The sequence below is a fragment of the Rana temporaria genome, chromosome 7 (assembly GCF_905171775.1).
Source record: "Rana temporaria chromosome 7, aRanTem1.1, whole genome shotgun sequence".
Lineage (NCBI taxonomy): Eukaryota > Metazoa > Chordata > Amphibia > Anura > Ranidae > Rana > Rana temporaria.
The window spans coordinates 35,562,835-35,623,782 of record NC_053495.1 but is presented as its reverse complement, the minus strand read 5'-3'; the positions used below and the strand labels follow the sequence as shown (position 1 = coordinate 35,623,782).

At 41.7% G+C, this 60,948-nt stretch overlaps 1 long non-coding RNA gene across 1 annotated transcript; it reads right to left on the bottom strand.

Annotated features, from left to right (window-relative positions):
- Positions 1-11,565: 11,565 nt before the first annotated feature.
- Positions 11,566-36,860, bottom strand: LOC120945211. Its single transcript, XR_005750544.1, has 2 exons — positions 36,779-36,860; positions 11,566-12,458 (listed from the first exon to the last, which is right to left on the bottom strand). It is a non-coding gene; the product is annotated as an uncharacterized LOC120945211 (long non-coding RNA).
- Between the last annotated feature and the right edge of the window lie 24,088 nt (positions 36,861-60,948).

Sequence of the window (60,948 nt, the reverse complement as noted above, 5' to 3'; positions counted from 1 at the left end):
CATATTTACGCTGGGCGTATGTGGCGCTCCGATTGATTTTCTATTCAAATATGGAAATGAGGGAGATACGTCGATTCACGAACGTAAGTGCGCCCGGCGCATGCTATACGCTGTTTGCGTAAGTCGTACATCCGGCGTAAAGTTATGCCCCATAAAGGTGTAACTCAGCAGCAGACATGCAAAGGTCTGCACCAGGGAACTCAAGCCGTCGTATTTTACGTTGTTTATGTTGGACGTGAATATGGCTGGGCATAGGTTACGTTCACGCCATAAGCAGTGATCCGTTGTATCTTAGGGAGTTGATCTGACGTGATTCTGCGCATGCGCACTGGGATGTGTCCATGGGACGGTGCATGCGCCGTTCATTATACGTATCTGTCTGAGACTCAGCCCATCATTTGCATGGGGTCACGCCTCATTTGCATGGCTCACGCCCACTTCCACATACGCCGGATTACACCTAGGAAACACAGCGCAGATTTGGCAGCACTGGCTTTGTGAATTCAGTGCTTGCCTCTCTACGCTGCGTCGGCGTAGCGTAAAGAAGATACGCTACGGCGGCATAAATATGCGCCGATGTCTGTGAATCCGGGCCATAGCTTTTACAACAAAGGACACTAAAAAACATGTTAAAATGAGCCTAAAGCTCCACCTGCTGGCCGAACTCAAGGCTACACAGTACTCATATGCAATATTTCATATTAAACTCACTTTTTACCTGTTTATATTCCTGACTATAGTAAATAAAGAAACAAGCATACAGCACAACCAAAACGTTACTTTTAGCAGAGAAAGGACTACTGCATTACAATTATGTCTTTCTGAAAAATCGAAGCTTTGACTAGCCATGTTGTTCCCATGTTTATTTGGAGTTTTTGTTGGAGTTTGTACAATCAGATTGGAATATACAGTGATGAAAATAAGTATTTGAACACCCTGCTATTTTGCAAGTTCTCCCACTTGGAAATTATGGAGGGGTCTGAAATTGTTATCGTAGGTGCATGTCCACTGTGAGAGACATAATCAAAAAAAAATAAAAAATCCAGAAATCACAATGTATGATTTTTTTAACTATTTATTTGTATGATACAGCTGCAAATAAGTATTTGAACACCTGAGAAAATCAATGTTAATATTTGGTACAGTAGCCTTTGTTTGCAATTACAGAGGTCAAACATTTCTTGTAGTTTTTTACCAGGTTTGCACACACTGGAGGAGGGATTTTGGCCCACTCCTCCACACAGATCTTCTCTAGATCAGTCAGGTTTCTGGGCTGTCGCTGAGAAACACGGAGTTTGAGCTCCCTCCAAAGATTCTCTATTGGGTTTAGGTCTGGAGACTGGCTAGGCCACGCCAGAACCTTGATATGCTTCTTACAGAGCCACTCCTTGGTTATCCTGGCTGTGTGCTTCGGGTCATTGTCATGTTGGAAGACCCAGCCTCGACCCATCTTCAAAGCTCTAACTGAGGGAAGGAGGTTGTTGCCCAAAATCTTGCAATACATGGCCCCGGTCATCCTCTCCTTAATACAGTGCAGTCGCCCTGTCCCATGTGCAGAAAAACACCCCCAAAGCATGATGCTACCACCCCCATGCTTCACAGTAGGGATGGTGTTCTTCTTCCTCCAAACACGGTTAGTGGAATTATGACCAAAAAGTTCTATTTTGGTCTCATCTGACCACATGACTTTCTCCCATGACTCCTCTGGATCATCCAAATGGTCATTGGCAAACTTAAGACGGGCCTTGACATGTGCTGGTTTAAGCAGGGGAACCTTCCGTGCCATGCATGATTTCAAACCATGACGTCTTAGTGTATTACCAACAGTAACCTTGGAAACGGTGGTCCCAGCTCTTTTCAGGTCATTGACCAGCTCCTCCCGTGTAGTCCTGGGCTGATTTCTCACCTTTCTTAGGATCATTGAGACCCCACGAGGTGAGATTTTGCATGGAGCCCCAGTCCGAGGGAGATTGACAGTCATGTTTAGCTTCTTCCATTTTCTAATGATTGCTCCAACAGTGGACCTTTTTTCACCAAGCTGCTTGGCAATTTCCCCGTAGCCCTTTCCAGCCTTGTGGAGGTGTACAATTTTGTCTCTAGTGTCTTTGGACAGCTCTTTGGTCTTGGCCATGTTAGTAGTTGGATTCTTACTGATTGTATGGGGTGGACAGGTGTCTTTATGCAGCTAATGACCTCAAACAGGTGCATCTAATTTAGGATAATAAATGGAGTGGAGGTGGACATTTTAAAGGCAGACTAACAGGTCTTTGAGGGTCAGAATTCTAGCTGATAGACAGGTGTTCAAATACTTATTTGCAGCTGTATCATACAAATAAATAGTTAAAAAATCATAAATTGTGATTTCTGGAATTTTTTTTTTTTATTATGTCTCTCACAGTGGACATGCACCTACGATGACAATTTCAGACCCCTCCATGATTTCCAAGTGGGAGAACATGCAAAATAGCAGGGTGTTCAAATACTTATTTTCCTCACTGTATGTGGCCAGGTTTAAAAACACTCGGTAGTTGAGCAGATTCTTTAGTACAGCTTAAAAACATCATTTACAAAACCTACTGCCCATGACCATAGCAGGAAAAAAATGTCATACCTTTAAATAAATCAACGTGAAATATAAGTGTTAAGTTTGAGAGCAATAATGAGGATAGCGCAAGTGATTTATCTCCGGAGCTGTTAACATTGCTTTATTACAACACGTAGAATGTTATTCATTTCTTATTTTATTACCTTGTGGACATAATTCATGTGATCAGAACCTAAAAGACTTTCATTTAATTAAGCGGAGGAAAAAATGTACAAGGCCCGGCTAAATTAAGTTATCAATTCCTATTCAAAATTTTCCAGTTATGTTATTTACTTAAACGATGTTTAGAACAAAGTGTTCCTTCATATTATCTACATGATAACATTTTATGAGAATTATAGAAAGTGTGACCATTAAAGTGACTTTTAGCCAGATTCAAGTAGACCTGCCTAACGTTAGGCAGGCGTAGCGTATCTCATATACGCTATGCCGCCGTAAGTTAGAGAGGCAAGTGCTGTATTCACAAAGCAATTGCGTCCTAAGTTACAGCGGCGTAGCGTAAATGTGCCGGCGTAAGCGCGCCTAATTCAAATTGTGAAGAGGTGGGCGTGTTTTATGTAAATAAAGCATGACCCCACGTAAATGACGTTTTGAACGAATGGCGCATGCGCCGTCCGTGGACGTATCCCAGTGCGCATGCTCCAAATTACGCCGCAAAGACTCATTGGTTTCGACGTGAACGTAAATTACGCCCAGCCCCATTCACGGACGACTTACGCAAACGACGTAAAAAAGTAAAAATTTGACGCGGGACTGACGTCCATACTTAACATTGGCTGCGCCATCTTTTTGGTGGAATATCTTTACGCCTGAAAACGCCTTACGTAAACGGCGTATCTTTACTGTGACGGGCAAGCGTACGTTCATGAATAGGCGTATCTCGCTGATTTACGGATTCTAGGCGTAAATCAGTGTACACGCCCCTAGTGGCCAGCATAAATAGGCAGCTAAGATACGACGGCGTAAGAGGTCGTATCTTAGCTACATTTAAGCGTATCTCAATTTGAGTATACACTTAAATGTACGACGGCGCAGATTCTGAGTTACGACGGCGTATCTACTGATACGCCCGTCGTAAGTTTCCTGAATCTGGCTATTTGCCACCAAATGAAAACTTTGCAATAATTTGGCTCCTTTCAAAGAAATTGTCCTCTCCTGCTGCCTGCTAGAGATGAGCTCAAGGTTCAGTCTGAACTTTACTGTGTTCAGTGGGATATGAATGTCATGTATGGAAGCGATATTTCTACTTCTTTTTGTCAATAGCTGTTAAGAATGCAGCAGGTGCTGGTAGCTGCAGGATCCCTAGCAACCAGTAATGTCATCTGGCCCCATTCATTTGATGGCTTGGAGTTCCTGGCCATTTAAGAAAATAAGGAGGGACAGCATTGACATCAGATGACCAAATTTAGGCAATGCCATTACCCGGAAATGGCTATGGCCATATTTGGTCAATGATATTTGCGGGGAAGCCCTTCCCCTTTGTTTACATTTAATGGCAAGGACCAGGAGATGTAATTTGCGGTGAGTGTAGCAACAGGAACAGACATTACTGACAGTCTTGTGATTGCATTACTATTTTTGATGATGAATTTACACTGTGGGACATTTTTATGGGTGGTTTATTGTTTAATTGCTTCCCTACCGGCCACAGTATATATACTGTTATGCCCTGTACACACGATCGGTTCATCCGATGAAAACGGTCTGATGGATTTTTTCATCAGATATCCGATGAAGCTGACTTTCATCAGTCTTTCTACACACCATCAGTTAAAAAACCGATCGTGTCAGAACGCGGTGACGTAAAACACAACGACGTGCTGAGAAAAATTAAGTTCAATGCTTCCGGGCATGCGTCGACTTGATTCTGAGCATGCGTTGATTTTTAACCAATGGATTTCCCCACAGACGATCGTTTTTTTTCTATCGTTTTTTTTAACCATGAGATAATTTTAAACTCTAAGTTTTTTCACAGATGGGAAAAAAATTGATGGGGCCCACACACGATCGGTTCGTCTGATGAAAACGGTCCATCAGACCGTTTTCATCAGACAAACGGATCGTGTGTACGTGGCATTACTCCCACTGTGTGACGTCAGATCCGGCAAGCAACTATTTTGTCACTTCCGCTTTCGGGTCTTTGTTTACTGGCTGCTTAGCAGTCTGCATTGGAACCTAAAGGAGACATAGACACCTGATCTCTCCATAAAGAACACCTGTCGTTCCTATTGTTGTCAACATGGATGTTTACATACAGTGATCAATTTTTTTTTAAAAAACACTGTCAAAATAAAAGAAATACTACCATTTTTTTTTCTTGATCTAAACCATTCCATTATAGCTCTGGCTGTATGTTTAGGGTTGTTGTCCTTCTGAAAGGTGAACCTCTGCCCCAGTCTCAAGTCTTTTGCACACTCTAACATGTTTTCTTCTATGACTGCCTGTATTTTGCTTCATCCCTCTTCCCATCAACTCTGACCAGCTTCCCTGTCCCTGCTGAAGAAAAGCTTACCCACAACATGATGCTGCCACCACCATGTTTCACGGTGGGGATGGTGTGTTCAGAGTGATGTGCAGTGTTAGTTTTCCACCACATATACCGTTTTGCTTTGCTTCTGCCGACTATAGTTGGGGCCCTTTAATAATGTTGGTTCAATGATCAGTGGCTTTATCTGGGCCTTGGGGCACTATTGCTCTGCCTGACACCAACAATGGGACATTCTGTAGTCCTGTCACTGATACCAACAAACATCACTTTTCCTACCACTGAGCCCAGCAGTGGGGCACTATTCTTCACACTGACACCAATGATAAGGGAATATTCCATCACTGGGATTGAGATGACAGAGTTACGCTGGACTGGTGGAGGGCACGGCTCAGCAATATCAAAGTGACATGGGACAGTCCTTTTACTGAGGGACTCTGTGTAACTATTTGCTGCACACTGTATGAGGCTCATCTCTAAGCCAGGGAATCACCATAATGTCTTACTCTCACATGAACGCAGTCCCTGCCTGGTCCTAAGCATTGATAAGTGCGCTGCTCTGAAAGATACCCGCACATGCAAAACGCATGGCCCCACAGACGACCCAATGACAGAATTCACATAATTGGGTAGTCCTTCCCCCAGACCCTGTTAAAGGGGTGCCAGGTCTGGGCAGGAAGGGGTTAAAGATGGACAACTGTGTGCATCCAGAACCAAACCTAATAGCACAAATACAAAGAAAAGTTTGTAACGCATTAGATCTCATTGGTGCAAGACTTGAAAAAAATGTAATTTATTTTACAAAAATTCAATGGTACAGAACGTTCCTGATTGCTCTTGTAGAGTTCAAGTGGAAAGTTATAAAGTATCATCATGTTTTTTAGCGGTAGTTCTGTTAAATTATAAATTGCTGATTTAAAAGATGCTTCATGTTAAGCTTGTTGTGCCAACGTAATTCTCATGTTTAGTTGCCAGATGCCATCAGCGGGCTCGCAGATTAGAGATCTTTATATTAAAGAATGCTGTTTGATCACATAGTCTCCTGAGAGCGCTTTCCCCATGAAAACACAACATGCATCATAAAAAATACCCCGAAATTTGACAAAGTGAAGAGGCAAGAACAGCAATAAACTGCATCGGAAATTCAGACGTTTTCCTAAGCTGTCATATTGTTAACGTGAATCTCTATTTGTAATGCATATTAATTCACAGCCAGCTGAAAGCAATTTCTCATTTTGACGATGTCTAATAAAATTCATAAATACAGTTTCATGTTTTTTTTTTCTGGTTTGATATCTAGAAGAAGAAATAAAACATATTTCAACTCAACTCAAATTGCTTGTGGAAATTATACAAATGGGGTGCATTTGCCTAGGGTGGGCCTAGGACAGCAAGGTATTCATGGGTTGAATTATCATGCATTCTGGCCAATAACTGTCGCACTGGGAAGTCATGCATTTATTCGTTCTATGCGGCCTCTGCTGACACAACCCCAGGAGGACCAGTCTCTGCACATTTAAACCTGGAGCATGAGAATCTGGGGGTTTTGGTGCAGACCAAAGGCACAGGTGCACCATCCAACCAGTGGTGGCCCATCCATTAGGGGCTCCCTCTATCCACACCACCCCCTATATTAGGGTGACCAAACATCCCCGGTTTCCAAGGACAGTCCCCGGATTGAGGACACTGTCCCCAGACCAAGTCTGTCCCCGGGTTTGTCCCCGGATTGGATTTTAACAGGGGCTGGGGCAATTTCAAAGACAGCTCCGCCACTCCTACTAGCATAGGGGGGTTGTATTTTTTCCATCATCTGTGTCTTTCTGATGATCATGTGCTGGTTGGAGCGGAGGGAATATTTGTTCAGTTTCGCGTGCGTGCCCATTTAGCTCCACACGCATGTTCTTCTGCCTTGGCTCAAGTCCCGGCCAGCCGCCTGCCTGCTTATCTTCTTGCCTTCCCTGGCGGAGAAGGCAAAACGACCTGAAACAGCGGCTGCAGTTTCTCCAGTGTGAAAACCCGAGAGCTTTCACACTGGAGCGGAGTGCTAGCAGGACCGCGCTACAAAAGTCCCGCTAGCATCATCTTTGGAGCGGTGAAAGCAATGGGAAACCGTGGCTATACCGCCGGCAATGCGCCTCTGCAGAGGCGTATTGCCGGCGGTATTAACCCTTTTTCAGGCGCTAGCGGGGGGGTAAAACCGCACTGCTTGCGGCCGAATACCGCCGCAATTCCAACGATAAAGCACTGCTAGAAATAGTGAAAAGGGCCTGAAGAAATGTTATTAATTTAGAAATGGATTTAGAAATGTTATTTAATTGCAAAATATATGTATAGTTTATACGATAAAAAAAAATGCTCTGCAATGCTAAAGTGTTCGGGTTTGACTTGAAGAAAAGGTGGCAACCCTAGCACAAACTGTTGGCGCTATATACAGTAAATCAGGGGTGCCCAACCTTTTGAAGAGCGAGGGCCACTTAAGCAACTTGGTAACCAGTCGAGGGCCACAATTAGCAGATGACAGGTCACGGCTACTCTATAGGCCCTCAGATCTGGCCAGATGGAAAGGGGCGAATTTCCTTCTGTTTTTCGGATTGGAGGTAGGCGGGCGTAAACAGACACCTGTCGCTCTATAGAGGTAAATTGAGGGTCCCATTTGGTCGGGCTGATCGTGTGAAAAAGGCCACACTGCGGGTGCAGAGTAGTTAGGGTGGCCACATTTCCAAACTGCCATTCAGGGACACACCCCCTCTCTCACCTTCCCCCCAAAAAGATGAGGGGATCGGGGGGAAATGTAGTCTCGGGGGTTGATGGGGAATTTGGTGCCGGGTTATTTGTAATGTGAATGTGCCATAGGATGCATTAAGGTGAAAAAACACAACCCCTTTAAGAGAAAAAAATGTGTCTCCAGCCTTGTCAGACAGGGCAGTGCTGTGTGTTGGAGCTAATTTGAATACAAGAGCCAACACGTTTTGGGTGACAGACATCACACCCTTCACCAGGGTTTACAAAATCATGGAGTCAGATTGTGAGGAGGACTCAGGCAGTGATATCTGATATGTAAAAAATGTACTTGTGTGGGTCAGTTTTGTCATAGAGCAGCTAATGAACCTTTCTTTGCTGAAAATGATCAGCACAAGTACATAATATCTGACACAACATCTTTGTAAACCACGATGAAGGACACAAAGTCTGTCCCGCCAAACGCGTTGGCTCCTGTATCCAACTTATGCCTGGAATAAAACTTTATTTTGGACTCAGTGTGGCATTTCAATTCCTAAATTCAAATACAGCCTTCATTAGTGCCGGTTCACACTACAGCGACTTGGGATCCGACTTGTGTCGCCCCAAGTTGCGAGACATGAGAAATTCCATTGAAGTGAATGAGAGCCATCTTAATGTACACTACTAAAGTCGCTCCGACTTAAGAAAAGGTTCCTGTACTACTTCAAGGCAACTTGCAGGCAAATAATTCTAGGCGACCTGTACCCATTGATTTCAATGGAAGTCGCCTCCAAAGTCGGATCACTGTCTTAACTGAAGCAACTTTACAGGAAGAGAAAATGGTTTTCTCAGGCAAACCCCTCCCTCCCACAGAGCTGATTATTGTTTGATTGGCCACTGGCAAAGTTGCCTGTCCTGGAGGCAACTTGAAGTCGCGTTGTAGGTCGCTCCAAGTTGACCTTAAGTCGTGCTGAAGTTGTCTCGCAAAGTCGCGCTGGAAGTCGTGTTGCCTTTGTGTGAACCGGCACTTACTCAAGGAGTTGTAGTAATCTCTTGGTGGCCGGGGACAGCCAGCAAACTAGAAGGACGTGCAGCATTACCTTCTTGGGATTATGTGACAGCCGTGGGGGAGGAGCTCTTTTTGCAGCCATTATATTTAAAAGTACCACTTAAATTATTGACATGTACCCCAGGTAGGGAACTGCTACTTTAGCTGATAAAACAACTCCCCTATATGTATTTTTTCTGTGTATATAGATTGTTGTTATCCTGGGGTTCACCTTCATAGAACCTCTAATTGAGGGAATTCAAGATGTCCAGCTTCCATCATTCTGAGGCTCATAGGAAAAAATGCTCTGTACCAATGACGCAGCTTTTCAGAATAATCGAAAGAAATTGACAAATCACATTATGACCTTTGCTTGCTTTATCATCACTTACAAAAATAAATTTGCTGATATGAATGTGCGGTCGCAATTCTGGAATTAAAACATCAAATTTCATCTGCCATAAACCCCACTTAATCATTCTGTAATTATGCGAACAGCGAGAAATAACGTGTTGGATGTGTGTTTTCATTTAGTAAACATCAATCAATATACGGTATCTGATGAAGGAACTACCCGTGTGTGTAATGGAAGCAAGTTATTTATTTATATTTCTCCATGGTTATTGAGAATAGATCCATGAATGGCCCACAGATGCCTTGAATACCGTGAAGCCTAGGAGAGGTAAAGAACACAACCTTGTAAGTAAATCCCCCATTTTCATGCCACATGGTAAACCCAAACTCCAGGTAAACAAATAAATACACACATAAAATACATATAAGGGATCCTTTCACTTCTGTCCGGACATTTACACAGCTCTGTCACATAGCACAGCCAAGAACAAGACACCATTTTCTGTGTTATTGTTAGTAAGTACAATGGTGTCATCTTCCAACTCCCTCCCTGCTGACCGGGAGAGAAGAGCAGCAGAAGACTGATACAGTCATCTCTCTGCTCACTCTCCTTTTCTACTGTTAGCTTGTTCCTTGTCAGGACATTTGCATGCTGACTGATTTGCATCGTGCTCCCAGTCTGAGTTCTCTTGTACAGCTGAAAAAGGCTAACATCAAGTCAAATTCCAGTACTTACACTATTTGCATTAGGATGCATTAAGGTGGAAAAACACAAACCTTTACAACACCTTTAAAGTAAAAGCTAAAAGTTTTTTTACCTTGATGCATTCTATGCATGAAGGTAACAAAAAAAACTTCTGTGTGCTGCTCCCCCCACAGCCCCCTCCCTAATACTCACCCGAGCCCCCTCTCGATCCAGCAGCGATGTGCATGAGAGACTCGGCTGTCCCGGGACTCCCTTACCTTATTGGCTGAGACAGCAGCAGGTGCCCTTGGTTCCCACTGCTGTCACCACAGCCAGTGAGTTAATGAGGAAGGGGGGGCAGCGCTATGTGTCTTATGGAAGCATAGAGCAGCGGCTTAGGAGTGAGCATGCAGCGGTGCTCCAAGGGAAAGAGTCTTCTCCGGGGGAATTGCTCGAGGGGGAGGAGCCAGGAGCACAGGCGAGGGACCTGAAAAAACAAACGTGTAATACTTACCTGCTATGTACAATAGTTTTGCACAGAGCAGGTAAGTATGACATGTTTGTTTTTAAACTAAGCTTCAATATCACATAAGATAAAAAAAAAGTATTTGCTTTAATTATACTTTAAAGCGGAGGTTCACCCTCAAACTGAACTTTATAGCTATTTTATCTGCAGGCTTAATTAATCCTTGTAGCGTTGTAAATTTTTTTTAAATCTGTAGCCTTTCCTGTATTCCTCATGACTTCCGGGTCTTCTTCCCTGCGGGGAGTGGGCGTGTCACTCCTTTTCCCCGACGACTCTGTGCGCAAGGTCTCCTGGGAGTGACGTTTCACAACTCACAGGAGACCATCTGAAATAGCTAGGCGTGTATTCTCGCACTAGCTCGAGTGTCACGTGACGCGGGAAGCGGGTCACATGACTCGCAACATATTTCTACACTTATAGGTGCTTCTCCTCTCTTTTATACTCTGTAGCTAGTGCTGGATTTTGGTTCTAATACCCTTGTGGAGGTTTTTATTTGTGGATTGACATTTTATGGTTACACAACCTGGTCACATTGCTATAATCTTTTTATATGGACTATAAACTGAAGGACCTATAAATAAATGGTTGTGGAAGGAATCACCTGAGTTTCCATTATTTCTTATGGGGAAATTTGCTTTGATATACAAGTGCTTTGAATTATGCTCGCAATCCAAGGTTTTACTGTAGTGTTAGAGGCCTCTGACTGGCAGTCTCAGGAGATTTGTAGTGAGACTCGTTGGTATCTCTGTGGCGCTGCTCACTGTTCTCCTTACTGGAGGCTCTGACATGAGGAAGCAAAGCACTGCCTTTACCAAGATGACCCCCCCACCTAGAGACACAGTGCAGAACAATGCATGGTAAGTCAGTAAAAGTCAGTAATAGGGAAAAGATCAGCTGCAGAGAAATCACAGGAATTACTAGGGACTAGAGATTTGTCCTGTGCTTGCCCATTTTGGATACAGCTTGCAGCATTTATTTACCCTTTAAAACAAACACAAAATGCACATTTTATGATGTTATACACTTTAATGCTGAATGTCCAGGAATTGAAGAAAAATTGCAAAATTAAATATATCCCATAAATAAAATAAAGCTTCCTAAATATTTATTAACACCAACTCAGTCTGTCTATTACCAAGCATTAAAAAAAATGAAGCAAAATAATATTTATTGAGACGTCTACGTTGGAAGGAAAAAGCAAGTGCAAAACATTGGAATCCAATAGGGTTGACCGCAGACAGCACCGGTTATACAAATCCCGTTGGCTTTCTATATACACCAGTAATAATACAAATATAATGTTAACCCATGCCTTCGACTGTGAAAGACGTTGGGTCCTGTTTGAGATAATATCCATTTCTGCTGACCTTCTTGTAAAAAATAATTAAAGAAAGAGGCGGAAGCCAACTTTTTTTTTTTTTTTAAGAAAAATTTTACATAATCAAAGCCAGCATGCTATAATCACACATGGGTAAAAAGCTCTTGGTACACATTAGAAAAAATAATGTATTTCACCATTAGGTTCTTCAAGAATCGAAGGAAGATTTTGATTCTATATATGCTGAAGATTCTCAGGGCTTGATGGAAAATATGACCCTTATCCAGGCAGTTTTCCTTAGCGATAGAAATATGATATTGGTCCAAGAAAGACGAAGGAAACAGTAGTTTTACTTTTTTAGTTGAATTTCCAGTTAGATATATATTTATATATATTTACATGTTGTATATTATATAAAACTGTAATCCAGTCGGCCAAATTTTGATGTTTCAACACAAAATGGTTGAACGTTTCCAGCCCAAGTTGTTGGCAAAGTCAAGTATAGATTTTTTTTTTGTTGTTGCTCTCCAAGGTGAAATCTATTTCACATAGTGAAACCCCAAATAGTTTGTCCGTATAAAGTCAAAAGTGCAAGTAAAATATCCATTTGGCTTGTAAATCCTTAATAAGCTTTTTATTGTTTTTAAATAAAGTTTTCATATGGCCTCTTCGGGTTCATATGACAACCGCCAAAAAGATTAGGATCTCGGGTGAATCTGAAAAGCAAGCATAAATATCTATAATTTTTTGGGATACATGGGAACATTAGCGAGAAAATAAAAATATATAAGCATAACCACAGTATAGATATCACTCAAAAGAATTGCTATTCACATAAGAGCATTGCCCACATAATACCTAATTTCCCACTTGGTACAGATCAAGTGATTTTATTCATATTTTGAAGACAGTGCCAATCAATGCTAAGCTGCAGCAAGCAGGGCCAGAAAACAATTAGCATGCATTAAAAATGGTATTTACTCCAGAGATAAAACTTGAATTCTACCACTTTGGTTCGGCCACATCTTGAGTGTGCTGTCCAGTTTTGGTCACCAATCCTGAGGAAGGATGTGCCGGATCTGGAGAAGGTCCGGAGAAGGGCAATGAAGCTAATAAGGGGGCTGGAGGACCTCAGTTATGAGGAACAACTACAAACATTCAACTTTCTTCTCCTTGTGGAAGAGGAGCATAAAAGTGGATATGATCGCAATATACAAATCTTTAACCACCTCAGCCCCGGAAGGATTTGGCCCCTTAATGACCAGGCCATTTTTTGCGATACGGCAATGCGTCACTTTAACTGACAATTGCGCGGTCGTGCGGCGTTGTACCCAAACAAAATTGACATTCTTTTGTTTTTCACAAATAGATCTTTCTTTTGGTCGCATTTGATCACCTCTGCAGTTTTTATTTTTTGTGTTCTAAAAAAACAAATGCAACAATTTAAACAATTTTATTTTACTTTTTGCTATAATACAAATACATTCTTCTTCTTATTCCTAGTAAAAAAAAATTGCAATATTGATTATTGATTATGGAGTATATTGGTTGATTTGTGCAAAAGTTATAGTGTTTACAAACTATGGGATAGATTTAGGGACTTTTTTTATATTGTTTTTACTAGTAATGGTGGCGATCTGTGATTTGTAGTGGGACTGTGACATTGTGACCGATAAATCTGACCCCCAGTACTATAAAAATGCACTGATCAATGTAAAAATTATACTGGTAGAGAATGGGGTTAACAATAGGGGGCGATCAAGGGGTTAACTGTGTTCCCTATCACTAGGTATGTTCTAACTGTAGGGGGGATGGGCTGCAAGGGACATGACAGAGATCACTGTTCCCGATCACTGGGAACAGTAGATTCCTGTCATGTCACCGGTCAGATCGGGAATCACCTTGTTTACAAAGGCAGATCCCCCTTCTGCCTCTAATAGGCGATTGCAGGTGTCAGCGGGGACATCAAGTCCGTCCGACCTGCGGGCACGCTGACGCAGCATGCAGCGGGTGCGAGCACGCACATCCGCCCGCAAAAGCACCTGTCGATTTGTGCAGATAGTAGAGCCTATCTGCTGCCGTATAACGGCAGCTGGTCGGCAAGGGGTTAAATAGCGACTCTAGCATTGTGGGAATGTTTAATTTAGGATCTCTAAAGATGACACGCAGCCAGACAATAACGCTGGACAAGAAGCTGTTCAATCTTAAACGGCATAAGGGGTTCTTTACTGTTAGAGCGGTAAGTCTGTAAAGCTCCCCTCCACAGTTGGTGGTGTCAGACGGGAGTGTAGATAAATAAAACATTTTTTAGATGTGTTTCTTAGCAAGCACAATGTACAGGGATATCGAAATTGGTAGTGAAACACACAGACACTTTATTCAACCTTACCAACTATGTAACAGGAAGCTGAACAACAACACATTGGGGTTGATTTACTTAAACTGGAGTGTGCAAAATGGAGTGCAGCGGCGCATGGTAGCCAATCAGCTTGGCTCTCCTAAACCTTGTGGACAGCCTTCCCAGAAGAGTTGAAGCTGTTATAGCTGCAAAGGGTGGGCCAACTCAATAATGAACTCTACGGACTAAGACTGGGATGCCAATAAAGTTCATGTGCGTGTAAAGGCAGGCGTCCGAATACTTTTGGTAATATAGTGTATATTGGTCTCAGTATATATATGTGTATGCATAAGCATGACACCCCAGGACCCAGACTGGCTGCATTCAAGAATGTATGTTCATACACTTAGATTTGTTTATGTTAGGACCAGCGTATACCTGCGTACTATCAGGGGCACTGGCACCGCCCCTGTCCATTTCCGCCCCCCCCTGTCCATTGCCACCTCCCCAACAATGCGTCCAGCCCATTTCAGGACACCGGTGCATGGATTCCAATGTTTTTTTTGAAGCACTGATTAGAGCCAGAGGCTCTAATTGGCTTCAAAATAGGGTGGGCTCGGGTCGCAGAGAGTGCTCTCCGATCCCACCCAGGTGTGTTACAACAGCGAATGAATATTCACTGTTGTAACACTGATCCTCCTCCTGACCAATCAGGAAGCCGATTTTGACACCGGTCACCCGATTGACTAAAAGGACAGGTGATCCTATTGGACGCCTAGGATTGGAAGAGCTGAAAGCCGCCATGAAGAACAGGATACGGAGCCGTTGCACCATGCTGTCTGCTGCCTGCCACCCACCGTTGCTGATGGGGTAAGTGCCAGACCGACCAACAAACAGCGGGGGCAGGGGGGGTTTGGGTGTTTTTTTGCTCTCGCCCCCAAAAAAAACGCCCAATTTGTACAGACGGCTGTACACAACACCTGTGGCTCCTGGGTGTCAAAATATTTCTGTATTTTACATTGTACGACTGTATATGTCTGTGTGCAAGAGCCCTAAGAGATATCAAAATAGCCAATGAGTTCTGAACTCTCATGACTGATTTAAGAGGTCTACTATGGCGACGAACAATCTATGCACCTCACACTGTGCAAAATAAGTAAACAGCATTCTGGGTAAATTAATTCCGAATTACTATAACATTAGACACAGTTGTGTACACAATCATTTCAACATCATCGATTATTACCATTTAGCTTGCATCATTACACCTTCAGACTGCTAAGAGTTGACCAGGCATGATAATCCACGTTAACGGAAAGAACTGGCTTGAGCACAATCTTAATGTACCTAATAATGGAGTTCTTGCTTTAAAATATTAAAGCAGCCCATGGAAAGCTGTTGTTCATAATATCGCTACAACAGAGAGGAAACTCAAACTAGGTTTTCTAGAGTCTATGCAATATGTGAAGTAGACCTGGGGGTGTATCACTTTACAGATGATTGCTCAGTGTTGTATGTCAGATCTACCTTAACACCAAACAATCTGTACATCTGGAATTCTTGTGTTAAAATGGTGATTATGTGGGCAGTTTAAAGGAATCCTGTGAGTATGCAAGTAGGGAAGCTGTTGATACTGTCTTGTTTTTTCAAACAAGCCTTGTGCTGAGAACAGCAAGGTGGCTTCCTTTTAGGGTTGCCACCTGTTCGGGATTCACCTGGACAGTTCGGGTTTGGAATCATGCGTCCGGGTTTCACACTGTCTGAGACCCGGACACATTATTGAGACTGGACTAAGTCTCCCCCCTCCCCCTTCTCTCTCCTGCCTCTAAGTAAGTAGGCCAAGGTAAATCAGGGTTCTTTGAGCACTCATTACATCAGAGCTACTTATTCGCACCAGAAGCCACAGTACTCCCCCTTACATCAGAGTCCTTGCCTTACACCAGAGCATCCCTTATGTTAGAGTCCCCAGGGTTTGCCCTTACATTAGAGTCCCCAGAGTCCCCCCTTACAGTAAAAGGGTAACTCTGGGGATCCTAATGTAAAGGGGTAACTCTGTGGACTCTGATGCAAAGGGGTAACTCTGTGGACTCTGATGCAAAGGGGTAACTCTGTGGACTCTGATGCAAAGGGGTAACTCTGTGGACTCTGATGCAAAGGGGTAACTCTGTGGACTCTGATGCAAAGGGGTAACTCTGTGGACTCTGATGCAAAAGGGGTAACTCTGTGGACTCTGATGCAAAGGGGTAACTCTGTGGACTCTGATGCAAAGGGGTAACTCTGTGGACTCTGATACACAGGAGTAACTCTGTGGACTCTGATGCACAGGAGTAACTCTGTGGACTCTGATGTAAAGGGGGAACTCTTGGGATTAACTTCATATGATTAGAAATGTTATGTAATAGCAACATCTATGCATAGTTTATTTATACTAGCAAAAGAAAATTGCTGTGTGACGCTGAAGTGTTCGGGTTTGGCTTGAAGAAAAGGTGGCAACCCTACTTCCTTTGCTAACCTTAACCCTAACCCTGCTTCCGAAGTACTACTTACTTTACTGTCGAGTTGACTCTTTGTTTTCAGTACTGTCTAAGGCAGGCCATACATGGGTCGAATTTCGAAATTTGCACCATTAGTGGGCTGCAGCAACAGCCGATTTTCATGCGGCCATCAAATTTGAGTAATCGGGCATGTTTGAAATTTTTTGAAAAACAAATGATTTTCTAATCAATGATGGGAGAATCGTGTGAGAAATGTAGTCGAAAAAGAAATGCGCACGTACAAGAAAAGAAAATCCCAGAAAGAAAAGAAGATTCCCAGCCACGAAAAAAAAATTCTGTGGAAACAGGAGGTGAAATTGAAAGCTTGGTTGGTCAAATTTCGAAATCGACAGTGGCACCATCGGATCACAAAACACACAAAATGTCTGATTTTCAAAAGGAAAATTATTTCGAAATTCGACCATGTAAGTCTTTGGCCTTAAACAAGTATGCAGAGTGAGGTCAGAACTTCTGGCCAGTCGTTTTCAGAACAAAAAAATCTGTTTCACTTTGATTCATTATTTAAATAATTTTGTTTAGTTAAATTTGTTTTATTTGTTTTCGTAATTCCTTTAGTTTAGTTTAGGTTGATTTATTTTTTTCAAATTTAATTAGAATTTTCAGAATTCAAATTAAATTCGGAAAAATCGAATCCGGAATTCAGATTCAAATTTTAATTCATTGTATTTGAAATGTGAATTCTGGATAACGGTTATATTCCATTCTTTTCTATTCCATTATTTTCTATTCTATTCCAATCTATTAAAATTCATTCTATACAAAATTTGAATTTCGGAAGACAATGATATTCTTTCTATTCTTTTATTTTCTATTCTTTTATTTTCTATTCTTTTTATTTCTATTATTTTCTCTTCTCTTCTGTCCCATTTTACTCTATTCATTTATTTTATTTTATTTTTTCTTTTATTATTTTATTTGCTATTCTATTCTGTTCTGTTCTTCTCTATTTAATTATTTTCTATTCCATTCTGTTATTTAATTTTTTTTAATTTTTCTTTCAAAGCCTACAAAAGATACGTTGATGATGTAGCTGCTACATTTACAAGTCAATAACATGCACATTGGTGCATACAAAATGGAGTTATATTCTTTGTGGCTACTGAAGATATTTAAATGAAGGGGTTTAACTTGGAGTTTGGATTTACCTAAAGGTCATTGCATCTTATACCCCACTTTTAAGTACACAATGATTTACTATCGCTGGAAAGTGCAAAATCAGGCTCACTTCTGCACAGAAACCAATGAGCTTCTAACCCCAGCTTGTTCAATTAAGCCTGGTAATAAAACCTGGAAGCTCATTGGTTTCTATGCAGAAGTGAGCCTGATTTTGCACTTTCCAGTGACAGTAAATAAACCCCATTGTGTACTTAAAAGTGGGGTATGCCTGTAGTGAATATACGGTATATTGATCTGCCCCACTTTCATGTAATTTCTCTGTTTTATTGAACTGCGTGATGTTATTATTGTTCTGTGGTATGCTGACAGTTTTGGCTCACTACCACTTGATTACTTTGTGATTTGGATTCTTCTTAAGTTCTTCCCTGTTTAGTGCTAGTAGGCATAGTCCTGGTTAGCCCCCTCCCAATTTTCTTCCATGTTCCCTCAGTCAATGCTAGTTTATTACAGAGATGGGGCTTCCTATATTTGTAAAGACTGAAAAAACATCCCCTGTACTGCAATTGTCTGAGGTAAAATGGTGTTGAGTCCAACTTCTGTGTGGTTTTGAAGAGTTAAGCGGCCTGTGGATGGTGCTGAATCAGCAGGGAACCATACTATCTAGACAGAGTGTCAATGCATAAGCAGCATTTGAATAGAATAGTAAATTATTAAGGGTGCCTACAGTGCAATCACAAAATCAGAACGCCACAAAGGGTTGCTGCACCTTTAACAGTGATAAACACTAATACTATAAGAAACGGTGAAAAATAAGGGTGCTACCTTAAATTGCAATAAAATAAACCGTAAGAATAAAAATCAGTTAACCCAAGAAATCATCTACCAATTCATATAGTGAATAATCCAGGAAAAACAATAAGTCTCCAAAAATAAGTAAATGTCCAATCACTGTGTTTCTATATGTGGTAAGTGCTCTAGTCTTCACAAAAGTGTTTCTCCCGATTTTTTATTAAACATTATATACATCCCTCTTGGGGTCCGTTTTGGAGCCCTTTTACAGTGTCTATATCGGGAAGGAGGAGTTTGGCAATTTATTGGACGAATTGCCTAATATCTCAAAGAAGGGAAATATATATGTACAGTATCTCCAAAGGGAGGCCAGTCAAGTTCCTCCACCCCAAACTTGCTCATCCATATCTTTATGGACCTTGCTTTAATGGAATCCCAGTCTTAGTCCGTACGGTTCATTATTGAGTTGGCCCACCCTTTGCAGCTATAACAGCTTCAACTCTTCTGGGAAGGCTGTCAACAATGTTTAGGAGTGTGTCTATGGGAATGTTTGACCATTCATTCAGAAGCACATTTGTGAGGTCAGGCACTGATGTTGGATGGGAAGGCCTGGCTCACAATCTACGCTCAAATTTATCCCAAAAGTCCAAAAGTGTTCTATCCGGTTGAGGTCAGGATTTTGTACAGGTCAGTCAAGTTCCTCCACCCCAAACTCGCTCATCCGTACACCTTGCTTTGTGCCCTGGTGCACAGTCATGTTGGGAGAGGAAGAGGCCACCCCAGACTGTTCCCACAAAGTTGGGAGCATGAAATTGTCCAAAATGTCTTGGTATGCTGATGCCTTAAGGTTTCCCTTCACTGGAACCAAGGATCCAAGTCAAACCCCTGAAAGACAATCCCACACCATAATCCCCCCTCCAGCAAATGATTTGGACCAGTGCACAAAGCAAGGTCCATAAAGACATGGATGAGCAAGTTTGGGGTGGAGGAACTTGACTGGCCTGTACAGAGTCCTGACCTCAACCAGACAGAACACCTTTGGGTGTTCAACATCAGTGCCTGCAGTGCCTGACCTCACAAATGCACTTCTGGAAGAATGGGCAGACATTCCCATAGACACACTCCTAAGGCCCCTTTCACACTGGGACGGGAGGCGCAGTGGCGGTATAGCGTTATTTTTAGCGGTGCTATACCGTCAGAATTGCGGCGGTATTCTGCCGCTAGAGCTGCAGTTTTAACCCCTGCTAGAGCCCGAAAAAGGGTTAATACCGCCGGCAATGCGCCTCTGCAAGGCGCATTGCTGGTGGTATAGCCGTGGCTTCCCATTGTTTTCAATGGGAAGGAGCGGTGGAGGAGCGGTAAAAACACCGCTCATCTCACCGCTCCAAAGATGCTGCTAACAGGACTTTTGGAGCAGTCCTGCTAGCGCACCACTCCAGTGTGGTCTGGTTTTCACACTGGAGAAACAGCAGCCGCTGTTTAGGGTAGGTTTGCAGACACTATTTTTAGCGCAATAGCGTCTGCAAACCGCCGGTGAAAGGGGTCTAAAACTTGTGGACAGCCTTCCCAGAGTAGTTGAAGCTGTTATAGCTGCAAAGGGTGGCCCAACTCAATATTAAACCCTACAGACTAAGACTAGGATGCCATTAAAGTTCATGCACGTGTAAAGGCAGGAGTCCCAATACTTTTGACAATATAGGCCCAGATTCACAAAGTACTTACGCTGACGTATAACAAGTTACGCCGACGTAAGTGCAAATGTGCGCCGTCGTATCTGTGCGCAAGACCCACAAACAGATATGCGCCTAAAACCAGGCTACACCCCGCCGACGTAGCTTGCTTACGCTGGCGTAGGGTGGGCGCACATTTAGGCTGGGTGAATGGTGCTGCTCCCATTGATTAGCCATTCAAACATGCAAATGAGGGAAATATGGCGATTCACGAACCTGCGTGCGCCCGACGCAGGCTACGAGAGGTGCGCGTAAGTTGTACGTCCGGCGTAAAGTTATTCCCCATAAAGGAGGTGCAACCCAGCAGCAGACATGCAAAGGTCTGCACCAGGGAACACAAGCAGGCGTATTTTACGTTGGACGTGTGTCTGGCTGGGCGTAGGTTACGTTCACGCCATACACAGTGATCCGGCGTAGTTTAGGCAGTTGTTCCGACGTGGTTGTGAGCAGACGCAGGGGGATGCGTCCACGTCACGGCGCATGCGCAGTTCGTGATACATATCTGTCTGGCGCTCGGCCCATCAGTTGCATGGGGTCACGCCTCATTTGCATGGGTTCACGCCCACTTCCACCTACGCTGGCGTACGCCTTCGAATCCCACGACACGCTGGCGCAGCGTTGGGAGCACTGGCTTGCTGAATTCAATGCTTGCCTCTCTACACTGCGTTGGCGTAGTGTACATTGGTTACTCTACGGCGGCATAATGTGCGCCTTGCTCTCTGTGAATTTGGGCCATAGTGTATATAAATATAAATATATACAGTATATATTTATTTATTATTTTTTAATTTTGCCAAGACATACACTTTGATAGAATCTCTGCTGTCTTTACACTTGCCGGTTCACTTTAAATACCTTAGCTGCTCTATACTGTGATATAAGACAAAATGTTCATCTTTTCTTTGGTTATCGAGTGGCATGGAGTGTGCAGGTTTACTGTTGAAGTGCAGTCAATTAATGTCATAGCTCTAGGGCCGCTTGTTCAGATTCCACTGACAAAGTCTTACAAATGTCGGCAGTTCTTCCACGTAAGACTCAGGCGCTTGTTTACCTTGTCACTGTTTTCTCCCAGAGTACATCCAAATCATGTACACAGTACACAGTATTAATTATGTATGGGCACTGCTACAATACATTTTAACCCACCTGACAGCTGATTCCTTCTAGCATCTAGACAGTGCTATGGCTTTATTTTACTGTACAAAAACCATACGATTGTCATAGGAACCCGCAATTTACTGCAAATCAGAAGAGTCACTAAACTTTCTGACAGTATCAATTTTCATCTTTTTACCACAAACACACACATACAATACATGCCAATATCATTTCATGTTCTCTTTTTAGCTTCAAAGTTTTTGAAAGAAAGAAAGAAAGAAAGAAAGAAAGAAAGAAAGTTAACTTTGGGGTGCCCAAATTATGTTTTTGAAGGATGGGAAGGAAAGAGAAAGAAAGAAAGAAAGAAAGAAAGAAAGAAAGAAAGAAAGAAAGAAAGAAAGAAAGAAAGAAAGAAAGAAAGAAAGAAAGAAAGAAAGTTAACTTTGGGGTGCCCAAATTATGTTTTTGAAGGATGGGAAGGAAAGAGAAAGAAAGAAAGAAAGAAAGAAAGAAAGAAAGAAAGAAAGAAAGAAAGAAAGAAAGAAAGAAAGAAAGAAAGAAAGAAAGAAAGAATGTTAACTTTAGGGTGCCCAAATTATGGGAAGGAAAGAGAGAGAAAGAAAGAAAGAAAGAAAGAAAGAAAGAAAGAAAGAAAGAAAGAAAGAAAGTTAACTTTAGGGTGCCCAAATTATGGGAAGGAAAGAGAAAGAAAGAAAGAAAGAAAGAAAGAAAGAAAGAAAGAAAGAAAGAAAGAAAGAAAGAAAGAAAGAAAGAAAGTTAACTTTAGGGTGCCCAAATTATGGGAAGGAAAGAGAAAAAAAGAAAGAAAGAAAGAAAGAAAGAAAGAAAGAAAGAAAGAAAGAAAGAAAGAAAGAACGAAAGTTAACTTTAGGGTGCCCAAATTATGGGAAGGAAAGAGAAAGAAAGAAAGAAAGAAAGAAGGAAAGAAAAAGAAAGAAAGAAAGAAAGAAAGAAAGAAAGAAAGAAAGAAAGAAAGAAAGAAAGAAAGAAAGAAAGAAAGAAAGAAAGAAACGAAAGAAAAGAGAAAGAAGGAAAGAAAGACAGAAAGAAAGACAGAAAGAAAGAAAGAAAGAAAGAAAGAAACGAAAGAAAAGAGAAAGAAGGAAAGAAAGACAGAAAGAAAGACAGAAAGAAAGAAAGAAAGAAAGAAAGTTAACTTTAGGGTGCCCAAATTATGGGAAGGAAAGAGAAAGAAAGAAAGAAAGAAAGAAAGAAAGAAAGAAAGAAAGAAAGAAAGACAGAAAGAAAGAAAGAGAAAGAAATAAAAGGAAAGAAATGAAAGAAAAGAAAGAAAGAAAGAAAGAAAGAAAGAAAGAAAGAAAGAAAGAAAGAAAGAAAGAAAGGTGACATGTTGTCAATGGGACAGGAAGCGAGGAAATCTTTCCCATGGTGCCACAGAACCAGCAAAAAAGTTTTAACTGAATACACACATAGGGGTTGATTTACTAAAGGCAAATAGACTGTACAGTTGCTCTTTGCAAGTGTAGTTGATCCAGAGCTTAGTAAATGAGGTAAAGCTTCACTTTACAAAGAATACCCAATCAAATGCAAGGAAAATAAAAGAAAACAGCATTTTTTCTTGCACATGATTGGATGATGGAAGTCAGCAGAGCTTCTGCTCATTTACTAAGCTCTGGGGCAACTGCAAGTTGTATGTAGTAAAAGCACCACATACAGTACACATAAACACTGGCTAGGCACACATTTAACCCTTGGATTGCCCCTGATGTTAACCCCTTCCCAGTCAGTGTCATTAGTACAGTGACAGTGCATATTTTTTAGCACTGATCACTGCATTAGTGTCACTGGTTCTCACAAAGTATCTAAAGTGTCAGTTAGAGTCCAATTGTCCACCCCAATATCGCAGCCCCACTATAAGTCACTGATCGCTGCCATTACTAATATATAAAAATACTACAGTATTCCATAGTTTGTAGACACTATAAGTTTTTCACAAACCAATATACAAATATACAAATCAATCAAGCCACAATCAAACCACAAATCAATATACGCTTATTGGGATTTTTTTTAACAAAAATATGTAGCAGAATACATATTGGCCTAAATTTATGAAGAAATTTGAATTTGTTAATTTGTTTATCGGATGTGTTTTATGGCAGAAAGTAAAAATTATATATATTTTTTTTCGCTTTTCTTTTTGTTTATAGCACAACAAATAAGAAACACAGAGATGATCAAATACCACCGAAAGAAAGCTCTATTTTTGGGAAAAAATTACATACATTTTCTTTGGTTACTGCATAGCATGAAATCGCAATTGTCAGTTAAAGTAACACAGTGCCGTATAGCAAAAAGTGGCCTGGTCATGAACGGGGGTCATTTTTCCAGAGGACAAGTGGTTAATTAATTCATTCATTTGGGTAAAAGGTCCATAAGCCACTGTTTTATGAACACCTCCTCTCCCCCAGTATTAGTGACCCCCTAAGGATTAAATTGCTTTATGATCCCCCCTCCCCCATATAGGTGCACTATTGCTTCATGACTACCTATGGGGGAGTGTGCCACCACTTGGGGTGTCCTAAATGTTGGTATTGTAGGCTTCTGTGACCCCAACAAGTAGTACATATCATAAAATGTCACAGATTTCAAAATCATTTTGTCAAAACTGTTTCCTGTGGAAGACGGTAAGGACGGAAGGAAATAAGGCAAGGAAGGACGAAAAGGAGGGAAAGAAGGAAGGGAAGGAAGAGAGGAAAGGAAGGGAGAAAAGAAAGAGAATAAAGGGAAGGAAGAGAAAGTTGGAAAGGGAGGGGAAGGGAGAGAAGGAAGAGAAGGAAGGGAAGGAAGAGAAGAAAGGGAAGGAAGAGAAGGAAGGGAAGGGAATGAAGGGAAGGAAGAGAAGAAAGGGAAGGAAGAGAAGGAAGGGAAGGAAGAGAAGGAAGGGAAGGAAGGGAGGAAGAGAAGGAAGGGAAGCAAGTGAAGCAAAGGAAGGAAGGGAGCAAGAGAAGGAAGGAAGGGAGGAAGGAAGAGAAGGAAGGAAGGAAGGAAGGAAGGAAGGAAGGAAGGAAGAGAAGGAAGGAAGGAAGGAAGAGAATGGAAGGGAAGAAAGAACCACTAGGAAGGAAGAACAAGAAGGGAAGGAAGGAAGAGAAAGTAGGAAAGGAAGAGAAGTAAGGAAGGAAGGAAGGAAGAGAAGGAAGAGAAGGAAGGGAAGGAAGTGAAGCAAAGGAAGGAAGGAAGGGAGCAAGAGAAGGAAGGAAGGGAGGACGGTAGAGAAGGAAGGAAGGAAGGAAGGAAGAGAATGGAAGGGAAGGAAGAACGAGAAGGAAGGAAGAACGAGAAGGGAAGGAAGGAAGAGAATGTAGGAAAGGAAGAGAAGGAAGGAAGAGAAGGAAGGAAGGAAGAGAATCAATGAAGGAAGAGAAGGGAGGACGGGAAGGAAGAAAGGAAGAGAAGGAAAGGAAGAAAGAAAAGAAGGAAGAGTTTGCTATCTAAAAAAAGTAAGCAGGGGTCTCCAAACATTTCACTACAATGGACACATCTTATATTTTACAAATATTCATGGGATTCAGTTTTATAAATGAGTGAATCAAATTTAGATGAATCAATACATTTTAATTTTTTTTTGTAATCAATAGGATATGATTTAGAACAACAGAAAAACAAACTTCGGTAAAAAAGAGCATATACAGTACATTCCAAATACACCTCAGCCCATCAGAGTTCCCCCTTACATACGAGTTCCCATCAGAGCCCCCTTATAGCAAAGTCCCCATCAAAGTCCTCCTTTAAACCAGAGTCTCCTTTACATCAAAGGTCCCCCCTCTTATATGAAAGTCCCCATCAGAATCTCCCTTTACATCAGAGCCCCTATCAAAGTCCCCCTTAAATCAGTGTCTCCTAGTCATTAGAGTTAGTTTCCCCTTACATCAGAGTCTCCATCAAAGTCCCCCTTAAATCAGTGGCTCCTAGTCATTAGAGTTAGTTTCCCCTTACATCAGAGTCCCCATCAAAGTCCCCCTTAAATCGGAGTCCCCCATTCATCAAAAGATTCAATTTACAACAGAGTCCTCATCAAAGTCCCTTATAAATAAGAGTCCCTAATTCATTCGAGTCTCACTTTACATCAGAGTCCCCATCAAAGTCCCCCCTTATATGACAGTCTCCATCAAAGTCCCCCTTAAATCGGACATCATATTACAACAGAGTCCCCCGTTATATGACAGTCCCCATCAGTCTCCCCTTACATCAGGGTCTCTTACATCAGAGGGGCAATAAAATCTTGCAATGGGCCATAGTTTGGAAACCCCTGGTCTGGTGGTTAAGTGTGTTAAACCAACGTCTAGTAAATCTAATACACAGATTTAGTTTGCTTAGTGTAGGCTAACCACAGGGATTCCTATGGAGTGCAGATAATAATAATAAAAAAAAATACAACAACTACCAATTACTGTACTAATTATTTTAGGGTGACAACAATAACTATACCTACTAGGTTTCAGGGCCTCTCAGATGCCATCGTGCCTTGCATGAAGGTGGTCATGAGTGACCCTGAAACTTAAAAACAAAACAAAAAATGTAAACCTCCACCAGAAATATACATATGGAATTTAAAAAGCATAAATAAGAAAAATAAAAAAAAATATGAAATATATACTTCCTATACTAAAATTAAATATTCTGCCGTGTAATCGTTACGCTTAAGTGAAGTCATATTCAGGACAGCCATATACAGAATCTATTTTAGTTCATTCTGCAGTTTTAATGGTTTAACCTTAATCAATAATTAAAACCGTAATTATTATTGTACATTTATTATAACATTTCTGCAGGAAAAGGACATATTTTTACTGGAGGACATAACAGTGTGGTTAATTCTTTATGTATTTATAAATACTACATGGACCGAAATTTATTGTACATCTGGAATACATTAAACAGTTGCAATTTGATAACTAGTCACGTTTTATTTTTTTGTAAGGTGTTATGAAAAGCAACAAATCAGAGATGTAAAAAATGGAAAGGCTTTACCAACAATAGAAACCCACAGTAACAAAACTCCATTTACTGATTCCTTCCCCGTTAGGTTGCTTTATTATCATCACCATCATTATCACTTCCATCCTGATCAGCCTCAGTTTTCCATCTAATGGCCATAATGTGAAAATTTCGAGAAAAAATACCCCGTTATGACCACTAGAGGATGCCAACGACCATAGAAAATAATCATGTTAGACAAAATACAAAATGCTTGTCACATTTGTTTATAAATAGATCCATGAGGTGCAATTCAAGTTAACCTCCCTGGCGGTATGATTATTTCAGATTTTAGGTGCTAAAAGCGGTACCATTATTTTGCATGGAAATTTGTCGTTTTATATTGTAGGCCTGTAATTCTTTGGAATAACTCACTTAACGACTTGACAACCGGGCCTATTTTGGCACTTCCTTTGGCACTCTCCTTCATGTAAAAATCAAAATTTTTTTGCTAGAAAATTAATCAGAACCCCCAAACATTATATATTTTATTTTAGCAGACACCCTAGGGAATAAAATGGCGGTCATTGCAACTCTTTTTCTCGCACAGTATTTGCGCAATAATTTTTTTTAGAGAAAAAAACAGTTTCATGAATTAAAAAATAACAAAACAGTAAAGTTAGCCCAATTTTTTTGTATAATGTGAAAGATGATGTTACGCCGAGTAAATAGATACCTAACATGTCACACTTTAAAATTGCGCACACTCATGGAATGGCGCCAAACTTCGGTACTTAAAAATCTCCATAGGCGACGCTTAATTTTTTTTTACAGGTTACTATTTTCGAGTTACAGAGGAGGTCTAGTGCTAGAACTGTTGCACACCCTCTAACGCACGCGACGATACCTCACATGTGGGGTTTAAACGGCGTTTACATATGTGAGCGGGACTTGCATGCATGTTCGCTTCTGCACGAGAGCTACCGGGGACAGGGGCATTTAAAAAAAATATATATATATTTTTTTTTTACTTCATTTTAAAATTTTTACACTTTTTTTTACTTTTTTTTATCACTTTTATTCCTATTACAAGGAATGTAAACATCCCTTGTAATAGGAATCACTGTGACAGGTCCTCTTTATGGAGAGATGTGGGGTCAATAAGACCCCACATCTCTCCTCCAGGCTTACAAGCATGAAATCGGTGAAAAAAAAATCACAGATCACATGCCGACAGCTGCAATTGCGGCTTTGTTTACTTGCGGGTACCGGGTGTGACGTCATAACGTCGCGCCCGGGCCTCCGACAGTCATAGAGATGACTGGTGACCATCAGGTCACCAGTCATCTCTATGCTTACCAGACGGCGCCGGCCGATTCACTCTCCGGGCCCCCGATGGCACGGGAGAGCCCGGAGAAGCACCGGATGGCGGTGGGAGGGGGGACGTCCCGTCCCGTGCCTATAAGAACGATCAAGAGGCGGAACTGCCGCTTTGATCTTTCTTATAGTGCACAGAATCGGCGGCTGAAGACGGTGATATCTGAATGATGCCTGTAGCTGCAGGCATCATTCAGATGTCACCGCACAAAGCCAAGGCCGTTAAAAGACGGCCTCCGGTTGTAAAGTGGTTAAATCTGTCCAAACCAGAGTCTAGTAGACATCCCGGGTATGAGAAAGTTTGAAAAATAAAATCATAAATTATAATATAATAAATAACTATAAATAATCATAACAAAAAATTAATGTAATTATAATAAAAATTATTCAATAATGTAATCAAATCAAAATCACTGAAATTTGCTCAGTTGCAGAATTGTCGCTCATTACTTTTATTGTTTGACGACGAATTTCCCCACAAATCGCTATAGCTCAATTCTGCAAGTGATTCTAATTTATTATCGCTGTTTTTTAGCTGCTCTAAAACCACTTTTGATCTAAAGCAGTGTTTCTCAATTCCAGTCCTCAGGCCCCCCCCAACAGGTCAGGTTTTCAGGATTTCCATTATTTTGCACAGGTGATTTGATCAGTTTCACTGCCTTAGTAATCACCACAGCCTTTTCATCTGAGGGAAATCCTGAAAACCTGACCTGTTGGGGGGGCCTGAGGACTGGAATTGAGAAACACTGATCTAAAGGGACACTTTTGGTTGCTATGGACAATCTCCAGTTTCCAGGCAGAAAGAACAGTTTTTATTATATAAAACTGCATGCAGAACACTGGGCAGACCACTAGGGACAAAGGGGTGTGTAATTATTTCATACAATACTGTAATCTATAAGATTACAGTATACTGTATGTATTGTGTGTACTTACTTTTTTTAATTTGGCGCCAATCTTCCCCCTGTGCGCCAATCTTCCCCCCGTGGGTGTGTCTGCACGGGGTCTCAGCTCTTGATTGAATAGATTGATAGCAGCGCAAACCATTGGCTCCCGCTGTTGTCAATCAAATCCAATGACATGGTTGCCGGGGGCGGGGCCAAGTCCGGCATTCGTGTCTATGGATGCAAATGCTGGACTCAGGAGCGTGCCCGCAAGGTAACCCCCCGGGAGAGCGCTTCCCCTAGGGGGTTATCTAATGCGAAGAGAAGCCGCGAGAGCCGCCAGAAAAGAATGATCAGGGCCACTCTGTGCAAAACAAACTGCACAGTGGAGGTAAGTATGACGTGTTTGTTATGTAACCACCCTGGCGGTATGATTATGTCAGATTTTTGCGACTCAAAACGGTACAATTGTTTTGCATAGAAATTTGGCATTTTATATTGTAGGCCTGTAATTCTTAGTAACAACCCACTTAAATCTGTCCAAACAAGAGTCTAGTAGACATCCCGGGTATGATAAAGTTTAAAACACAAAATCATAAATGAAAATATAATAAATAAGTTTAAATAATAAAAAAAAATAATAATATAATAATAATAATAAAATTAATTTCCCCCGCGATTCACTATCGCTCAATTCTGCAAGTGTTCTAATTTACTATCGCTTTTTTCTAGCTGGTATAAACCACTTTTGACGTAAAGGGACACTTTTTGGTTGCTATGGACAATTTCCAGTTTCCAGGCAGAAAGAACAGTTTTTATAATATAAAACTGCATGCAGGGCACTGGAAAGAGCACTAGGGACAAATGGGAGGTAAAATTATTTCATACCGTAATGTAATCTGTAAGATTACAGTGGTACCGTATGTGTTATGAATTTAGTACTTTTTGAATTTGCCGCCAGGCTCCGCCCCCGTGCACCGCGACGCTCGCAGGGAACGGAGCGTGGCACACAGAGGAGTCGGGTGGAGGACACAGCCTCGGGGGACATTGCAGGATCCTGGTTGACAAGGTAAGTATACTGTACCAGGATCCTGCAATGCAATCCCGAGTGTGGCTCGGGGTTACCGCTAATGGTACTGAAATTTAACCTGAGCCACACTTGGGAAAAACGCAAGGAAGGTTAAAAAAAAGGAAGCTTTACAATCACTTTAAGGTCAAAAACGTTCTGGGCGCATCTCCCCCCAGCCCCCTTTTATACTTACCTTAACCTGGTCTCGATCCAGCGATATGCATGAGAGTATCGATTCTCTTGGATCTCTCTCGCTCTCTCATTGGCTCATACAACAAGGGAAATAGACTGCACTTTGCAGTTGCTTCAGAGCTTAGTAAATGAGGTAAAGCTTCACTTTGCAATACCACTAAAAGAAAGCTCAATTTGTGGGGGAGAAAATGTCAATTTTGTTTGGGTACAGCATCACACGACCGCGCAATTGTCAGTTAAAGCGATGCAGTGCCGTATAGCAAAAAATGGCCTGGTCATTAACCACTTCCATACCGGGCACTTACGCACCTTCCTGCCCAAGCCAATTTTCAGCTTTCAGCGCTGTCGCACTTTGAATGACAATTGCGCGGTCATGCTACACTGTACCCAAATGAGATTTTTATCATTTTGTTCCCACAAATAGAGCTTTCTTTTGGTGATATTTGATCATCTCTGCGATTTTTATTTTTTGCGTAACAACTAAAAAAATATCGACATTTTTGAAAAAAAAAAATTTTAATTTTTTTCTGTTATTTTTTTTTGTAAAAAAATCTTCAATTATGGGCACTGATATGGCGGCACTGATGGGCACCAATGAGGTGGCACTGATGGGCACTGATGAGGCGGCACTGATGGGTACCGATAGGCGGCACTGATAGGCGGCGCTGGTATGCTGCACTGATGGGCACTCATAGGCGGCACTGATGGGCACTCATAGGCGGCACTGGGCACTCTTTGGTGGCACTGATGGGCACTCATGGGCGGCACTTATGGGTGGCACTGATGGGTACTTATGGGTGGCACAGAAGGGCACTGATAGGTGTGCACTGGGCATAGATGGGCACTAAGAGGTGGCACTGATGGACACTGAGGGGTGGCACTGATGGACACTGAGGGGTGGCACTGATGGCATTGCTGGGCATCATTTCAGTCAGTGCCCATGTTGCCAGTCAGTGCCCATTTGTGGGCACTGATTGGCATTGATTGTGTTCAATTTTTTTTATTGTTTTTTTTGTGTGCCCATTTTTGCTCTATTGAGCACCGGGGGGCACTCCCTGGTGGTCCAGTGTTGGCATCCGAGGGAGGGCCGCACTGATAAACAATCCCCATGTCAGGAGAGCTGCCGATCGGCTCTCCTCTACTCGCGTCTGTCAGACGCGAGTGAGGAAGAGCCGATCAACGGCTCTTCCTGTTTACATCGTAATCAGCCGTAATTGGACACGGCTGATCATGTGGTAAAGAGCCTCCACCGTAGGCTCTTTACCCCCCCACGGGCGCGCGCCAGCATGTAATCCTGCAGGACATCAATAGACGTCCAGTCAGGATTTCACAACCACTTCCCGGACGTCAATTGACTATCGACCGGATGGGGAGTGGTTAAGGGGGAAAATCTTTACGGGGCTGAAGTGGTTAAGTTCTGACCTTGATAAAGATGACTTTTAATTGCTTGATCCGGCACTCTGAAAAGGATCACTCTTGTTTGCAAGGTTTCATTTTCTAAGATTGGTGGTGCTAAAAGTGGAGATGAGCGAATCATTCTTCCAATTAGGGAAAAGCCGGTGAATCTCACCTTTCTCTTGACAGATCATGGCGCTTCCTGAATAAAACGATTTACAGAGAATCAGGAAATTTTCGAATGAAGTCAATCATAAAGATAATTTGCAGGCTGGACAAATCTACATCCATATAATCAGGCACGTTGAAAATGTCTGATTGGAAAGAAGGTGACATTTAACAAGTGTGCCAGATTCATGAATCAATGTACTCGTCTCTCATTACAAGCACTTCTGCTGTAAGTAGATCATTCTCATTTAGGTCAGCCAGCACTGCCAATCAAACGGATTGATATAGAGAGGTGTGGCCTGGGAGCCTAGCTGAACTAATTTAAAGCCTGACCAGCTCACAATCAATGAATTCCTCCACCCACATCTGGATATCTAGCTCTGGGCAGAGCGCTAAGAAGAATTCTAAATAACATTTAGGCTTCCTGTACACTGCTTAGGCTTCATTTCTATTGACGTTTTTACAGCCACTTTTTTTAGCCTTTTTTACAGCTTAAAAACGCATGTCCATGTTTTTTTTTTTTCGAGCTGTAGCTCAAAAAGTTTTTTAGAGTTTTTGCGCGTTTTTAGCGTTTTTAGAGTTTTTTAGCGTTCTTTAGCGTTTTTTAACGTCTGGCATTTTACAGCTCTAACGCTGGAGCTTCAGAACGCACTGGTCCTGGGTTTTTTTGTAGCTTAAAAACGGCTCAGCCATCTACAGCTCAAAAACGTCATGGTGGGCATGAGGCCATATACACCAAAAAGGAAAACTCTGCGCTCCTGAAAGTTCACCAATTATAAATCCACTTCATGTTTGTGAAGAAAGAAACATACATTGAGACTCTAATTTTCGGAAGATCCAGTCCTAGGTATTGCACCTATTGCAGTGCAAGGGTTGTTTCTTGTAAATCCTGAACGGGGGTTTAAAATCCCTAGACAAGCAATTTTGCCGAAATTCCCCTTTAAATTCTAGCTATAAATATATCGCAATAACCCAAGCTGTGTAATGAAAATGACTTTTTTTTGTTCCACTTTAGTAAGCAGGAACTCACATCTGTTTTGCCAGCAGTTCCTACAGAGAAAGCTTCTGGGCTTTGTAATTGATAGAAACTCTGGGATTTTGTATAGCGTCTATAAAACGTAATTCTCTGTCTCTAGCATATACCTGAGATTAAGATGGAAATCTCTGATAAGCTTTTACATGTAATGGAGTGAATTTCACCGAGCTTGTCTTTTATATTCTCGTCTAATTTAAAATCCGCTCACATAATCATTTGCCGGCAATAATGCTTGCGTGTAAATTGCAGGTGTAATTATTTATCCTATTTATCACCTCTACAGGGTACAGCTGCAAACAGTAATACGAAAGAGTCATAATAGGCTGGGGACCCTCACACCCTAATGAGTGCTTAACTATTATGCAGAAAGGTGGGGATTCCTGTAATGGGTCAGTAGAGAAAACACGTCGTCCTTCTTAACATAATCCATTTCTTTACCCATGTAGTTTATAAAGCAACATGGTTATTTAACCACTTGCCAACTGCGTAGATACACGTTGGCAGAATGGCAAGGGCAGACAAAACAACGCACAGGTACGTTGCTTTGTATCTGCTGCCTAGTGGGCACGCACGCTTGCCGCAAGCTCCATGACCGTGCCCGTGGGACCCGCGGACTCGATGTCCGCCCAGTGTTCCGCGATCGGAACGAGGAGATGCCTATGTAAACAAGGCATTTCCTTGTTCTGCCTATTGACAGGACAGTGATCATCGGGAGCAGTGATCACTGCCATGTCACTTGTAGCCCAGCCCCCACACAGTAATAGCTGGATTCAGGTAGGGCGGCGTATTTTTGAGCCGGCGTAGCGTATTGTATTTACGATACGCCGCCGTAAGTCAGAGATTCAAGTGCTGTATTCACAAAGCACTTGCCTCCTAAGTTACGGCGGCGTAGCGTAAATGGGCCGGCGTAAGCGCGCCTAATTCAAATTGTGAAGAGGTGGGCGTGTTTTATGTAAATAAACCATGACCCGACGTGATCGACGTTTTTAATGAAAGGCGCATGCGCCGTCCGTGGACATATCCCAGTGCGCATTGCTCCAAAGTACGCCGCAAGGACTTATTGGTTTCGACGTGAACGTAAATTACGTCCAGCCCCATTCACGGACGACTTACGCAAACGACGTAAAATTTTCAAAATTTGACGCGGGAACGACGTCCATACTTAATATTGGCTAGACCAGCTTTTTGTTCGACTAACTTTACGCCTGAAAACGCTTTACGTAAACGGCGTATCTTTACTGCGACGGGCAAGCGTACGTTCGTGAATAGGCGTATCTCGCTGATTTACGCATTCTAGGCGTAAATCAGCGTTCACGCCCCTAGCAGCCAGCAGAACTAGACAGCTAAGATACGACAGCGCAGGCAGACGTATCTTAGCTACATTTAAGTGTATCTCAATTTGAGAATACACTTAAATGTACGGCGGCTTAGATTCAGAGTTACGACGACGTATCTACTGAATCTAGCTATTAGAATCACTCCCTAGGACACAGTTAAAGGGTTTGTAAAGGATTTTTTTTTTATCTTTATAGCTTCCTTTACCTTAATGCAGTGCTGTTTTCATGTCCTCATTGTTCGTTTTTGCTCTCAAGTTGCTGTAATTCTTCTCTGATCTTCACACTTCCTGGTTGTCTGTTTCCTGATAACCACAGTGCTGGGAGATTTCTCTCTGTGGTCACTAATCAAGGAGGTGTGATTACTGTGTGTCTAAAACCCCTCAACACCAATCAGTTTCGTTTTCCAAACCATCACTGCCCTGTATTGGCTCTGTGGCTCTGTACATCACAGAAGCAGGAAACAACAAGCAAAAACAAAACTAGAAACTGCAGGTACATTATATGATTGATTTTTATCTACTTTTATTCGTTTTTAAAAGGAATCAGTTAACTATTATGTCTCTATACCCTGTAAACAGTCATTTCAGCAAAAAAATAATTTTCCTTTACAACTCCTTTAACCCCTTCCTTGCCCCCTCGTGGTTAACCCCTTCCCTGCCAGTGTCCTTTACACAGTAATCAGTGCATTTTTATAGCACTGATCGCTGTATACATGACAATGGTCCCAAAATAGTGTCAAAAGTGTCCGATGTGTCTGCCGTAATATCGCAGTCACGATAAAAAGCGCTGATCGCCGCCAGTATTAGTAAACAAAATAATAATAAAATTCCATAAAACTATCCCCTATTTTGTAGATACTATAACTTTTGCGCAAACCAATCAATAAACGCTTATTGCGATTTTTTTTTTTACCAAAAATTTTTATAAGAATACATATCGGCCTAAACTGAGGAAAAAAAATGTTTCTTTATATATTTTTTGGGGATATTTATTATAGCAAAAAGTAAAACATATTACCGGTACTTTTTTTCTTTTTGTTTATAGCGCAAAAAATAAAAACTCCAGATGTCATCAAATACCACCAAAAGAAAGCTCTATTTGTGGGAAAAAAGGATGTAAATTTTGTTTGGGTGCAACGTCGCACGATCGCGCAATTGTCAGTTAAAGCGACGCAGTGCCGAATCGCAAAAAATGCCCTTCATTAGAAAAATGTAAGTAAAAATAAATAAAAGACCATTAAAAGATTTTAAAGGTAAGCTGCAATACTTACCTTCAATCCGGAGCAGTGCTCCACACTACTTAATTTTCTCCACTAGATGTCTTCAATTTCTGAGTTGAATGACATCCATCATCATTCAGTGCTCTTCCTCTAAGTTCAGGAGCTGTCATGGGCACACCCTCACCCCCACCCTGTAACTGGACATTTAAAGTGATATTAAAGGCTATGTTTTTTTTTATTAAATAACAAACATGTCATACTTACCTGCTCTGTGCAGTGATTTTGCACAGAGGAGCCCAGATCCTCCTCTTCTTGGGTCCCTCGTTGGAGCTACTGGCCCCTAACTCATGTCGAGTCCCCCCCACAGCAAGCAGCTTGCTATGAGGCCAACTGAGCAGGCTCGCTCCGGAGTCTCTGCTCTGTGTGTCCATTCAGGCCCTGCCCTCTCTCTCTTCTCATTGGTTCACTGACTTTGGTTGACAGCAGCGGGAGCCAATGGTGCCCCTTGCTGTCTCAGCCAATGAGGAATGAAAGTTCCCAGATGGCTGAGGCTCTTGTGCACATTGCTGGATTGACATGGAACTCAGATAAAGGGGGTGGGGGGGTCCTCTGAGATGGGTAGGGGGTGGAGACAAGGAGTGACTCTGCAGGGGAGTACCTGCACCTATTCTGCACCTATTCTCTGAGGAAAAAAAGCCCTGAGTGTAAGTAAGCAGTAAACCAGCAACAAGCTTATACATTTACAGTATAGTAAAACTGTCTTAAACCCCTTTCACACTGGGGCGATTTGCAGGCGCTATTGCGCTAAAATTAGTGCCTGCAAACCGACCTGAAACAGCGTCTGCTGTTTTTCCAGTGTGAAAGCCCGAGGGCTTTCACACTGAAGCGGTGCGCTAGGACGACTGCTCCAAAAGTCCTGCAAGCCGCATCTTTGGTGCGGTGAAGGAGCGGTGTGTTTACCGCTCCTCCATTGCTTTTTCCCCATTGAAAGCAATGGGAAACCGCGGCTATACCGCCGGGATTGTGCCTCTGCAGAGCTGAATGCGGAGGCCCATTGCCGGCGGTATTAACCCTTTTTCGGACGCTAGTGGGGGTAAAACCGTACCGTTAGCGGCCGAATACTGCCGCAATTACAACGGTAAAGCTCCGCTAAAAATAGTGGCGCTTTAACACCACCGCACTTCCCGCCCCAGTGTGAAAGGGGCCTTACAGTAAATTATCTAAAGGTATGCAGTATGATTGAAGGCTTCACTGGCATGCTGCTTTTAAGTTGCCCGTAGGCCCCATGTACACTGCTGCTGTAAAACGGACGTTCAGAGGCAGTTGGACGCTTTTTTCAATTGCCCCTGAACTTATTCAATGTTATCTTATGTGTACATGTACACAGGTTAGTTTACTGTAGTTTTCAGGCAGTTGCGTTTATAGGCCTTTTTTTTTTAAGGCAAAAAAATGAGTTCAGACGCCAACGTTTCTGACGTTTCCGATGGCAAATGCATCTAAACGCGGCTAAATGCGGTAACCCACGTTTAGCCGTGTTTTGTTTATAGGCGTTTTTTTGTTTTTGCCAATAAAAAAAAACAAAAAAAAAACCTGACGTTTCAAACGTGGGTTACTATCTTTCAAGTTAAATCGTTCAGGAGAGGTTGTAAATAGTCCCGTGTACATTAAGCCTTTTGAGTTTTGGTCTTGGTGACAATCCATTTTTTTCTTTCCATTTTCTTCCATTTTCTTTGTTTTTTGACTGATGAGAATGTAGTATGACTATACTTACTCTTGTGGTCTTTATCTTATTGCCAGTTGCGCACATCCATCCTGAGTTATCTGGGAGGGTCTTACATTCTTCTCCTTCTAAACATGGCTCCATTTCACACCACCACTTCCCAATGACTATCGAAGCTAAAAAAAAAAAAAAAAGACAATGCTCAGTAAGTTGAATTCCTGCAAGCCTTAACCATGTTGTCTTCCAACATGTTACATTTACACAGCTATCAGACTATTGCTTTAGTGAATAAAAATAAAATGGCAATAAACTTGTAATGGAAGAAAATAAAAAAGAGTTGTTTAAGGTCCAGAAGTATTTTTTTTTTTTTTAATTAAAGCCTAATTAGGTTTTCCATATGCATCAAAACAAAACATGTGCAAAGTTTGTTTTCTTCAAAACGCAACCACAGCCCAAGTAGAAAAGCCAGTGTCCTACCAGCATGTTATATGCTGTGAAAGCAGTGGTCCCTCTGCAGAAGACTGGTACACCTCCTGATAAGTCAGACCTATAGACTAAGCAAACTTCATGGCCCCTGCTGGTTGGAGAACTCCAGACTTGACTAGTCAGGGGATGCATTGGACCACTGGGTCTCCCCAGAGTACAAGGATCCTTCTCTATAGAATGTTGGCAGGAGGCATTTTTATATATTATAATATATTATATTATTTTCATATATGATATATTTTAAACCTTTTTGTTTTGGTGCAGCTGAAATGTATCTTCAGGAGGTGGGGAAGGCAAATCACTAAACAGCCGTGATATATGGCACTGCATGCTCAACCATCCTATCAACTAGCATGCAGGAGAACCCCCCAAAAATTGACTTATTTAGCAAAAACAATAGTTAAAACAAATGAATCCTGTAAAGTTTAAAACACTACTGACGAAGTCCCACCAACTGGGACGATACACGTGCAAGGGAATCCACACCACGTCGGCTACAGCCACCTCTCATTCATTTTATTTTATCACTGGTCACAAAGAATTCTTTTCATCCAGGCACTAGGGGGTAGATCCAGAAAGAAAGTACGCCGGCGTATCTATTGATACGCCAGCGTATCAATAGATGCGTCGAGTATGTAAATTAGCTATTTCCGACGATCCACGAACGTACGAGCGGCCGTCGCATTTTTTTACGTTGTTTCCGCTCGGCTTTTTCCGGCGTATAGTTAAAGCTACTATCTGGTGGCGTACTCAATGTTAAGTATGGCCGTCGTTCCCGCGTATAATTTTTAAAATTTTACGTTGTTTGCGTAAGTCGTCCGTGAATGGGGCTGGACGTCCTTGGGAGTTTTGACGGACAGGGCAAGCGCAGTTCGTTCGGCAGGGAGCCACGCTTCATTTAAATGAAACATGCCCCCTACCCGCCCAATTTGAATTCCGCGCCCTTACGCTGCGAGAGATACACTACGCCGCCGTAACTTACGGCGCAAATTCTTTCAGGATTCAAAGAAAAGAAAAGTAAGTTACAATGGCGTAGCGTATCTCACATACGCTGCGCCCACGCAGATGTATGTGGATCTGCCTCTAGGATTTTAGTGCCTCGTATGTAAGTGTAACTTTTTACCTTCTTAATAAATGCATACCTATAAGCAGAGAGCACTATATATTCTTTATTGATTTTACATGATAGGGTGCAACACTGTCCCATATTGAGTTGGAAGATAAAACTGTCTTTCTTGAAGTTCTGCAATCTAAATCACTCAGAATCTCCACAGAGGCAATCAGTATATACTACTTCTAGTGTGGGAAGGCTTAAAGGGGTTGTAAAGGTTTTTTTTTTTTTTTTTCTAAATAGGTTCCTTTAAGCTAGTACATTGTTGGTTCACTTACCTTTTCCTTCGATTTCCCTTCCAAATGTTTTTTGTCTTTGTGTGAATTTCTCACTTCCTGTTTCTCCTCAGTAAGCTGTTCTGGATGACTAACCCCCAGCCAGAACGGCTCGGATGATGGGGGGGGCAAGCTTACTGAGGAGGAACAGAAAGTGAGAAATTCAGACAAAGAAAAAAATCATTTAGAAGGGAAATTGAAGGAAAAGGTAAGTGAACCAATAATGCACTAGCTTAAAGGAACCTATTTAGAAAATAAAAAACAAACCTTTACAACCCCTTTAATTGACCTGACTGTCTAAACAGGGGTTCATTGAACAAGGTGAGCGTGCCTGTATTTTTCTATGGCGGAGGCATTATTATGGATGCACTATAACGAGACGCACATGACCGCGCTTTGGGGATTTATTTTCTTGAAATCCTATCCCGGCTCAATCTCTACATTTAAGGACATTTTGAGGACTTTTTGTGTTTGCAATCTTGTTTAAAGTTTACTTATTATATTGTGCCTGCTTTATATTTCTCAGCAATTAATGATTTGATAATTGTGTTTAATGACGTTAGATTTTTAGGTTCTAATTACAAGGTTTTCAGCATACCTTTTGGAAGTTCAATGGGTTGAAGAGGTGATTTTATTCATTTTATTGTCAGTAGTTGCTTTTTGTAAGTTGCTCAGCAGCACAAAAAGCCAAACAGTAAATCACGTGGCTGTGATTTAAAACATGCCGACAATGTCAAGAGGTTCAGTTGTTATTCAACCAAACATCAGATAAGATGCATGATCTAAGTAACTTTGACGATGGAATGATTATTAATAAAATATGTGATGGCTGCAAGTTAACACCTTATGCCGCATACACACCATCACTTTATGTGATGAAAAAAAACGACACTTTCTGTGAAGTAAAAAATGACGTTTTGAAACTTCAATTTTCAAAGACGAAGTTGCCTACACACCATCGTTTTTCTCACAATGTTCTTGCAAAGTGAGGTTACGTTCCACCACGTTTTACCATTGAAGTAGCTTCTGGGCATGCGTGGATGAAAAAACGTCTTACAAAACGACGTTTTTTGCTACACACGGTCAATTTCTGTGAAGTAAAAAGTGCACTTTTGAAAAACGACACATAAAATTGAAGCATGCTTCAATTTTTTTTGGTCGTTTTTTACAAGACACAAAACGACGTTTTCCCCCACACACAGTCAATTAAAGTGACGTTTTTAAAAACGTCATTTTTTTCATCACAGTGATGGTGTGTACGCGGCATTAGATCCAAGTCCAAATGAAACTTTTCATTTCGGTTTTGGTTGGAGCTGGGAATGGTTAAAGTCTAGGTCAAATAGAAGAGAAGGAAGGTCCAATAAGTTGCACATCTCTGCATAACCATGTGGATAGGTGTATGACAGCCTTAGCCTGGGCTCCAACCAGGCCATGCCCCTCAATGCATTTTTCTCCACTCTTGGTGCTTGGTTATGGTTCCCCATGAGTAAGCTCCTCTGTGGAAAATGCATTTCGGGCATGGCCTGGTTGGATCCTATTCTAAGGCTGTCCTGCAACTAACCATAAGGTTATGCAGAGATGTACAACTTATAGGACCTTCCTTCTTTCTATCTAATATTTGAAGCTGGGATGAGCTCTGTCCTTTCCTGCACTCCCAGCGGTTTGCTATGGAAGAGGAACTGGGGGAGCCTTGGCGGAACCTGTTATTTCAGTTTGGGGTCACAGTAGAGTCTAGGTCAGGTTTTCGTTGTAATCTGTGTGGAAGTGATGGGAAATCTACCTAACAGATGGAACACAAAACCACTCTTTGAGGGATCCTTTAATTTTCACCCAAAATTCACACAGTTTTCACATTTTCCCTCTTGAATCCAAATAGAAAAATGCCTGAAAGTTCTGTGAACCTTGGGTAAAAAATATTTATAATTTAACCCTTTAGCCAACTGAAGTCAACTGAAACAGAACTTTATAAAATGTTTTTATTACTATCTGTGCCTTCCTGTCCCAATGATGCCTGGGCCCCTTATTCTTGTATTGGTGTCACAGGGACAGGAAATCAAGGTAAATCTCCTCAATGGATTAAAAGACAGAAATACAACCATAGCAGAAAGTTTGCCACTCTATTAAAAAAAAATGTCTAGAAACAAATCAGACCTGCTCAAGGTATGAAGACGCCCAAAAGAATTTGAATGAGCTACAGCTACAGAAAATTCCACTCTGGTCAACTAAAATAACAAGAAACTGAGGCTAAGCCAGCACTGAATCACTTCAACGGGGCGACCAAAAGTTTGCGTGGGCATGTAGTTCCTGTCTGTGACTATTGTCTGCTGCTTTGTCACAATGAATTGTTATGGAAATACCACCATATCAGTGATAAGCAAAGGCTAGGTAAATAAGACCTCTTCCATGTTGAAGTAAATTGTATAAAGTTGGCCATACATGATTCAGTTTTTTTCATTCAGCCAGCCACCTGAACAAAAACAAAAAAAACGAACCAATTCCCTCATGTACACAATCAAGGTGGATGGGGAAATCACCTCACTGTGCCAATGTAGTCTCACAATGCTCCACCATCAATCCACTGATCAGCACGGCAGATGATTGGCTACATGTGCTGAAAATATTTCAAGAAGTCGGTTCAATGATCGAATGGCCATACATGGATCTAAACTGGACTGATACCTGCTGAACCAGCCAAATTTCAATTCATGCATGGTCAGCTTAAGTTGTGTTGCATCTTCGAGACAATTTTGCAATATATTTCTGCATGGAACCTATCCGAGGAATCAGGCTGCATGTGGCTTCTTCAAGTGCAGTTGGGAAGTTGCAAGATCATTGCAAGGACATTTTTCCCCCTTTCAACAGGAATTCCCCAAACTCATTAAAGCCCAACTCTGAAAATTCTGCTTCCTCACATCAAGGACAAACTGCTTGCTTAGTCTAGGGAAGCGTAAAAGCACTTTTACTTACCTGAAATTCTATTTCCGCAGTGCTGGACTGTCCTTCAATGTCATCACCTGCGGGGCTACAGACCCAAACAAAGGGCCAGTTTACTGTCCTTCAGACTTTAGGGGGACCGAACTTGGGCCAGTGGGAGTACATGTCCTGGGGTCCAGTGGGAGTAAGCAATACCCCATCATTGGTATTAGTGAAATTAGTCAATGGAAGGAATAGTGCCCCGTGTATCAAGTCTTGTTCAGCCTGATGGTGGTGGTGTAGTGGCACATTGAATTTCTTCTGCCTCTTTATACCAAGAAGCATTTCAATAGCATTGGATATTGTTGTCTGACCAACAAAGTGAAACAATTATGAACACATAAAAATGTAAAACCCATACAGCATTACACCCCATTTCATTCTTGTCTCCCCTATCACAGGCACACACCTCTCCCGCACCCTATGCAGGTAAGCTATGAAAATTCTCAGTAAATTGTTTCACCAAGTGAAATTACCTTAACCGTTATTATTTTATTTCAGTTATATTTTCACCAATACTAAAAATGTTTTTGTACAGAAGCATCGCTTCATAGTCAGCCACAATGCAGGGAGGCCTGTGCATTGTTAAACAGATCTGTTTCGGTTGTTCATTTAACAAAAAAGTGTGTTGCTACCCAGAGCATAGATGCAGGTCAGGAAAGCAGAATAAATTGCTACACAGAGACCTTTAGTCTAAATTTGGTGGCAAAGGCACAAAGATGACACATTTGCCAAAGGCATATTCACCAGGTGTCAGGCTGAAGCTTCCAGCTTCACAGTCCGATGCCTCCACAGCTGCAATGTTCTTCTTAACTTTACATGCAAATCTGAGTCAACTAGGAGCCCTGTTTAGAATTCATTACAGAAGAAGAGACAGTCTCAACAAGCTGTCAGATAGTCATTCTTTAACATGGATATTTGAGAATGCATGCTCCCTGAATCCCTCATCTTTTAAAGTGAGCCTATCACAAGCCAGCCAGCGCAATTCAGACCATGTATGATGAACAAATGTGGAGGTAACCTTGAGTAGAAATGAAAATTTGTCGTAAAATGATCAGTAGATCTAGTGATAAAGGCAAAATGAATTTATATTCAAACCTTGACTTATCAAGCAAAAATCAGACTTTTTGACAACAAACTTCTAAATGATTGGGTTTTTCAAAAAATCCATCGGACAAACTTTTTCGGTTTTCATCAGACAAAAGTTTGCTCTGCAAACAGACAAACTTTTCGGGAACAAAAGTCCTATGGTGCAAAGTCCTGCCATGTGTACAGAAATCCATCCAAAGTACAAACACACATGTTCAGAACCAATGCAAAAGATCAGACAATACATAAGTTGACCAAAGGGTGGCGGTAAAGAGCTGAAAAACGTGTGATTTTGGGAAAGTTCACTGATAAAAAGTCCTGCCGTGTGTATGCATACAAAGTTCACGGCCAACGGCCTTTGAACAAAAAACACGGAAAAGTTTGTTTGAAGTCCGATCGTGTGTATGAGGCTTTAGGTCTGCCTCCTAAGTCTTCTTATTGGTCCCTTAGTGTGGCTACAGCTTCAATGACCAAAAGTGGGCTTCAGGGGGTCAAGCAGGACTTTTGCAGAACAGTATTTGGTGAACTGTACAAGAGGTGTACTGGAGGTGCACAATAATGGAAACACTGTGCTAAATGTAAAGCCACCAATGCTCCCATCAGTGGCCGTATTATACCTTTTTCTGTTTTTCAACTTAAAGGAAAAGTCAAAAAGTCCAGCGCAGCCCAAAACACATGGTGTGAATGGGCCCTTAACTTACCCAATCACATTTAAGTAGGTTGCTTTTTTCCAGAATGCACATTACATTTCAGACACGTTCCATTGTGTTTTTTCTTCCTTTTTTACCATTATTTGTGTGCTGTTTCTTTACGTTATTAGTTTATCTATTTTTTTTTTATTACTGTCAAAAAAATTAAGAAAATAAAATAAAAACTTTTTTTGCTGCAAGAGCAATGCCACAATATTTGGAAGGAGCTCCCGTAGCCTTAAGGATTCATTCGAAGCCTATGGCACCCTTAGGAACTAACAAAAATAACCTTAATGCCGCGTACACACAGTCGGAATTTGATGGAAAATCCAACCGTGTGTATGCTCCATCGGACATTTGCTGTCTGAATTTCCGACAACAAATGTTCGAGAGCTGGTTCTCAATTTTTCCGACAACAAAAGTTCTTGTCGGAAATTCCAATCATCTTTTGTGCGCGTCAATTAATCAACTAATATGTTCGGTGTAACGATCACCACCGTTTATGATTTCCCTTCCATCGCCCACGTCAGCTCATCTGACACTCCACAATCTAGCAGACACGATCCATTTCATTTCCCAGAGTCAAAAGTATGAATACTTTTAATGGTATCTTAGCTTGCTTATATACAGTACAACATGTTAAAACAATCAAAGGAACAAAGAACTCTCCACCCACACATCACTTCAATACACACTCTCTTAGACAATGACATGCCGTTGAGCTAATTATTCCCCAGACATTCCGTCTCTGACAATAAGTGATTCACCTGCAGAATACACATTTCTATGACAGATGTTTTGGACACCGATTAATCATGACCTAATTACTACAGCTGAGAAGTCACATTCCACACATGAAACAGTATTAGCATACCTAATGAAAAGTCTTTCAGGTGCCAGGCTGTCTACCAAGCTCAAATCCACCTCACCCAGTACAGACTCAAAGACCATCTCAACAGCCTGTGCTACACAGAGGAATGAGTCATTATTGACTGGTAGGGTCAGCATATTAGTTCTTTGCAGACATTAAGGAATGTATTGTGGATTACTGTCCATGCTAAAACAAACCAACATGTGTCCCTTATTTCCTGGCTCAATACATGAATTACCGGTAATGTCCCATCTCATGTAATTTCTAATTAATATTTCTCAGTCACCCTATGCCCAAAAAGGGCACAGGTTAACCCAACACCCAAGAGTTATTAGTGACGCTGGCACAGGAGTACCCCCCATCCTTCAAAGGTCTCTGGTTGTCACGGGTCATTCCGTTACATTCGGCATGATGCTAAGTTGCTCAGTTGTTTTCTCCTTCTAATAAGAAATCTTGCATGTTTTTTAGGAGCCCCTGTATAACTGACAAAGCTTAAAGCTATTCAGGTTGCAGTACAACAGCAGTTAAAGTGGATACCGCCACTTCAAGATACGGTCGGGTGACGGGGGAGATGCACAGGAGTTGCACAAAAAGCATTTTTTTTAGCAGCAAGAGATCAGCAACTTGGGACCTGGAGGATTCGGCAGAGAAGAGAGAAGCGCAATGGACATAACGGTGAGGAACGGCTTTGATCTATTATCAATGGCGTTGAAGGTGAGAACAAGTATGCTGGTGCACTTGCCTCCAGCTTGTAACTTAATATAAAATAATAATATTCAATATTTCATATTTAATTATAAGGTAATAAAGTCAAAACAAATTAAAGTCACTTTCTTCCTGAGTGTAATAAATAAATATATTATATGCAAAGAACAACATCCATTCTCTGTAAACTGGATTTTTATCCTTTAGCTAAGATGAGACATGTCCTCTACTGCACACCATACCGGTGTTCTGTTCTTTGATGGCTTGTGATGTCAAAAAGGGACAACATTAAGGCTACTTTAATAGCCCCTTTTACACTCCTTGTGTTTATCAAGATAATAAGCCGTGCATACATTTAAATAATAATTAGCATGGCTCCATGTGCTGCCAAAAGACAGCTTGTCTTCACCATTCCTCCTCTTTGTAGTGGAGCTTCTGCAGATTTCATTTTAGGAAAATAAAAACAAGAAAGCCTAACCCACTTGGCAGCGCTACAGAATCTTTCACAATGGAAATCCTCAGAGGCTGCACATAACATCTTAAATGATCTGGACACGGTGCTCCTTTGAATTAAAAGCAGATCTGAGGATTTTGCAGCTATTACTAGGGGCTATTTTTCATTGCATGCAGCATATGAACAGCATAAGAATGCCAGGAGTGGAGATGGAAATATACAATCAGACACTAACAATCACACAGGCTTCATCAAACTGTCATCATTAAAAAAAAAAAAAAGTTTGGGAGATTTAAAACATCTCCTTGTTGTTTTAATTACTGCGGTACAGAATTAACCAAAGAATGTTGCAAATGCAAAATAAAAAATAAGAAAATGTAATAAACAATTTGAAGCAATTAGACTGAAGTTACTTGAAAGAGGTGTCTAGTTTCTTAATGTGGTTGCTATTAAAAACTCAGGTCTAAACAGGAAGCTTTTCTATGATTTTAAAATAGTAAAGATTTCTAGGAGCCAGATTCACAAAGAGATACGACGGTGTATCTCCTGATACACCATCGTATCTCTGACTTAAACTGGTCCTATCTATGCGCCTGATTCATAGAATCAGATACGCATAGATATGGCTAAGATCCGACAGTGTTACACTGTGTTACACTGTCGGATCTTATTTTCAATTTGAAAATGGCGTTCCCGTTGATTTACGTTGAATAATATGTAAATCAGCGAGATACGCAAATTCACGAACGTACGCGGACCCGATGCAGTGTTCTTACGACGTTTCCGTAGCGGCTTTCCCGGCGTATACTTACCCGTGCTTCTATGAGGCGCAGCCAATGTTAAGTATAGCCGTCGTTCCCGCGTCGAATTTACATTTTTTTACGTCGTTTGCATAAGTCGTTCTCGAATACTGATGGACGTCGTTTACGTAAGCGTCGAAACCACTGACGTCCTAGCGACGTCAGTGGGAGCAATGCACGCCGGGAAATTCCGCGGACGGCGCATGCTCATTTAAACGCGGGAACGCGCCTGATTTAAATAGTACACTCCCCCTAGCCGCGGAATTTGAATTCCGCTGGGGGATTTACGATCCGCCGCCGCAAGTTTGGAGGTAAGTTGTTTGTGAATTACCCACTTACCTCTCAAACTTGCGGGAGCGGATCTTAAATCAGGTAGATCGAGCGGATCTAAAGATCCGCTGATCTTCGTGAATCTGGCCCTAGATGTCTAAATATGTCTAAACAATGAATTTGGGAAGACTGCTAATATGCTAATTACTAGAACCCAAAAATGTTCGGGACTTTAAATGTACCACCTTGGGTGTAATAGACACAGACTCATAACGTATATAAAAATGTTATTAACCACTTAAGGACTACCTCCTGCACATTTACGTCGGCAGAATGGCACGGCTGGGCACATCCACGTACAGGTACGTCCTGTACTAGTACCCAGCCATGGGTCAAGCCGCTCCGAAGCTCCGTGACCGGAACCGCGGGACCCGATCGCCGCTGGAGTCCCACGATCGGTCCCCTGAGCTGAAGAACGGGGAGGGCTGTGTGTAACTGTGGCGGCGTCATCGATCGTGTGATCCCTTTTATAGGGATACACAATCGATGATGTCACACCTACATCCACACCCCCCTACAGTTAGAAACACATATTAGGTCATACATAACCCTTTCAGCGCCCCCTTGTGGTTAACTCCCAAACTGCAATTGACATTTTCACAGTAAACAATGCATTTTAAATGCATTTTTTGCTGTGAAAATGTCAATGGTCCCAAAAATGTGTCAAAATTGTCCGAAGTGTCCGCCATAATGTTGCAGTCATGAAAAAAAACGCTGATCGCCGCCATTAGTAGTAAAAAAAAAATAATAATAAAAATGCAATAAAACTACCCCCTATTTTGTAAACGCTATAAATTTTGCGCAAACCAACCGATAAACGCTTATTGCGATTTTTTTTACCAAAAATAGGTAGAATAATACATATCGGCCTAAACTGAGGAAAAAAAAATTTTTTTAATATCTTTTTGGGGGATATTTATTATAGCAAAAAGTAAAAAATATTGCATTTTTTTCAAAATTTTCGCTCAATAAAAACCGCAGAGGTGATCAAATACCACCAAAAGAAAGCTCTATTTGTGGGGAAAAAAGGACGCCAATTTTGTTTGGGAGCCACGTCGCACGACCGCGCAATTGTCTGTTAAAGCGACGAAGTGCCGAATCGCAAAACCTGGCCGGGTCCTTTAGCTGCCTAAAGGTCCGGGACTTAAGTGGTTAAAGGTATCACAAATATAAAAAAATAATCTAAAAAAACGAATCCACAATTTAGCCAATCACAGTGATGTTTATCCTGGCCTTGGGATACAATTAGTTGGCGGACGAGTTTCAAATGCAAAACCTCTTCAACAGGACCTTGGATCCTATTCAGAAATATTGTAATCATATAGAAAAATATGTTTGAAACATTGATCACTGAGTAGCATATTACATAGTATCTTATATGTACATTATTGACTAAACATAACATGCAAACATATAATATCTACCATGAATATAAAAAAGAAGGATGGGCCAAGAACTTCACAACATAATCAACCACCGAATGCCGATCGACAATAGATCGATTAAACATAATCACTTGTAAAAAGTGCCTGAGATGTTGTTGCTAAACAGCCTGCCAGGCCTGTGGGGAACCGAACCAAGTCCTCAAAAAGCTACCTCATATCCAAGAGTTGCCAAGAGGGTAAATCTAGACAGTAAGATTAAAGGTTCTTTAAAACTATCACGTTCTAAGACCCCTTTCACACTGAGGCACTTTGCAGGCGCTATATCGCTAAAAATAGCACCTGCAAAGCGCCCTGAAACAGCGGCTCCATTCACTCCAGTGTGAAAGCCTGAGGGCTTTCACACTGGAGCAGTGCGCTGGCAGGGCATCAGAAAAAGTCCTGCCAGCAGCTTCTTTGGAGCGCATTCGGAGCAGTGAACTCACCGCTCCTAAAGTGCCCCTGTCCATTCAAATCAATGGGCAGCACCGCCGAACAGCCAGCAAAATGCCACTGTAGCGGCCCTTTAAACCAGGTATTGGTACTTTTGGCAGGTGCCAAGTCCTGCTGGAAAATGAAATCAGCATCTCCATAAAGCTGGTCAGCAGAGGGAAGCATGAATTTCCTGGTAGAGGGCTGTGCTGACTTTGGAACAGTGGACCAACACCAGCAGATGCCATAGCTCCCCAAATCATCACTGACTGTGGGAACTTCACACTGGAGCTCATGCAACTGGGATTCTGTGCCTCTCTACTGTGTGTGGTGGCTCTTGAAGCACTGACACCAGCTGTAGTCCATTCCTTGTGAATCACCCCCATATTCTTGAATGGCCTTTGCTTCACAATCCCCTCAAGGCTGTGGTTAACCCTGTTGCTTATGCACCTTTTTCAACCACACTATTCTCTTCCACTCAACTTTCCATTAATATGCTTGGATACAGCACTCTGTAAACAGCCAGCTTCTTTAGCAATGACCTTTTGTGACTTACCTTCGTTATGGAAGGTGACAGTGACTGTCTTCTGGACAACTGTCAAGTCAGCAGTCTTCCCCATGATTGTGTAACCTACTGAACCAGACTGAAAGACCATTTAAAGGCTCAGGAAACCTTCACAGGTGTTTTGAGTTAATTAGCTGATTAAAGTGTGACACCTAGAGTCAATGATATTGAACTTTTTCAGAATATTCAAATTTTCTGACATACAGACTTTTTGGTTTTCACTATCTGTAAGCCATAATCATCAAAATTAAAAGAAAGAAATGCTTGAAATATATCACTATGTGTGTAATGAAGGTTTATAATTAGGGCTGTGGAAATTAAAGATTAATTCCTCGATTAATCTTTAATTTTTTTGATCGATCAAAATTCTTGACGTCACAGGACAGCCTGGACAGTGAGACCTACCCTGCTAGATGCAAGCAAACTGCACCCATTGGATTGAGATATCTTTGCATCTGTGGAGCAGGAGGATGCATCAGGCTCCATCAGGGGAAGGGGGCAAAAATAACCATCGTTTTCCTGTCCTAAGCAGTTTCGTGCAGACAATTCTTTGTGTATTGGCAACATCTGTTCCGTGCGAAAGACTGTTCAGTTCTTCAGGGTATATTGTCAATAAAATGCGATCATGTCTGCTTCCAGAAAATGTAAACACTCTGGTATGTCTGCGTGACTGGCTAAAGTGATGCCTACTTGCCTACTTTAAAGTGACTGACAGTCAATATACTAGATAAGTTTTACAATTAAAGTTAAACTAACTTTCTACGTCTTTCTTAAAGTTTAATAAGAAAAAATTACGTCAGTGCTACAGTTTGAATTTAAAACGTATTCATGTGAACTGTGAAGTTAAGTTATGGAATGTGGAAACTAACTAGTGTCGGGTGATTGTATATAGTGTATACCACATTTACCACTGACTAATGCAGAGTTGCAATGCAAGGAGATCAGCTAAAAGTAGTTGGATCTGTATGTGCGTTATAATTAATCGAAATTAGTCGATTAAAAAAAAATCGATTAATCGAACACGAAAATTTTAATCAGTAACAGCCCTATTTATAATACATGAGTTTCACTTTTTGAATTGAATTACTAAAATAAATTAACTTTTTGATGATAGTCGAATTTTTTGAGATGCCCCTGTAGCAGTTACTTCCTAGAGTCCATCTGCCCTTAGCCCAGGCATACAGGCAGGAGGCTGTGTTTAGCTGAGAAAGCCCCTCCTCCCAAAGATAGAAAAAAAATGTCAATGAAGACTCCTGGAATGTATGATCTAAAACAGAAATCTGGAAGTGACTGAAGAAATGTAAACGCAAAAAGTAAAAAAAAAAGTTTAAAACAAGTAAATATAATATACCTTCCTATCTATTTACTAATGCTAGCAGGATAATGATTAAAATAGTGATTATTGAGAAAGTTTAGTTCCACTTACACTAAAAAAAGACCTACACCTGTATTACTTTTTAGGCAACCTGCCTCAGCGTAATAAAACAGAAGTTAATATGAGATATAACATTCAGGACAATAGAAAGATAAAGGATTGCACTGGTGAAAACTGTAGCATGTCAATGCAGAATGTAATGCTGCAAAACCTACAGAGATACATTTAAGCTTATGGCCCTTGAGGACGTCATTAGCAAGATTCTCCCATCAGATATCCCAGTAAGGTCTAGATACTATGGCTGTTACAAGGACATATGAAGGTGTCACACTCATATTGATTCCTCTGAATGGAAAATAAACAATTAACTGGGGAGGCCAGCTGTGGAAGAGTGACACCATTTTCGTGACCTTATTGGAGGGGTTGAGATGAGCAATACCAAGGAGAAAGGTTGTAGGCTTTTACTTGCAGGAGAACTTGGCTTGTGGTTGTTATTATTACACAGGATTTATATAGAGCCACCGTTTTCCCAGCATTTTACAAAACGGAGGCAGACAGTGCAGTTACAATACAATTCAATGCAAGAGGAATCATCGGGCCCTGCTTGGGGGAGCTTACAGTCCAATAAGAAGGGTCAGTTGGCGAAAGTAAAAAAATCTGTTTATTAGTTAAAGACAGGATAGGCCATTCTGTAAAGATGGGTTTTCAGGGACTGAATAAAGGTGGACAGAGTAGGAGATAGTAGGACAAACTTGGGTAACGGGATTCCAGAGGATGGTAGAGTATCTTATGAAAGTCCTAGAGTTGAGCATTGGAGGTGGTGACAAGGAAGCTAGAGAGCAGCAAGTAGGATATTATATGTAGGAAGTGAAAACAAATTCACTTGATTACACCTCATTACTATTCCAGTTTCAGTTTAAAGATGTTGTAAAGGTTTATTTTAAATTTTTTACCTCCACTGTGCAGTTAGTTTTGCACAGAGTGGCCCCAATCCTGCTGTGCTGGGCTCTCGCGGCTCCTCCCCGCAATAGCTAAACCCCTCTGGGAAGCTCTGTCCCGAGAAGGTTACCTTGCGGGCACGCTCCTGTGTCATACAGTCGGCGTCCATAGACGCTTAGTGTATGACTCGGCCCCGCCCCCCGGCAGCCACGTCATTGGATTTGATTGAAATTAGTGGGAGCCAATGGCTGCACTGCTATTAATCTATCCAAACAACACAGAGACTCCATGGAGAAGAGGACACTGGGGGATGCACAGAGCAGGTGAACGTGTTCAGGTAAGTAAAATGGTGGGCCGGGGGGGCCGTGACAGGCAGGTGTTTTTTTCACCTTAAAGGGGTTGTAAAGGAAAAAAAAAATTCCCTAAATAGCTTCCTTTACCTTAGTGCAGTCCTCCTTTACTTACCTCATCTTTCGATTTTGCTTTTAAATGTCCTTATTTCTTCTGAGAAATGCACACTTCCTGTTCTTCTGTCTGTAACTCAACACCGTAATGCAAGGCTTTCTTCCTGGTGTGGAGAAAGCATCTTGAGGGGGGGGGGGGAGCAGGCAAGTCAGGACATTCTCTACTTTGCAGATAGAGAAGGAAGCTGTGTGTTAGTGGGCATCCTGACACTCCTGCTCGCCCCCTCCCCCTCAAGAGGCTTTCTCCACACCAGGAAGAAAGCCTTGCATTACGGTGTTGAGTTTCAGACAGAAGAACAGGAAGTGAGGATTTCTCAGAAGAAATAAGGACATTTAAAAGCAAAATGGAAGGATGAGGTAAGTGAAGGAGGATGGCACTAAGGTAAAGAAAGCTATTTAGGGAAAAAAATGTTTTCCTTTACAACCACTTTAAGGCACAGGATGCCTTAATCTGAAAAAACACGAACCTTTACAACCCCTTTAAAGTAGAAGTTCAACCAAAAACAAACTCTAAATCAAAGTACACCCACATTCTAAGACTATTCTATCTAACCCTGTAAAGCAAAAATTGCTAAACATACCTTTTCTACAGCCGCTCTGGTCCAATCCCAGGCTGAGCTGTCAGTGGCGGCTTCTCTGCGTGCAGGAGAGGTAGCAGACAATGGAAGCCCCATAGTAAGTCTATGGGTGACGTCACTTCCCAGGCATTTCCCAGCCATTGTCGGCTGTCTCTTCCACAAAGCATCCGCCGCCAGAGACCGAACCGGATTGGCTGCAGAAAATGTAAGTATAGCAATTTTTTCTTTACAGGGTAAGATAGATTAGTCTTAGATTGTGGCTGCCAGTAGATTTACAATTAGTTAGTTTCAGGCTAAACTCCTACTTTAAGGTGGAGGTGGTCCTTTAGCTATGACATGTGGCAGTGTGGGCTTTCATTAGCAAGCCTATCCCTATACTAGAAAAAAACACTTTCATACCATTTTATTCTGAAAGCTCATTACTAAATGTTACAACTTAAAGCGTATGCCAACACAATTTTTGGGGGGTTTTGGATAGAATGGGGAAGGATTTGAACTCCTGTATGGTTCTACTGCTTTCTGGAGTTCTGTAAGGGATATCCCCCCTCACTTCTGCCCTGCTGGTACCAGGCAATATTAAAGCACAGTGTTCACAAGCAGCTATTTTTTTCTGGGAGTAAGGTTTCTCTGCTAGAGCCGTTAGTCACATCCAATACTCTGTAGTGGCCTAAGAGCTGTTTCAACCAATACACATGAGAGGACTTTCCACATACACTATATTGTCCAAAACATTGGGATGCCTGCCTTTACATGCACATAGACTTAAATGGCATTCCAGTCTTAGTCCATAAGGTTCAATACAGAGTTGGCCCACCCTTTTGCAGCTATAACAGCTTTGGCTCTTCTAGGAAGGCTGTCCACAAGGTTTAGGAATAAGTCTATGGGAATGTTTGACCATTCTTTCAGAAGTGCATTTGTGAGGTCAGGCACTGATGTGAACGAGAAGGCCTGGCTCGCAGTCTTCATTCTAATTTAACCCAAAGGTATTTAATCGGGTTGAGGTCAGGTCTCTGTGCAGGCTCAATTTCCTCCACTCTGAACTCCCTCATCCATGTTTTTATGGACCTTGCTTGATCCACTGGTCCAAATCATTTGGTAGAGGGGGATTATGGTGTGGGGTTGTTTTTCAGGGGTTGGGCTTGGACCCTAAGTTCCAGTGAAGAGAACTCCTAAGGTGTCACCATACCAAGACATTTTGAACAATTTCATGCTCCCTGCTTTGTGGGAACAGTTTGGGGGTGGCCTCTTCGTGTTCCAACATGACTGCACACCAGTGCACAAAGCAAGGCCCATAAAGACATGGATGAGTGAGTTTGGGGTGGAGGAACTTGACTGCCTTGCACAAAGTCCTGACCTCAACCAGATAGAACACCTTTGGGATGAATTAGAGCAGAGACTGCAAGACAGGCTTTCTCGTCCAACATGACCTCACAAATGCTATTCTGGAAGAATGGTCAAACATTCCCATAGACACACTTCTAAACCTTCCAGAAGAGTTGAAGCTGTTATAGGTGCAAAGGGTGGACCAAGTCAATAATGAACCCTACGGACTAAGACTGGGGAGGCATTAAAGTTCTTGTGTGTGTAGAGGCAGGCGTCCCAATACTTTTTGACAATATAGTGTATACAAGTAAATATACAGGGTAAATTATAGGGATTCTTTTAGGCATGACACAGCGAGCCTTCAGGTATTAACTGCTTCTAAACACTTCCTAACCAAGCTTTTATTTGAAATATTTTGCCTTTGTGAAACGGCATTGTGAAGTTACTGATGCAGATATAATTGATTACTTTTTTCTCTGTATTTCATGTTATTTTTATTAAGCCAACTTTTATCTGCTGAAATCCATTCCTGTCTCCTGCGTGTCTCAGAAACCCTGAAACAAAGAACCAAGTCAAAGTCACGTTAGGGGGTGAAGTGAAAGTTATAAGTAAAAAAAAAAATCTATAAATATCTATAAAAAAAAAAAAAACTTCAGAAAATTCTACATTAAAGAGATCTCTTTTCTTTAGAAAAGAAAGGAGGCTTTTCGTCATGCTAATAATTCCCTATTATGTTTAATACAAACTTAAAATCTATAGTGATAGAGCATTTAAAACAAAAAAGTGATAGAATATATATAACATATACAGTGCATCAAGGGCTGAGAAGCATAGCTTCTATTGTTCTATTGCAAATTGCACTTTATTACAGCTGTACATGGATGTCTCTGAACTTTCTCAAGTTTAGTGCAAATTTAATGTCATTGATATTGTCCATTGATAATTTCAGGAAGTACGGTAGATCAATAGGTTGTCATTTTTATATCCAAAAGGCCAGAATAGACGACCTTTATTTTGGTATATTGATGTTTTGGTTTTGTTCATACAGATTTTATTGATGGGAAGCATTTGGAAAAATGTTTTTGATGCCTGGATCTACCACTGTGGCTGTTACTTAGTATTATTCAATGTCTCAACCTTTCGCCTTGTAGTAATTACCAATTGCATATGCGGGAAGTATTTGGAAACCTGAAACCTATATGAAGAGACTATGGGAAGAGGTAATAAATAAATAAATCGTTTTGGACTGATTTTGTGTTGTGGGTTGGGGTTTTGATAACCCCTTCATGACAAAGATAATTAAATTCGAATGTTTGAACATAATTTTAGTACTACTAAGATACTTAGGATATCCAGGTGAATTATGCAATTTTTTAGGTTAAATTGGTAATGCCCAAGAACAACCCAAAATAAATGATCACAGCAATGAAACATATGTGTATGTAATTTATTGTTTATACCTGTAGTAAGGCCCAAAAACAATGGTGCGCTTTTGCTTTTGTTTTCGCTTTTTGCTTTTGTTATCCTACCTAAATACACTGACATTAAGAGTCGGTTCACACTGGGGCGACCTAGGATCCGACTTGAAGTTGCGCCAAGTCTTCCCAAGTCGTGTGGTTGAGAAAATCAATGGAAGTGAATGGAGCCGTCTTAATACACACTACTGAAGTCGCTCCGACTTCAGAAAAGGTTCCTGTACTACTTCAATCCGACTTGTAGGCAACTTGTAGGCAACTTGTACCCATTGATTTCAATGGAAGTTGCCTCAGAAGTCTGATCACTGTCTTAACTGAAGCAACAATACAGGAAGATAACATACATTTCTCAGGCAAACCCCTCCCTCCCCCTCCCTTGCACAGAGCTAATTGTTGTTTGATTGGCCACTGGAAAGCCTCCTGTCCTGGAGGCGACTTGAAGTTGCCTTGTACTGTCCTGGAGGCAACTTGAAGTTGCCTTGTAAGTTGCCTGATGATTCATACTCAAGTCGTGTCCAAGTTGCCTCCCAAAGTCGTGCTGTAAGTCGTGTTGCCCCTGTGTGAACCGGCTCTAATACTATTTAAAAAAATGTTTTAATCCTTTTAGCCCTGGTTCACACTGACTGTGGGAAAGAAATCGATTTCATTCCTGTGTGTCAGTTCCGACTTCGGGGGGCGATTTCAGAGACATCTGTGTGGGTTTCTGCACAGATGTCAATGGAAATCGCACCTCAAAATCCCCAAAAGTAGTACAGAAACTACTTTTGGGAATCGGTGCTGCGCCGCCACACTGGTGCATCACACCGAGTCGGACAGTGCCATTGCCTTAAATTGTCGCCAAGTTGACATGTGATTTGACATTTGTCAAAAGCCAGGGCCAAATCACATCAATGTGAACCAGGGCTGAATCCTACCTCAAATACACTGACATCATCGGCACAGTATACGGTAAATATTTCCTAAACGTTTAGGATATATTGACAGTACCTATAGGTAAGTCTTATTCTAGGCTTACCTATAAGTACAGGTATTGCAGGGAGGTTTACAACCTATTTAATATGACTGTGCACTAGAGATAGGCCTAGTGCAGCCTGTATTCAGTAAAGGTCCTCATAGGTGGCTTGAATTTTAAATGATTCCTAAAGAATCATCCAACATTTAAGCCCTGGGTGGTCCTGGAAGTGCAACTTGGCTTGACAAAAGCCAACTTGAAAATCAGGTGAAAGATTATTGTCTGAACAGTGACCATACCCTATCAGATGCAGTCACGTTTTGGATATTCAAGGAGCTTGAATACAATAGCCAGCAATGGAGATTCATCCATCTGTGTTGTTAGTGTAGATGGGTAAAACCAAATAATTTTCTCTCGAGTATACTGTTTAGAAAGTTGAGATCATGTTAGGAGTTTTTCTCTTCCTGGTTAACACAGAGTGTCATGTCTGGGCATACAGCCAAGATATCTAAAATTGATGATTGGAGGAAAGGCACACACCCCCTCTAATCATAGGCAGAGATTCTGTCCTGGGTTGTTCTTGGGAGGTGTTTTGTAACAGGACCTGCTCTCTGCTAATCTATTTTAGCAACCTCCCGGACAAAAGATTCAGGCTGCTTTTGTCTAAAAGTCTGAGAATGTGTCATGAGTTATCAGGCTGATAACAGAGGAATGGGTCAGGAGAGAGCTACGGGACTTAGCTCATTGAAGAGAGATAACAGAATACTGCAGATATATGTGCCCAACTCAAATTTCATAAATCGGGTTTACATCCACTTTAAAGCAAAACCAGTCGCAAATCATAACATTCAGAGGTACAGTATGGTAAGGAGGCTTTATTTGGGCTTCAAGCTAATTTTGCTTTTAATATCTGAATATACTGTATATTCAATTATGACTAGTAGTAGTAAACGCATGCAAACTGCAAAAAACAACAAGATGTGAATAAATTATAGACAATTAGGTCAGAGGAACGAAGGGTCAGCTTCAAAGAGGACATCCCTGATCTCTTATGACCGAGAGTTTCCAATGGTTATGTGGAATGGATAACGAGACACGATTGGGAAGCGGGGGGAGCACACCAGAAAAGTGGAATTAAAAGTTCAGTTGATAATTTATGCTCTCACTCTATTCACCTTGCTGTAAAATGAATTCAAGCATTGTCTCATTAAGTTATATATTGAGTTTCTGTATGCAGAATTCTCTTAGCAATGATATAGGATGTCAGTCCTAATGAGAATCTGCACCTCGACTCCTTCCAGCAGATGAAAGTTTCTGAGAGAGAAAGGTAAAAGGCTACAGTATTTGCAGACTAACAAGCACCCAGAGAAAGGGCCATGGCTCCATTCAAAAGACTTACTGAAAATAACAGTTTTATGACACAAATGAAAAACATCAAGGGAGACGGAATGCATGTGTATAGCAATGGCTATATACACACGTTTCCATTGTTCTTACACAAACTCCCCTGTCCTTTTGAAAAGTTACACCTGAGTTGCTATACATTAGATCTAGAAATCATTGTTTTATTCCATTCCAGTTCAAGACGTTCCCGCTCCTCCTGCCCACCCCTTGTCCCGGCCCTGCTTAGGAGTAAATTTATAAATGTATATTTGTAGCGCTCACCCCCGAAGGAGCCGCTGTTTAGTTTGGGATCGGCCTATTTAAGTTACCTTCTTGACTTGGTCTAGGGGTGATAGCTGTGAGTGTGAATAAAGAGCAAGTGTCCAGATATCAATTGAGTTTTCAATGCTTTATTCCAAGGCCAAACATGGCCAACATCAACATGACACACAATAGAGAAAAGTTGATGAGTGTAGAGAAACTTTAGTATCAGGCCTTGGATATGAAAGAGAGCAAGCCTGCTCTCAGCAATAATGTAACCCAATTTGTCGTCACCACAATAAGGGTAGGTAAAGTGCCCCCTCACAGGCGTCTATCACAGGCCTGGCAGCCGGAGCGCCACTTAAAGATCACTGGGAGGAACAGGCCTCTGCCACAGGCTTGACAATTTGAGATTTGTGAAATTAGATTGAGCGAATCCTCCCAGTCAATTCAGATAATGTCACCAACTGACAGCTTGAGCATACCTGTCATGCAGTGTGGTGACCGGATCCCCGATGGTTCGTCTAGGCCTCCTGGACAACCTCTGATTCTAGGTTTTCCCGAGCCAATCCCCCATCGCACAGCTCCCGGCTTAGGATCCTCTCAGCAGAAGGTTGGGACCCAGTCAGTCGCTGGGGCCCCTCTCTAGGTTGGGATGAGGCTCTGCATGGTGCATGACCTCAGTAAAGCAGGCCATGGTGGCGGGGCCCATGGATGCGCGCACCCTGAAGGTGGATGCCACACCTGGAACTCGGGCCCCGCACAGAACAGAACAGAACGGCCCAAAGGCGGTTGCCCAGATTTTTCCCTTCCCAGCATGCCCAACGAGGAAAGAACTCCTCTGATTGGCTGCTGGAAAGGTGGGTCTGTCAGAACCCCTCTAGCGCCAGGTGCCGCCCGGGGGTGATAACGCACTCCCGGAGCGCAGACTGACCCACAGGACAAATTCTGAAATTGGCAACAGCCTAAATTTCCATAAACTGTGAATGGGAGTAAACTAATCCTCCCATTCCCATTAACTTTACCGTACAGAAAAGTAAGGGGGGCGCTACATATTTATAAACTTTTATGGCTAATTCTCTAATAAAACCTTTTTGAGCTCTTTTGCCATTCGCCCACCTCTGCCTGGCATTTTTTGCCCACATTCTCCATGTTTATAAGAAGGTAAATGTGCACCAGATAAATGAGGACAGTTGGCAAATGTAAACTCTACAGTCTGCTATAAAAACCGCTTTTGACCAGGTCAGGGTGTTTGCTGGATGGAATCCTCTATAGTGATAAAACTGTGTTTTTTTGTTTTACATAGCGGTAGTTTCAGTACTTAAAAAGTTAGAATTTTTTAAATAAATAAAAAAGTACCAATTTTCCCTCCAGAAACAGTCATGCTGGCTGGCATTCTCTTTGAAGAATGCCATTTGAGTGTGCAACCCCATGCCACGTTGTTACTAGCTTGCATGACCTTCAGCATTAGGAGCGCACTTTGAGAGGTGCTTCCCAAAAATTAGGCTGATGGGCGCAACGATTGAATGCCCAAAAAAAACTAGGGAGCTAGAAAGCAGGAGGTCCTGGCAGGAGCGGAGAGGACGATTTAGGCAGTATCTGCAGATTAGGTTGGTGATGTAGCTGGGGGCGATGTTGTGGATGGCTTTGTATGTTGTGGTTAGTATTTTGAATTTTATATGGTGAGGTACGGGAAGCCAGTGAAGGGATTGTCAGATAGGAGCAGCAGTCACAGATCAGTTAGTGAGGTGTATTAGTCTAGCAGCAGCATTAATAATAGACTGAAGGGGGATAGCCTGTGTAAAGGTAGGCCAGTGAGGAGGGAGTTGCAGCAGTCAAGGTGTGAATACTTTGTTAATGGTGTTGTTAGTCAGGAAGGTGTGAATTCTGAAAATGTTGCGGAGGTTGAGGTGGCAAGATGTAGCCAGTGATTGGATGTGGGGGCTGTAGGAGAGGTCAGAGTCTAGAATTACACCCAGATCCTTGGCGTCTGTGGAGGAACCAATGTTTGTACTGTTGATCTCAATGGCAAAGTCATGGAGAGGGGATCGGGGAGGAGGAAATATTACAAGCTCAGTTTTAAAAAGATTGAATTTGAGGAAGTGGTGTGACATCCATACTGATATATTGCTCAGTAAGTTTGTGATACGTGAGGAGATTGAAGGGGCATAGGGTAGTATTGGGCCGCGTACACACGTCCGACGGACCGTTTTCATCGGTTCACCGCTGAAGCAGACTGATGGTCTGATGTGCGTACACACCATCAGTTCAAAAACCGATCGGGTCAGAACGCAGTGACGTAAAACACACGACGTGCTGAAAAAAACGAAGTTCAATGCTTCCAAGCATGCGTCGACTTGATTCTGAGCATGCGCGGGTTTTGAACCGATGCTTTTGTGTACTAACCATCAGCCGTCCATCGGTTCGATTTTAAAGCAAGTTCTCTAATTTTGTCCGAAGGACAACAGACCGATGGGCCGTACACACGGTCAGTTTAGACAGATGAACCTGAACTTCAGTCCGTTTTCATCGGTTTGGACCGGTCGTGTGTTGGAAGCCATGGGAGGTTGTCAACTGGCCTAGGGAAGAGATTCACTGTGCATGTGGGTAAGTTAAAATAAAAAAAATGCTGTACAATAAAAATATATACCGTATATATTAGTTCATTTTACAAATACATACCTTTGAGGGTTCCAGTGGTGTCTAAAACTGTCCCCTGTTGGATCTTCTCTGGCAGCATGATTTGAAAAAATTGAGCACAAGCTTCCAGAGAAGTGAGAAGGATTCTGACCCTGGTATGACTTTATGTGTACAGATACATCTAGGCGTTATCTGTGTAATGTTCCCTGTGACATCACTGAGTCTAAGCTTAGTATTATTGGTATTAGCCTTACATTACATGAGAGCCTAAAATCATTGTAAGTCTCAATAAATATATTTTCCAATCTCATGGGCTTTTAAAGCACGTGTTACAGATACTAACTATTTGCTATGTTCTTTCTTACAAGTGCCCCATTTTTTTCCAAGAAGCAATCCAAAAAATCAAAAATAAAATAAGCCTTTGAATTCATATGTGTGGTTGTTTGTGTAACATTAAATTGTAAGCAAATTGGGGCAAGGGCTAATGGGAAAGTTTTTAAGCATTCTTAAAACTGTTATATTACATTACGTTTCATGTTCGGTATGTAAATACAATAAATAAAATGTTCATGCTTTTTAATTTGCCTAAATGATCTGAAACACTAATTAGCTACGATGTCATATGATGAA